The 72,089-nt window shown below is 39.4% G+C and overlaps 2 protein-coding genes across 3 annotated transcripts; one reads left to right on the top strand and one right to left on the bottom strand.

Annotated features, from left to right (window-relative positions):
* Positions 1-14,980: 14,980 nt before the first annotated feature.
* cdkn3 (cyclin dependent kinase inhibitor 3) lies at positions 14,981-40,508 on the top strand. 2 transcript variants are annotated; one of them, XM_072268700.1, is made up of 9 exons: positions 14,981-15,444; positions 21,268-21,350; positions 26,885-26,940; positions 29,458-29,535; positions 30,403-30,447; positions 31,943-32,165; positions 36,681-36,712; positions 36,846-36,949; positions 38,625-40,508. In XM_072268700.1, the coding sequence occupies exons 1-9, from the start codon at positions 15,436-15,438 to the stop codon at positions 38,712-38,714; spliced, it is 720 nt and encodes a 239-aa protein (XP_072124801.1). In that variant the 5' UTR covers positions 14,981-15,435; the 3' UTR covers positions 38,715-40,508. The 2 variants fall into 2 exon arrangements, with proteins under 2 accessions (XP_072124801.1, XP_072124794.1); XM_072268693.1 differs by lacking the exon at positions 29,458-29,535.
* An 854-nt stretch (positions 40,509-41,362) lies between these two features.
* cnih1 (cornichon family member 1) lies at positions 41,363-70,732 on the bottom strand. Its single transcript, XM_072268713.1, has 5 exons — positions 70,509-70,732; positions 69,844-69,912; positions 59,297-59,409; positions 49,729-49,872; positions 41,363-42,311 (listed from the first exon to the last, which is right to left on the bottom strand). The coding sequence occupies exons 1-5, from the start codon at positions 70,587-70,589 to the stop codon at positions 42,284-42,286; spliced, it is 435 nt and encodes a 144-aa protein (XP_072124814.1). The 5' UTR covers positions 70,590-70,732; the 3' UTR covers positions 41,363-42,283.
* Positions 70,733-72,089: the final 1,357 nt, after the last annotated feature.

The following is a 72,089-nucleotide window of genomic DNA, read 5'->3' as shown; positions in this document are numbered from 1 at the left end:
GAGTCCAGAGGTAGAAAGCCCAAAACGTCAAAGACCAAAGACAGGAGATGAAGGCCCCAAGGTGGAGTCTGCAAGTCCGAGCCAGAGACTGAAGGCTGGAGGCCCGATGTTTGTGACCCTGAGAGCCCGGGGCCAAGGACTGGAGGCCCGGAGGGTCTGGATCGTTTGCAGTGTGAGAAAGGGGTTTGCTTTGCTGTTGATGTCTTGTTTTGTTCTGATGTTACTGTTGCTGCTTGTGCTGTTCTGCTGTATTTGGTGGGCGTTGGCCCCGGAATGCATGGTGACACTTGCAGTCTGCCCCCAGCACATACTTCAGTGTGTCAGTTGTTAACACAAACTACAAATTTCACTGCGTGTTTTGATGTACATGCGATAAGCAAATCCAAATCTCAACCTGAATCCAAGAAAGTGTGTTATTGCTCCTATTAGCATTTGTCCCTACTGCTAGCTTTTCCTTGGACCAGTAATTAACATTTATAAGTTATCTACTTTTAAAAGCACAGGGAAAACATATGTAAGGGGGTTTCGACTTTTATGTTACTGCGGAGGCTAATTAAAATGGCGTCTTTGTTATGTTAATCTGGGGAATGCGGCTTTGTTGTGTTAAACGCTGAGAAAGTTTGCGCTAACAGTTTGTTTTTGCTTTAGTGTGTGATAAGAGAGTGCTATTAACCAATTGGGATAGTTGTTATGGTTTTGGTGTATTTGAAGATACTGTATGCACAGGGTTTTGGGGCAGAAGGTGGGAGAGCGAGACAGAGGATGGACGAGGTGCTGTGAGTCCTCTGACGGGGTCGGACCCCGAGCGGGACGTTCGGTGAGGAGACGGAGACGGACTCATGTGGAGCGTCTGGTCGACCACCGTTGTTGGTCCCAGGCGGCCGGTCGAGGTGGTCCGAGGGGGTCGCAGGGTGAAGAAGAAGGTCCTTGAGCTCCAACGGTTTTTGTGCACGAAGAGATTGAACTTTGATAAATGTGGCACCTTTTATTTTCCTTTTATATTTTATTCTCTTTTAATTATATAGTTCCAGTAATATCTATAAACTGTAAATCATTTAATTGCATCTGGTGTATTGTCTGTTATTTGGGCAGGGTGGGGTACCTCACACAGCATCCACACAAACGAATTATCCAGTATGGCGGGGCCGAGGCTGTTTCCCTAGACAACAGCGAGCTGAGCGACCCTGAGGGTGGCCAGGGGGGGCTACACATACAGCGAACTTGAAGGCTGTAAAGTTAGGTAAAAAGTAATTAAAACACAACAGTCTAACATACAAGTGTTTGCAAACATTTCTTCTGGCAAAAGGAGAGGTGTGGACAGGGATCATGTGTCAGTTGTGGTCAAAGCAAGCAGACACAGGGGTCAGATGTCACAAAGCAGGTAGTGTGTGGCCCAAGGTTAAATACTGTGCCATCAAGGAAGATGGGGAACGATAGCCACTACATCAGCAGGAAACATAAACAGGCTAGCTGAGACCAGCTGGAAATGGGTCAAACAGATGCACAGAACACCTCAGAGTGGCCGGGATTGTCAATGACCCTGCTTATCAAGGGAAAAGGCTGTAAAGAATGAAGCACGTCAACATCCTAGGTTGAAGCCAGAAAAAAACAATACAGAAGGCAGAGCAGGGCAACCTGTGGTAGGAATGTAAAGGCCGTCCAGTAAGAACCCTGTAACCACAGACAGGTGTGACAGCACCATCTAGTGTACCGTGTGCTGAGAGCAATCTTGGGCCTGCAGTCTGGCACACTCCGTAACATACTCATGCCGTTCGCCTGTTAAAAATCATTGGGGAAGACCGCCCCTGTCTGCCAATGCAGTAGCAGTATTTTCCTGCTGCTCTTAGTTTTCTTTCTTTCCCCCTAGTTTAAGCTATGAATTTAAAATTTTTACTTGTTGATTCTTGAGGGTGATCAATATGTCTATGTCTACAAGAAGTGGGAAGAATTTACCTGAACCTAGTGATAAAGGTAACGGGAAAGGAAAGGTGCAAAGGGAAAGATCTGATGAAATGCCATCGTGGGCTGAAGATGTCGTTCGGACACTGAATTCAATTAAGGATCAGAATGGATCAATTAAAGACCAACTGGAAAAGAATAGTAATGAAATGAAGTCATTTCTGGGAAAACTTAAAGATCTGGAAACTCAAGTTATTTCACACGAAGAGGAATTTAAGATAACTAAGCAAAAGCTGTCTGAAGCTACAACTTGTTTGGAAAGATATCAAAATAAGATTATAGACCTGGAAACTAGGTCTCGATGAAGGAATATAAGAATTGTTGGGCTGCAGGAAGGAGCTGAAGATGGAGATCTAACGGCTTACTTTGGTAAGCTTTTCCACACTTTATTTCCTACCATTCTATCAAAGCCGCCTGCTATAGAAAGGGCACACAGGGCGTTTATCTCGAAATCAAAGGACTCTAGTAAACCAAGATCTGTTCTGGTTTGCTTTCATCACTTTAAAATTAAAGATCAAATAATACAACAGGCAAGAAAACAGAGAGTTTTTAGATTTATGGAATCTGAGCTCCGCTTCTACGAAGATTATCCAAGAGAGATAATGGAACAAAGATCAAAATTTGCCCTGGTAATGAAACAAGCATATGATAAGAATCTTTTCCCGTCTTTGAGGTATCCGACAAGATTTAAAATTTTCCCCCCTTAAATCATTGGCCTGATGGAGAAACAAGGTACTCAGCATCCTTACAACTACATGATTCAATTGGTATAAAGCTTTCAAACTTTAATGAGGATATATCAAATAATGTATCTGTGATGATTAAATACACCATTCTGAACAGACAAATCCCCATATAATCGCAATTGGTATTGGTATTGGTTTCTTATTGTCACGAGTACCAAGGTACAGTGAGAAGCTTATCTTGAACATTGTTCGCACAGATCAATTCATTGCACAGTGCATTGAGCTAGAATAAGAATATAAGACCATTAGATATGGGAGCAGAGTTAGGCCATTTGGCCCATCGAGTCTGCTCTGCCATTTCATCATGGCTGATCCATTTTTGCCCTCAACCCCAATCTCCCACATTCTTCCCATGTCCTTTCATGCCCTGATCAATCAAGAATCAATAAGGTAAAATGATAAAATGCAGAATAAAATGTAAAAGCTACTGAAAAGGTGCAATGCAGGTAAATGATAGTAAGTGCAATATCAAGATCATGAAGAGATAGATTATGAGGCTGAGGACTCCATCTTATCATACATGAGGTCCATTTAAGAGTCTGATAATAGTGGAGTAGAAGATGTCCTTGTGCCTGATGGTGAGCCTTGAACTTTCAGACTTCTCAACCTCAACACTACTGATGTAGACAGGAACATTAGCACTGCCCCCTTTCTGAAATCAATGACCAGCTCTTTTGTTTTCTTGACATTGACGGAAAAGGTTTGTCATGATAACATGACAACAAAGCTCTCTATCTGCTTTCTGTACTCACAGCCTCACCACTGTTGATATCGAGGAGCAGGCGCACACCTCCTTCCTGAAGCAAATGACTAGCTCTATTATTCTGCTGCCTTTGAGTGAAAGGTTGTTGTCATGACACCAGGTAATTAGACTCTCTATTTCCTTCCTGTAGTCTGATTCATCATTATATGCGATATGGCCTACCGTGATGGCATCATCTGCAAACTTGCAGATGGAGTTAGAGAAAATCTGACCACACGGCTGCAGGTATAGAGGGAATAGAACAGGGGGCTGAGGATGCGACCTTGTGGAGCACCAGTGTTCAGAATAATGGTGGTGGAGGTGTGGCACCTATCCTTACTGATTGTGGAAAGAAAGTCACAGGTCCAGTGGCACAGGGAGGCATTGACTCCCAGGTTCAGGAGTGTACTTGGAATAATAGTATTGAAGGCAGAACTGTTGTCAATAAACAATGGCCTGACATAGGTGTCTTTAGCGGCTAGATGCTTTAGAGATGACAGTAGGCCTGTTTTGGCAATAGGTAAGTTGCAGAGCGTTGAGTCTCTCTGAAAAGCTGGAGTTGATGTGTGCCATGATCGGCACTTTGTGATGGTAGACTTCAGAAGAGTGTGATTCTCCTGGTTCATCCATGGTTTCTGGTTTGGAAACATCCAGATTGTCCTCCTTGTACAAAATTCTCAACACACTTGCTGAATAAGTCTGTAATAGCAGCACATACTCATCTGGGCTGGCAGCAGAGTCTTTGAACCTGAACCTGCCTACTGAATTGAAGTATTCGCTCAGATAAACCTGTTTCCTCAGACCAGTACTAGACATAGACAGAAGAAGGTAAAACAATAATAATAACAATGCAGAAGAAAGTGTGAAAGCTGCAGAGAAAATGCAGTGCAGGTAAAGTGCAAGATCATAATGAGGTGGATTGTCAGGCAAAGAGCCCATCTTATCATACAAGGGATCCATTCTAGAGTCCGACAACAGTGGAACAACAAGCTGTCCTTGAGCCTGGTGGTAAGTGCCTTCAGGCTTTTGTATTTTCTGCCCAATGGAAGGGGGTGCATGGAGGTCTTTGTTTATGCTGGTCACTTTACTCAGGCAGTGAGAAGTATAGACAGAGTCCATAGAAGGGGGGCTGGCTGCTGTGATGTTCAGAGTTGTGCCTACAACCCTTCGGCAGTTTCTCGCAGTCACGAGCAAAGCAGTTGCCAGACTAAGCCATTATGTATCCAGACAGAATGGTTTTTTTGTGGTGCATCAATGAAAATTGGTAAGGATTGATGGAGGCATGCCAAGTTTCTTTATCCTCCCGGGGAAGTAGAGGCATTGGTGAACTTTCTTGGCATTAACATGATGGGATCAGGACAAGTGAATGCTGATGTCCACTCCTTGGGATCTTGAAACTCTCAGCCCTCTCAACCTCAACACTGTTGATCTTGACAGGAGCATGTGCACCATCCTCCTTCCTGAAGTCAATGACCAACTCTTTTGTTTTGCTGACATTGAAGGAAAGGTTGTTGTCATGACACCGTGTTGCTAAGTTCTCTATCTCCTTCGAGCACTCCAATGCTTTGGCATAAGTTATGGTGCTGGTGAAGCACAGCGATGACTTACTGACAGCAGACACAACTATCTCTACCCCTGTACTCAAAGACGATTTCAGTACGTCTTTGAATACTCTCCTCTGACTTCCTGGTAACCTCTTGCTGTGACAGGGCTCATATTAGTCAGATTCAAAAGTTTGGTATCAGGCTTTCAAATGAGTTGACCCGCCCAAAGCAGCCATCAAAATTTAATTAAGTGCTTAGGGCCTACACTAACCAGGGATGATGGTGTAGGAGAGGTTATTGATATTGGTTCACCCATTCTTCCAGATGCAGCGTTGATGGAACCTTTCCAATGTCTCAAGGTGCCTTTGGATGTCTGCTGAAGGTAATGCATGATCCCGGAGTCAGGAGTTCCAGCAGCCCGGCAGACTACCAGTTTTATGCCATTTCTAAGGTCTTGATTTAAAAGTACCTTTGTGTCAATCAACCAAGGGTCGTACTTGAGCGATGTAGGAGATGGTAAGTTTCTTCACTGATGTGTGCTTTCCAGGAAAGGTGGCTCCTGAGATACAGATATCACTGTCACCCTTTATCATGGGGAGGAGGCAATGTGACGCGGAGAGACAAGTTGGTAGGAGACCTTTGTTTCCACAACGTTGAGTGTAAGGCCCATTCCTCATACTCTTACATTTCAGGATATCAACAAGTGCCTAATAAAAATTATCTTTGCTTTTGTCATTGCCAAATAATGTTCAATAGGTCCAAAAGGTAGCCTTAATGTCAGTGAAATGTATACAATATACACCCGGAAATTCTTTTTCTTCGCAAACATCCACGAAAACAGAAGAGTGCCCCAAAGAATGAATGACAGTTACATGAGAGAACCCCAAAGCCCCCAGCCCCCCTTCCACACACAAGTAGTAGCAAGGCAATGACCCCCTCCCCCCCCCATACCAGAGAAAAAAGTATCAGCACCTTCCACTGAGGCCTCAAGCATGTAGCAAAGCATCAATAAAGACACACACTTGCAGTACCCCAAAGACTACTTGTTCAGACGGTATTCGACATACCACAGGCTCTCTCTCTCGCTAATGAGGGAAAAAGAGGTGTCCCTGTTTCACAGTGAGAGGGAAGACATAACAAACAACTCACTGATTTATGGTGTTAAAAATCAGATCTCTGGGCACACAGTCAGCAGCAAGCCACTGCTTAAATCTTTCGTGTCCTCCCACGACACATCGGGCAGCGGCACCAGCCTTGAATCAGCCCGCCTCCAGAGCCACGAAATTCAGAACCCTGACGGCACGCTAGTCTTCCAGGCCGTGTCCCTGGGATATCAAAAAGTAGCCGGTCGAGAGGCCCTGAGAGCAGGTCCCATTCCCGCAAAAAACCGAAGTCAGAGTCTTCAAAAGAACTTTGAAGGGGGAGAAAAGAGATATCAAAGATAGAAATAGAGCTGTTTCTGAAGATGCAAACAGAGGAGTTGTCGTTTAGCGCCATTATAACTAAGCTCCACCCTCCAGTATGTGATTGAATAAATACAGATAATGGTAACAAAATGTAGTTAATGGTAACAAGACTTCTATCTAATGGTACACCAACACAAATAATATACCAATTTGCAATGGGCATCTCAATCTATATCAACCCGCTGATGACAGCAAAGCCCCACACCATGTTCACAATGTCATTTGCATCTTCAGTGTGGCAGAAGGAAGTGCAATTGACCTCATTAATACATGAGGCTTTCTCACCTTTAAGAATAATTGATATGACAAAGGGATAAGGATATGGCAATAAGGAATCAGGTTGGTGAAAGGGAAATAATGTACTAAAATAATAAATCAGAAAATGCTAGAAATACTGAAGCGGACTGAGATTGTGCATAGTAACAAAGCTTACAAATTTTCTCAGGTAAGACACTTCTCATGAGCACTGTGAAAAATGAGAGTTGTTATAAGGTTTTAAGCAAGTTCAGATGTATGAACGGGTAGTTACAAACGTTTGTAGAAAGATAAGTAGTTAGCAGAACAAGCAAGAAGATCTAGTATGCAAGACAGTTTACATGACTAAAGGACAAAGCAGATATAACAGAACAATTAAAACACATGCTGTCCAAATGATTTCAATTTATTGAAATTAGTATTGAGTCCAGAGGACTCTAATGCATTTAATTTGAAGTGTAGGTGCTAGAAATTGCATCAGGTTTTTAATGGTGTTAAAATAGTGTTGGAAGTTATCTTGAATCTTTTTGTAAAAGTTGCATGAAGAGTAGGGCTTCAGCTGGGGATTTCTCTGTGTCAAGCCTCTCTGAAACCAGACTTTTAACTGCAGCAACACACACAGAATGCTGGTGGAATGCAGCAGGCCAGGCAGCATCTATAGGAAGAGGTACAGTCGACGTTTCGGGCCGAGACCCTTCATCAGCATTCACCTTATTGTTGCAAGCTCTACAACTATCAGCAAGTAACACACCAGATGTGATCCTCAGAGACAGCCCCTAAAGCAGACATCCCACCCTGCAAAAACTCATTTCAGGGAGGTCTCAACCTCATAGCAGTCTGTGTCAATGAATTTGTTAATTTTGCAAGACATCAGATTCACAAGTGTTTTGTGAGACTGCTGACTTCTGAATTCTGTCTTAATGTGCCAAGTTCACAATAGCTGCTGAATTGGTTGATGAGCAGGCACAGTTTTTTGCTATTTCTGATTCAGGAAACATTTTCCTGAATAGCTTGCCTGTGTGCTTACACACCTGGAATGGCAGGTTATGCTCAACGATGAAAGATGTAAAGTACACCTCAGCTCTAGTGACCTTCTCTGTCAGACTTTGGTTTTCTGCTGAAAAGAACTGTAAAATACTTGAGCAGCCTTTCCTATGCTTAGCCTCCCTAATATGTTGTGGTCCCTAAAAGAAATAAAAGCATAAGGTGTATTCTTATTACAGGTGTGCGCCACTTAACGTGCATTCCGACAACATCCGATCGCATATACATGTGTACACACACACACACACACACACACACACACACACACACACACCCCTGCAATAGTCGGGATTAGAACTTACTTTTTTACATGGAAATGGGGGATTTTAAATGAGTGATTTAGAAGTTCTGTATCTTCAAGTTCAAGTTTATTGTCATCTGGCCAATTGTCCACAAACGAAATAATCTCTGTCCGGACCACGGTGTACATATATCATGCACACCACATAAAATAATATATTACCATATTATTTAATAAAGTGTAATTCAAAATGCATATAAACTGCGCAGCACAGGTAAACAGTTCGCTGTCCTAATAACGAGACCTCGGTGGGGGCCGGGTATTTATTAAAATTGGTTTTCCTTCTGAAAATGGCTGCGCTTAAACCCAACCCATTGCGGGCTTCGATGTACCTGTAAGTGGAAGTGTTTCAGGAAAAAACCCCGAAGAATTTGCTTGCTGCAAATTTCTTGACTAAGGTTAGTTCCTTGAGCTTATTTTAAGCTTCTGGGGAACAACAAAGGGCATTTATAGAGGGATATCCAGGTACTGCAAAGACTGGTAGCTGCAGGCACTAAAAGCTTGAGATCACACCAGTGGATTGAGCAGATATTTTCCTGAGAGCGATCCAGTCAATCAGCATAAATAAATACACATGATGGACAACAAGTACAATGCTAAAATTTAAAATTACTTCATCAAAAAATATTTGGAGGCTTGAATAGAGGGAATCCTTCAAGAGGTCCAAAACCTTGTCTTCGGATTTGGAGGCTTACGTACCTCAATGACCCGGAGAGCTATTGGCTGAAGTCAGGTCCTTGTGCTTTGACTCTTGGTAGGGTCACCCATGCCAAATACAGCAAAGGGTAGAGGCCAGACTAAGAGTGGTCCACTGGTCCTCCTGGTTTGGGGTTTCAGAAGGGCTAACAAACTTTGACTGGTCAGAAAAATTTGTTAGACAAACAGCAATGAAGAATCATATATCTGTGTGCAAAGGTATTCCTGAGTCTCCACCCAGGATTTGTATGACTTACAGTAGTGATAACCGAGAGAAAATTACTGGCACAATGAACACCTTCAAGATCAAGAACAAAATTTGGAATGATCAATACTGCCAAGCTAGCACAAATAACTGTGGAAATGACAATTCGAAAACAGGCTAACATAGCAGAAATAACTATAGGACATATAGATCATCGCATAGCCCTGTATGCAGATGACATAATTTTGTTTTGCTCCAACTTGAAACAAACATTATTTGCCTTAATTGACCTGATAAGTAATTTTGGTACTTTTGCAGGCTATAAAATGAACAACAACAAATCTGCAATATTATTCATGGATAAAGACGAGAGACTCAATCCCCCACTTCAAACTCCGCTTATGGTGTCAGAACAGGGTTTTACTTATTTGGGTGTTAAAATTACTCCTACTATTGATAAAATTATCCCAACTAATTATAACCCTCTCACAGACTCAGTTATTCAACTTACAAACAGATGGATGAAATTGCCCATATCTTTGATTGAACGCATAAACATTCTAAAAATGTCAATTTTACCGAATTTCCAGTACCTTTTCCAATCTATCCCACTTTCTCCTCCATCATCTTTCTTTTATTTATTAAAGAAATTTTTTTCTGATTTTATCTGGAATAATAGACATCCAAAACTCAGGCTTTCCCTGTTATATTTGCCATATGATAGAGTCGGGTTACAGCTACCAAATTTTATACGGTATTTCTGGGCGGCCCAAATTAGAGCAGGAATGTTTTACTTTGTTAAGGACCACTCCCCTACTTGGGTCTCAGTGGAATGCCAGTCGATTAATATCCCTCTAGAACTATATATGTATTCAGCAGATAAGAAAAAACTGGTCAAACAAACTAAAAACCCTTTCTTAAAAAATATAATAATGATTTGGCACGATGCTCTTGCGTATTAAGGACAGACATCTCAGTTATCCCAGTTTACTCCTATCTTTGGTAATGATAGCTTCCGGCCTGGCACAGCAGACCCTGGTTTTAAAACTTGGTCGACCCGAGGCATAGCTAAGGTGTCTGATCTTTATAATGACAATACATTTATGTCATTTGAATAATTCAAGGCCACATACAGAATTCCAACAAAATGTTTTTTTTAAATACCTTCAGTTGCGAAGTTTTATTATGGCCAGGCAAGGTTACAGTTTGAAGCTCCCTCCTTTATCTAACCTAAAAGACATCACTCTGAAATTATCTGAAGCTAGGGGACATGTGTCTGTATTATACAATTTGTTTGCAAGTAAAGGCATCAAACAACATACTACAAGCATGGAGAACTGATTTGCATGAGAATCTGTCGGAAAAAGAGTGGTCAGAAGCTTGTTCCTTAGTTCAAACCCAATCAGTAAACACTCATTCTAAGTTACTACAATTCAAATGGATAACCAGACAGTAGATTACTCCAGTCAGATTACATCACTTTAACCCCAACATTCCAGACACATGCATTAAATGTTATCATCAAAGGGGTCCCCATTCCATTTTATGTGGGAGTGCCCCCAGATAATCTGCTTCTGGAAGAAGGTGCTGGATTTGATTAGTCAGATTATTGGGAAAAAAAGGTGCCCCTTGATCCTAAATTATGTATTCTGAATATTTATCCAAAGGACTTTGTAACCTCCAAAAATGTAAGGTCTCTGCTTAATATTTGTTTTTTGGAAGCCAAACGCTGCATAGTCTATTCATGGAAGAAACCAACAACCAGAGGACTCTCACAATGGCTGAAAGAAATGACTTCTTATCTTGCTCTAGAAAAGATAAGCTACATTACAAAAAACAAACTTGGCAAATTTTGGGAAATTTGGGACATTTTCTAACAAGTTTCTGGAGAACAATGTTCAGGGTGAAAGTAACGAACTGAATTGACTGCTTTTTTTAATGGTGGGGTGTTTGCTTTTTTTGTGTGTGTTTTTTTTCTTTTGATTTCTTATGTATTTTATTTTTTGCTTTTCTTTAACTTTGTTGTACTTTCAAACCTATGGATGATCTAATGTGTTTTCTTTTCATTCTGCAAAAGCAATAAAGAGATGTTTTTTAAAAAAAATTTTAAAACTGTGGAAATGCGTCACAGGGCATCAGTGAAAGCAGATGGACAGGGTCTGGATGACTAAAGGCTGCAACTGGTGAAACAGATTTACACTGAGGAAGGGAAGACAGTCAGCATCATGGTGGTGTTGCTGTCATTTTGCAACACATGAGGATCAACCAAGTACAGTATCCACACCAAGGTGAAGAAGCTGTACCAGATCTGTGTTCTATCCACAATCCTGTGCCGGTCAAAATGTTGGCACATGACAGAGAGTGACCTTGCCATGCTGTCATCATTCCACACCATGAGCCTCCGAAGACCCTCCACATTTTCTGGCCTAGAAAGATCTCCAACCATACACCCTACTCCTTCAGTATCACCAAGAGGACATGGCCATGATCATCATGAAGCAACATTGGAGATGGGTTGGGCAAGTAATGGGAAGAGAGGCCTACTCCATCATTAAGTGACACTTCTGAAGGGTGCAAGAAATGCGGGAAACCAAAGACAACTTGGCGCCCATACCATAGAGGTAGAAGTGAGGACCCTGGACCACACCTGGGCCACAATAGAGATGGCTAAGGACAGACAGAAATAGAGGACCTTCATTGCTGCCCTAAATGCCAACAGCGTAACAAAATGGAGGGAGTGGTAAGTGAGGTAAAGGGAGGAGGTAAAAGAACAAGTTTTGTTTGGGAAGGTTTAGTGTGGATGAGAGGATGGTTAGGATGAATTGAATTGAATGATCTTTATTGTCATTATACATAGGTACAATGGAACTCTGTTTGGCTTCCTCTCAGGCAATTAAATAAAGCGGTAGATAAAAACAAGACAGTAATAGAAAAACAGTATTAAATAGATTAAGTAGCAGAAAATAAGTCGCAGCAGCACCAGAATATCACAGTAATGCACAAAGTGCCATTAGTGCAAGTATTTGAGTCCTTGTCTGTGCATGTGTGTGCTCACAGTTTCAGCCATTGTTCTGTGGGAGTGGTGTGATGGAGGCCACAGCTCTGGGCTAGAAGCTGTTCCTCAGTCTATTTGTTCTGGCTTTTAGTGTCCTGAACCTTTTGCTGGACGGCAGCGGATCAATCAGGGAGTGGCCGGGGTGTGTGGTGTCTCTGGTTATGCTGATTGCTTTCCTCTGGAACAGACGGTGTCCAGTCCTGGGAGCTCCATCCTGACAATTCGCTGGGCCGCCTTCACCACGCGATGCAGGTCTCGTCGCTCAGTGACCGTGCAGCTGGCATACCACACGGTGGCGCTGTTGGTCAGGATGGTTTCAATTGTGCTTCTGTAGAAGTTGAGCAACAGCTTTTGTGGGAGTTTGGCCTGTTTCAGCTTTCTGAGGAAGAAGAGTCTTTGTTATGCCTTTTTTTACAAGCAGCGAGGTGTTGGTGGTCCATGTCAGCTGTTTTGACAACATAACTCCAAGGAACTTTAGGGTTTCCACACTTTCCACTACCTCTCCCTGTATATGGAGGGGGATGTGCACTCTGTCCTTTGATCTCCTGAAGTCCATGATCATCTCTTTTGTTTTAGAAGTATTAAGGACCAGGTCGTTGCCCTTACACCACTCCGTCAGATGATCCACCACAAGCCTGAAGGCTGTTTCATCCTCGTCCGAGATCAGGCCAACCACTGTGGTATCGTCTGCAAATTTAATTATGGAGTTGGAGGTGTAGATGGGGGTGCAGTCACGTGTGAAGAGCGTGTAGAGCATAGGGCTCAGCACACAGCCCTGCGGGGTGCCTATTTTTAAAATGAGGGTGGTGGAGGTGTGCTTACCAATTCTGACTTGCTGTGGTCAGTCTGTGAGAAAGTCCATGACCATGAGCACAGGGAGGAACCAAGGCCAAGAGTGAAGTAGTTTTGTGGAGGGAATATCTCAACAGATTACTGAACTGGGGAGAAGGGGAAGTAGGGGAAAATACAAGTGCTTAGAGATAGTTCCAGACTTGGTTGTCATTAGTGATAGATGATAGCTATTGATTTTGAAGCTGGAAGATGAGGGCGAGTGACTTGTAGCTCTCAGGATGGGGAAAGAGTGAAAGGATGAGTGCAGGAACTGGAGCAGAGATGGGTGATGGCCCTTGATGGAATGAAGTTAGTACTCTTCAACCATCAGGCTCCTGAACCAGTGTAGATAACTTCACTCACCTCAACACTGAACTAATTACACAATCTGTACTCACTTTCAAGGACCCTACACTAATTTTCTCAATATTTATTTATTTGTTTTTTATATTTATTGTTTGTCTTTTTTGTGTGTAGTTTTTCATTGATTCTATTGTATTTCTTTGTTCTACTGTGAATGTCTGCAAGAAAATGAATCTCAGGTGATATATACATTTAATTTGAACTTTGAAAATCTTTGTTTGAGAAAGAGAAATTGAAAATGTTGCAACATTGTCATGGAGACTATGGGAATGGAATGCAATCTTTATAGGAAGGAGGGTAAAAGGAATTGTTATCAAGGTAACTATGTGGTTTATCATGGATATTAATCACTTTCTCTAAACTTCTTTCAAACATATCTGAGTATTTACCTTTTAAAAGAAAAGGTGAAGGAGTTTTTGTTGATAGTTTTTGACTAACTTCATCACTTGGAATTCATTGGTGCACAAGTTTAACGGTATTTCAAGGTCTATGCTCTATTCCACTTCACAATAATCATAAATACAAGGGACTTACATGCCAAAGGCATCAACAGAGCTGGAACTCCAGCAAATATGATTAAAAATATCTTTCAAAATTACAAAAGCAGAAAAGAATTCAGGTGCTGGAATTAAAATGTCAAAAATGCTTTTCAATGTTTCCTGACTTTTCTGATTTTATCTCAAAATATTTGATACACAAGCTATCTAAAATTTGTTTTGTTTCTGGTCAGTTACATATAAAATAATGCTAATGTACCAAATTTACAAATAATTGTACAGTATTAAAAACTAATTTGGTAATTAAGACAATGTCAGATTTAATAAAGTTATTCGTTTGGAGCTACTTCCTTATTCATTGACTAAGCCCTGAAAACGTTCCTTCTTCAAAAAGCAACAAATGCTGGAGGAACTCAGCGGATCAGGCAAGTTCTATGGAGGGAATAAACAGTCATGTTTCAGCCCTTCAAAAATACATCCAATCCTCTTTCACAAGTTACTGTTAAACTATTTTCTTCCATTGTTTCAAATCACACTGTTACTGTATAGCATCATAGCATCGTGAACCACGTATATTAAAGGCCAGAGGAGAAGACTTAATCCCCTAATTCAACCTAGTCAAAATACTTTTCCTCATCCTCATTTTTTGACAGAAAGTCTATTTTCATTTACTTTAGTTTCCTTTACTCTCTTCTATTTATTGCAAAATTTGTAGATATATAAGATAAGGTAAGATAAAACTTTATTTATTCCAAAGGAAATTATTGTTGGTTGATCAGTCCGAAATATATACTTTAAATACAAAACGTAAGCATTGAAAAATATACAAAATGTGTATTAAAAATTAATAGTGATAGTTAAAGTAAAATATGTCTATATTTAAGACGAATTTATATTAAAAAGTTAGCAGCTGTTACATAATTTACACACACGTCTGTAGTATTTTAAGTAAACTTAGTTCAATATTTAAATATCAGCTCACATGTAAGCACCTCCAAATACTAAGGAAGTAAAGTTTGACATTATTGGAACGCTAAATGAACCAATAAAACGATGAGAAGTAGAAAACGTAACCAATCAACTCCCGCGGATTTAGGGTGTTACTACATCCAAAAGTTAACCAATCGAAAAACGCATAATAAACCACTTGGCCGCAATAACCAATCAGAATTGGTAAGATAGGACCACCCCTGACCAAGTGATTGGCTATCGCACCAAAATAGATTTTTTTGAAATCAAACGTATATATAGGCGGCTTAAATGTGATGCGGAATAGAGGCAGAGGGAGAATAGTGCGAGTTTAGAAAGAGAGCAGGTGACATGTGAGGGGTGCATTACAGAACTGATGGCAGAGAAAGAATAGATAATAGTGCAGAAGAAAAAAAAGGAGTATGAGTATAGTTGACAGGTGTGGACAGGAGTTAAATTTGTTAGCAAAAGAGCTGGTATAAAATAGGAGATACATATAGGACAACAGAATTAGTAGGAGAGTGAGGGTGCGGGGAAATAACCAGGAAGTTAGAGAGATTGGATGTGACCGAAAAGAGGGTAGCAGGAAAAAAGGTGAAGAAAATCGAAGAGAGAAATCAGCTGATGAGAGACTACAAGGAGTAGAGATGAGAATGATAACAGCAGCATAGTCGGGTTTAACAAGGCGGCAGAAGAAGACACCTGCAGCGACGAAAGAGTGAAATCTCAGAAACGCGAAGCACTTGGTGTCTCCGTGGTGTGATGAACCTGGTGAGTTCAGTTCCTGAAAACTTTTTACTTATTAAAAGTAAGGAAAGGATAGAAAAATATTGTAGCCACCGAACAGAGGCGTGGAATGCCTCTGACACCATATTTCACTTTCATCCAGACGTGTCATTAACCCACCAGATTAGAAACAATTTTAAGCAATATTGGTATCCGATACAATTTAATATGCTACAGTGTGAGGGAAAGCGACAAGGTGGTGGGACCCGAAAATGCCCGTCATTTGCCCCGGGATTTATAAAGTATGACTATGACTTGACAACACTAACCTTTTAAAAGTTCAAAGCCTATTTTAGCTTTTGCAATGGTAATTAGAAGCTTTCGGAATCGGTTGGATTACATTTAAGTAATTGCAATATCGAGGGTACTTTCCTTATTTTAATTTCTTTATTATTTCTGTAGCTGGTTATGAGTCGGAGATTGTGAAGTTAGTCGTGTGCCTGGCTGGCAGTGTGATCAGTATTTTTATGATGCCGTGGATTTGCTCAGTAGTTCTTTTTCACTGTCGATTAAAAGGTGGTGTAATTTGTGTAAACACTTGCAAGTGTAGGTAGGTAAAACAGTAATACATACCACCGTCGCCTTGAATTGTTATTATTTACTTTGGGAGAAACTAAAATGAGAGAGTCTACAGCTTGAAGATAATCTGAATAAAATAAATGAAAGCAATAAAGAAGTGAGATATCCATGTTCATCCTACAATACTTTGGCATTTTGCTCCTATCGTGCAACATTTTATTTTTGTTAAAATTCTTCTTTGATGCTAGACAAATGCGTTTATTGTTGTGCTCACTTGGAGGAAGGAATCGGAGGGTGTCTTTTCAATTTGGAGGGCTCTGGCTAGTGGTGTGCTGTAGGGATTGGTGACGGGTCCTCCGTTGTTCAAAGTAAATTTATTATCAAAGTACAGATGTCACCATATACAACCTTGAGATTCATTTTCTTGTGGGCATTCTCAATAAATCAATAATAGAACCACAAAAGACAACAAACTGTGCAAATACAAAACAAGGAATAATAAATATCAAGAACACAGGATGAAGAGTAATTGAACGTGAGTCTATAGGTTGTGGGGCGAGTCCTGAAGTACCTGGACTTCCTGATGGCAGCAGTGAGAAGAGAGCCTGAGCTGGGTGGTAGGGTCTCTGATCATGGATGCTGCTTTCCTGCAATAATGATTCATGCAGGTGTGCTCATGGTGGGGTGGAGCCATATCCACTACTATTTGTAGGATTTTCTGTTCAAGGGCATTGGTGTTTCCATACCAGGCTGTGATATTGCTGGTCAACGTACTCTCCACCATACATCTGTAGGAGCTTGTTAAAGTTTAGATGTCATGCCAAATTTCAGCAAGCTCCTAAGGAAGTAGAGACGCTGCCGTGCTTTTTTAATAATTGCACTTGTATGCTGGGCCCAGGACACGTCCTCTGAAATAATAACATCAAGAAATTTAAATTTTCTGATCCTTTGATGACTGGCTCATGGACCTCTGGTTTCCTCCTCCTGAATTCCATAATCAGGCTCAGGCTCCTTGGTCTTGCTGCCATTGAGTCAGAGGTTGTTGTTAGAGCACCACCCAGCGAGATTTTCAATCTTCCTCCTATATCATGATTCATCACCACTTTGATTTGGCCTATGACAGTGGTGTCACCAGCAAACTTGAATATGGTATTGGAGCTGTCCTTAGCCACACAGCGTAAGAGTAAAGCAAGTAGAGCAGGGGGCTAAACACACAGCTTTGTGGTGCACCTGTTTGTTGGAAATCATGGAAGAGGTGTTGCCAATTTAAACTGTCTGGGGTCTGCAAGTGAGGAAACCAAGGATCCAATCACACAAGGTGCTATTGAGGCCAAGGGCTTGAAGCCTATTGATTAGCTTTGAGTTGGTGATATTGAATAAAGGGCATCTGGATGCATAATAGCTGTATAATTGCTGTCCAGATATTCCAGGGTTGAGTGAAGAGCCAAAATGAGATGGTATCTGCTGTAGACCTGTTGCTCTGGTAGGCAAATTGGGGTCAATCCAAGTTGCTTCTCAGGCAGGAGTTGGTGTGTTTCAATACCAACCCCTCAAATCACTTCATCTCTGTGAATGTAAGTGCTACTAGACGATAGTCATTGGGACAAGTTAACATTTTCTTGGCCACCAGTATGATTGAAGCCTGCTTGAAACTGGTGGATACCTCAGACTGCTGATAGAGAGATTAACGGTCTCCGTGAACACTCCAGGCAGTTGATCAGCACATGTTTTTAGTACTTGGCCAGGTACCTCATCTGGGCCAGATGCTTTTCGTGGGTTCACCCTCCTGAGGGCAGCTCACACGTCATCCTCACAGACTGAAATCACAGGATCAGCGGGGGCTCTGGGAGTTCATGACAGTTTCCATGTTTTGGCTTAGAAGGCATTGAGCTCATCTGGAAGCAAAGCCCTATTGTTGTCCATGTGGCTTGATTTCACTTTTTAAGAGGTGATCATATTTGAGCCCTGGCACGACTGTCGAGAATTCTTTGTTGATTCAAGTTTGGTCCAGGATTACCACTTTGCCTGTGAGATGGTTTTCCAGAGATCATACTTGGACCTCTTGAAACTTTCTTGGTCACCAGATTTGAATGCCTCTGATCTGACCCTCAGCAGATTGTGGATCTCATGGTTCATCCAGGGTTTCTGGCTGGGGACACACTCATCTACAGCTGTTTTAATGGAGTCCTTGGCAACCTTGGTGTATTCATGGTTGTCCATAAACGAGTCCTTGAACATAGCCCAGTCCAATGACTTGAAGCATCCTGTGACCGACATTGTTCTAATCTCTGGAGCTTTGCTCTTTAGCCTCTGCCTTTATGCGGGAAGAAGGACAGCTAAGTGACCCAATTTACTGAAATGCTGTCTGGGCATGGAACAGTAAGTATTCCCTATCTTGGAACAATAGTGGTCTAGTGAGTTGGGACCTCTGGTGTTACAAGTGATGGTAATTGGGCAGGATTTTCTTCAAGCAAGCCTAGTTGAAATAACTGACTATGATTTGAAATGTTTCTAATGACAATTTCAATGAGAATATAGTGGGCACGATTACTAATCGGTGGTTTAGTGGACAGTGGGATCTTGCAGTGGTTTAGAGGACAGTGGGATATTACACTGGGAACTATTTCTACTCTGGAAGAGTTGAATGTGTTCTGGTAAATTAAACCAGGTAGGACTTGCACCAGTAAATGGTAGGGCCCCAGAGAGTGTTGGAGAATGGAGACCAAGGGATGTAAACACATGCATAGTTTCCTGAAAGTGGAGCCATGGGTCGACAGAGTGGTGAAGGTATTTGACATGCTTACATATATCAATCAAAGCACTGAGTGCAGGATTTGGGATTCCAATTGTACAAGTCATCAGTAAGACCACACCTTGTGTGCTGATCTAGTTGTCCAGCTGGGGAAGGGTGGAAAAGGTGCAGGAAAAGATCCACAGGGGACGGAGTTGTGAGGAGAGGCTGGGAATAGTGGGGCTTCCCTTGCAGTGTAGATGACTGAGGGGTGACCTTGTCAAAGTTCAAAGTAAATTTATTATCAAAGTACACAAGTCACTATATACAGCCCTGAGATTTATTTTCTTGCAGGCATACTAAACTCTGTAGAATAATAACCATAACAGAATCAATGAAACACTGCACCAACCTCGGTGTTCAACCAGTGTGCGAAAGATGACACATTGTGCAAATGCAAAACAGAAAAAATAATAATTAATAAATGTCAAGAACATGAGATGAGTCTTTGAAAATGAGTCCATAGGTTGTAGGAACATTTCAGTGATGGGGCAAGTGATGTTGAGCGAAGTTATCCCCTTTTGTTTTGAGAGCCTGATGACTGAGGGGTAATAACTGTCCCTGAACCTGCGGCTCCTGTACCACTACCTTGAGGATAGCACCAAGAAGAAACATGACCTCAGTGTTTGGGGGTCTCTGATGATGGATGCTTCTTTCCAGCAACAGTAATTCATGTAGATATGCTCAATAGTGGGAAGGGCTTTACTCGTAATGGTCTGGGCTGTATCCACTGTTTTATGTAGGGCTTTCCATTCAAGGGCATTGGTGTTTCCATGCCAGGCAGTGACGCAGCCAGTCAATATACCCTGCACTGCACATCTGTACAAATTTGTCAAAGTTTAGATGTCATGCTGAATCTTCAAACTCAAAAGGAAGGAGAATATATACACATAATATTTTAATATTTTTAATATTTAATATTTGTAATCCAGGGAGTGGGAAGCGCAGAATCAAATATTGCTGTGTTGATTGTACGTTCTAGTACCAATTGTTTGGTGACAATAAAGTATAAAGTATCAAAGTATATATTCTCCTTCCTTTTAGAGTTTGAAGGTTTAACATGACATGTTTATGTTTTACTTAAAAAAAAACTTTTTCCCCACATAATGGGTATAGTGAACAAGCTGCCAGAGGAAGTTGTAGAGTTGAATAGAATTGTAAAATTTAAAGGATACAGATACATAGATCGAAATGGTTGAGGGATAGCTCGGGTACATAACTTGATTGGCATGGATGAGGTGGCCAAAAGGCTTGTTTCTCTGCTGTACAATATAGGAAAGAAAATGGAAATGTGAGCAAACCAGGATATTTCAATGAGTGAGTCAGCACAATAGGACCTGTTGTCTGTTACACACCATTATGGTGATCTCTCTTCACGAGTGCATAATAGCCAATGGGACTCTACTTTCTGACCCTGAGTGTGCCAGCCAAAACCATTGGCCCTGGTCACCCATATTTCCCTGAATGGGAAGCTGAAAGCTCAAATGCTGGATTCCAATGACACAGTTGAGAAGACCTTCCGACAAAAATCCCTGAACGCATTAAAGTTGTTAAAGCCCTACTCCCAATTATCAGCTGTCAAGTCCTGACACTTGGGAATGTTGTAAAACCATTAAAAGTAAAATAAGTAATTTTTAAGCAAAAATAATCATTCCAAAAATAAATAATCCTAAGAACAATGAAAATGTTTAAATTACTTTTAAAATGTAAGTTAGGTGGCACGGTAGCATAGTGGTTAACTGAACACTTTACAGTACAGGCGACCCAACTTCAATTCCAGCCATTGGCTGTAATGAGTTTGTACATTCTCCTTGTGACCACATGTGTTTCCTCTGGGTGCTGTGGTTTCCTCCCACAGTGCAAAGACTTGGAGGTTCATAGGTTAATTGGTCATTGTAGATTGTCCTGTGATGAGGCTTGGATTAAATCAGGGTTGTTAGGTGGCATAGCTCGAAGGACCCGAACGGCCTATTCTGCACTGTATCTGAGTAAATAAATGAATAAGGAGCTCGCATTTTCATTTCTACCCTTAATCACTCTGCATCCATATCCTATGTTTAAATGCTGGGTACATTAACAAGATTGAGCATCACTACTGGGAATCCAGAAGGAGCCATCTTGACGAAACAATGCCCTCGTAGATTAAGTACATTTAGAACTTTTTGCATTTGACTGGACATATGACACCGCCTGGAGACTTGTCTGGAACACTTGCCGGTAACATCTGATCTAAAATTATAGATTTAGTTAAAATAGAAAATAAAATTTGGAAGATTTCTGCATTCATAAATTAATATAAAAATGAAATGTTTTTAACAATTTTCAACATTTAGCACATACTTGATTATATTGATGCATGAGATCTTAGTTTAATCTAACAGTGTTCATTAGTATTGGTGACTAAAGTAGGAATGTTTCATGTTTGTTTCTCTTATTCTGAGTACACTTGCAGCTGACTTCTATAAAATTGTTTATAATTCTTTGTTTTTTTTTAAAAGACTCCAATAACAAGGGCAAGTGAATTTGATTCTTCAGATGAGGAATTTGAAGAAGAGCACCACTTGCCACTCCAAGTATCTTGGTGAGCGTCTCCAGCAGATACAGTGGTGATGTGCTGCACATGTACAGAGACACACAAACACTTGGCTCAGCAGGCAAAACATTACTGTCATTTGAGAAACTTGCAACAGAACTTGTTTCTGCGAGATTTATTGCTCAATCTTAAATCCTCTATGTTAAAATATTCATGCAACACGTAAGAGGAATAAGATAAAGTACAGTTTTTACAAATGTAATGATATTTTCACCAATTTCTCAGTTTTTTTACATTTTTAAAACTTTTTAGTTAAGAAGGGAGTTTGCAATATGGAAACAAATATTTGGTTGTGATGCACTCTGTAACAGTAAGAAAGTGTTTAAAACTGTCTGACTTGTTATATGTGATCCTGAAATCCAGTGTGGCAGATGTTTGTATCTTCCATCACCAGTTTCTACAAATAATTAGTAAACATTTGACAAAAATGAAACGCTTGCCCTAACCAGCTGGTAATTTGTGCTGCATTCAATTGTCTTTCAGTCCTACTCATTTAAATCATTTTTTAATGTCATTGCGTATCATTTCAGACATGTCCAATTCTTTTTAAATAAAGACATACTCTACTTGAAGATTTAATTATGATGATGCACATCCTGATCTAAAACCGTGTGGTGTAGTATTTTTCTTCTCCCTTCAATTGCTAAAGAATATCTCGAATTCGTGCCTTAGTAACTAATTTGCCTGACTCTGATATTAACTATTTAACTATTCAAAATTTTAATAATTTTGTTAACCTCTATTACATCTCCTCAGTCTATTTCTGTTCCATTGACATACTATTTAGTAATTTTTCATGATCTATAACATACTGATGAATTTTCATTGTATCCTTTTTGTCCTTGCTATAATATGTTGCCCATCCTTTCAGTTTTAAGACAGTTTAATTATTATCTTGTATGTATTTATCATCCCTTTTTGCTTTTGGCCAATAAGGTGCCATGCACTTAATTGTCATAAAAAAGGCATCCGTTAGTCTTGTGCGACCATGGATCTGCAGCTGGAAAGTCTTCACTCTCCAGGGCGCAGGCCTGGGCAAGGTTGTGTGGAAGACCGGCAGTTGCCCATGCTGCACGTCTCCCCTCTCCACGACACCGATGTTGTCCAAGGGAAGGGCAAGGGCCGATACAGCTTGGTACCAGTGTCGTCGTAGAGCACTGTGTGGTTAAGTGCCTTGCTCAAGGACACAACATGCTGCCTCAGCTGGGGCTTGAACTCACAACCTTCAGATCGCTAGTCAAGTGCCTTAACCACTTGGCCACGTGTCATAAGATGGCTCTTCAACTGTACCTTAGTGCTTTTCACCTCAGTTCTTGTAGTGGACACGTGAACAGAGAATTTAGCAATTTTTAGATATTTCTGCATGTCTTCTGCTGTTACACTTGTGTTCTTTTTCACCTCCTTCAGCATTGTACGCTGTGCTCTTGGTGTGATCTTTGCAAGATGCTCACTCCTAGGGAGAGTAGCAACAATACTGTGTTTCCTCTATTTGTAGACTATTTCTATCACTGTGACCGGACGACCACTCAGGTCTTTCAAAATGTTTTTGTAGACTTCCAGCTTCATGCATCTTTACAATTCTTCTAAGGTCCATTGAAAGTTATTTTGATCTATGCATAGTGCACAGAGATCTCTCTTGAGAAGAGCATGCTCTGTCAGTAACCTGACTTTGTGTGTCTTTTTTATAGGGCAGGGCATCTCCACAACCCATGCCTCTAATCTCATCTCATCGATTGGAACACCTGACTCCAAATAGCTTTTCTAGAAGGCATTACTCGGGGGTTCACATTCTTTTTCCAACAAATGCATGTAATATTGAATCACTTTTCTCAATAAATAAATGAATAAATGTATTTAATTAGGTTCTCTTTATCTAGTTTTAGAACACATGAAGATGTGATCACATTTTAGGTCACATTTATGCAGAAATAGGGAACGTTGTACAGGGCTCTCAAACTTTCTATTACAGGTTTATTATGCCTCTAATCTAACTCTCATGATACCCATCTCTATTTCTCACCGTCTCCCTTGACCCTCTGTGGTCAAGCTGCTTGACATTTTCTGCAACTATTTTCCAGAAAAATATTTAATATTTCAGTTTGCAGACCATTCCTGACAAAGGGTATTTAACTTGAATTGTTAGCTCTGTCTTTTCCACATACGTGCCTGGACTTGATGAGTATTTTTGGAATTTAACACACACAAAATGCTGGAGGAACTCTGCAGGTCAAGAGGAAAATTAATAACTGATGTTTTGGGCCAAATAATTGTAACTTTCTGTTCTTTTTTCTTGGATTTCCAGCATCTGCAGTTTTTCTTCTTTCCACAAAGATGATTTACATATTATTTATATTGAATCATTGTTTTTAAATTAAACTTGATAAAGCTTCAGGATTCAGTTGAACTTGCTAGGTTTTTAAAAAAGAAAGGGAGCGATTTGCAAACTGAGCGAGATGCAACATCCACTCTAACCCAGAATGATCTTGAACAGCACTGATTCATTGTCTCATTTCAACTGTTCCTACTAAACATTCACACTGGGTTAGAAGGACATTAATTGCATATATTTATAACATGAGGTGGTCCTGTGTGGGCACGTGGCCAAATGGTTAAGGCATTGGACTAGCTACCTGAAGGTCGTGAGTTCGAGCCCCAGCCAAGGGAACATGTTGTGTCCTTGAGCGAGGCACTCAATCACACATTGCTCTGCGACAACACTGGTGCCAAGCTGTATGGGTCCTAATGCCCTTCCCTTGGACAACATTGGTGTCATGGAGAGGGGAGACTTGCAGCATGGGCAACTGCTGGTCTTCCATACAACCTTGCCCAGGCCTGCACGCTGGAGAGTGAAGACTTTCCAGGCGCAGATCCATGGTCTCGCAAGACTAACGGATGCCTTTTACCTGGTCCAGCCAGATATCTCTCTCTAAAGGGAAGGATAATGTTCATTTGGATAAGTTCAGTTTTTAGGGGCTTGACGATAAACCACACAAATAAGTCAGCTGGAAGGATAGTCAGTGCAGAAATGAGTTTTTCAGCCCACTGGGTCCACCTGACCGTTAAGCATGTAATCTCTTCACCTTCCCATCAGTTACTCCCTCTGCACCGTAGAGCTGACTTACAGAAATCAATTGGCCTAGCAACGCACACAATGACAGGGAGAATGTGCAAACCACACCGGCAGCATCCGAGGACATGATTGCACTCCTAGCTGCTGGAGCTACAAAGCAGTAGATACACCATGCCACACCAAGGTGGCAACAGAAGGGAATAAACTGCATTTTGAGAATCATTTAGTTGCTTAAGGCTGCTGGAAAACACGTGTGTTTTAAGAAGACACCCAAACTCTACTTGATATTCATTTATTACTAAAAGAACTGTCCAATCAGAAACTTTTCAGACCACTAAAATAATCAATGTGGTACACTTTTATTGTCAATAAGAAAAAGCTGTTCTTTAAACTATTTATTATTCCAGCTGTTAACTACAGACTTGAAGAAAAAAATTACTTCAATTTGGCTTAATTTCATTTAAGTATGAATTGCTCAGCTTTCAGAAAGTTGGCGAGTCATTTGCAGGATATGCTGCCAAAGCTAATTGAGCCCTCCATTGGTCAGGGTTGACTATGGATCGCTGAGTCCCAGTTGTCTACATTATACACGAGCCAGGGCAGCACAATATGGACAGCAAGCTGCTGCCATATGTAGCAGGTTACCCCTCCCCACACAGCTGATGAATCCAAAGGAATAACAGAGATTAATTCAGTCCAGCTGCAGCGCTGTTGCAGAAGTTGCCAGTCAGTGTTGAACGCAACATGGGACTGCCTTAGGGACTGTGGCTCTGGAGTTTTCCTCTGGATCCAGAACTGGCTTGCTCACAGAAGGCAAAGAGTGGCTGTAGATGGGTCATATTCTGCATGGAGGTTGGTCACCAGTGGTGTGCCTCAGGGACCTGTTCTGGGACCCTTACTCTTCGTGATTTTTATAAATGACCTGGATGAGGAAGTGGAGGGATGGGTTAGTAAGTTTGCTGATGACACAAAGGTTGGGGGTGTTGTGGATAGTGTGGAGAGCTGTCAGAGGTTACAGCGGGACATCGATAGGATGCAAAACTGGGCTGAGAAGTGGCAGATGGAATTCAACCCAGAAAAGTGTGAAGTGGTTCATTTTGATAGGTCAAATATGACGGCAGAATGTAGTATTAATGGTAAGACTCTTGGCAGTGTGGAGGATCAAAGGGATCTTGGGGTCCGAGTCCATAGGATGCTCAAAGCAGCTGCACAGGTTGACTCTGTGGTTAAAAAGGCGTACGTGTATTGACCTTCATCAATCGTGGAATTAAATTTAGGAGCTGAGAGAAAATGTTGTAGCTATATAGGACCCTGGTCAGACCCCACTTGGAGTACTGTGCTCATTTCTGCTCATCTCACTACAGGAAGGATGTGGAAGCCATAGAAAGGGTGAAGAGGAGATTTACAAGGATGTTGCCTGGATTGGGGAGCATGCCTTATGAGAATAGGTTGAGTGAACTCGGCCTTTTCTCCTTGGAGCAACGGAGGATGAGAGGTGACCTGATAGAGGTGTATAAGATGATGATGAGGCATTGATCATGTGGATAGTCAGAGGCTTTTTCCCAGGGCTGAAATGGTTGCCACAAGAGGACACAGGTTTAAGGTGCTGGGGAGTAGGTACAGAGGAGATGTCAGGGGTAAGTTTTTTACTCAGAGTGGTGAGTGTGTGGAATGGGCTGCCGGCAACGGTGGTGGAGGCGGATACGATAGGGTCTTTTAAGAGACTTTTGGATAGGTACATGGAGCTTAGGGGAAAAAAGGGCTATGGGTAAGCCTAGTAATTTCTAAGGTAGGGACATGTTCGGCACAACTTTATGGGCCGAAGGGCCTGTATTGTGCTGTAGATTTTCTATGTTTCTTCAGTGCCAAAGCCTTCCCGTTGAATGGGTATAGCCTCAAAGCAGCCAATCAGAGCTTTCCTCCTTCTGGTTGAGCCGCCAACCACAGCTTACGAGCCCATCCACCTGGAGCGACTGTTTATAAGGTGCCAGTAACATGCCCTTGCCCCTCCTCCTGTCAGCAGAAATGATTCCGCTGAGCTTAATAGCTAAGCCACACGTGAAGGCCAGGAACTGGACTTGGTTGTGAGAGGTTATTTGAGACACGCACACGATTGGGTGCATTTAATAGAGAGTGGGAGCTTACCCCCACTCCCATCCCTGGCTATAACAACCCATAAATGCTACTATCCTGAGACAGTCTGTGTAATCAAAGTAACTACTAATAATGAGGCCAGAATGTAGACACTGGTGACAATAACTAAAAATCTAATTATCTGTCCAGTCTTCATAAGCAGATGAAAGTATTTGTCGACGCTGATGCCTTGTTTGACAATGATCTACTGTTGTCTAATGACTATTAGAAGTATAGGATTAATTTTGCAAGTGCAAATTTTATTGGACAATTAACTTTCTGAAATAAAGATAGAATTTCTTTGTTATAAATTTAATAGGTTGGATTTAACTATGCTGAACTACCAACAGTCCCTTGGAATCTGTGCACTACCAGGTAAGCCACTAATTTTCTTCTCATAAAATATAGAAAATCTACAGCACAATACAGGCCCTTCAGCCCACAATGCTGTGCCAAACATGTATTTACTTTAGAAATTACCTAGGGTTACCTATAGCCCTCTATTTTTCAAAGCTCCATGTACCTATCCAAGAATCTCTTAAAAGACCCTATTGTATCTGCGGCCACCACGCACTTACCTCTCTCTGCTTTTTTAAAAAAAAACTTACCCCTGACATCTCCTCTGTACCTTCTTCCAAGCACCTTAAAAGTGTGCCTTCTCATGTTAGCCATTTCAGCCCTGGGGAAAAGCCTCTGACTATCCACACGATCAATGCCTCTCATCATCTTATACACCTCTCTCAGGTCATCTCTCATCGTCTGTCGCTCCAAGGAGAAAAGGCCAAGTTCACTCAACCTGTTTTCATAAGACATGCTCCCCAATCCAGGCAACATCCTTGAAAATCTCCTCTGCACCCTTTCTATAGTTTCCACATCCTTCCTGTAGTGAGGTGACCAGAACTGAGCACAGTACTCCAAGTGGGGTCTGACCAGGGTCCTATATAGCTGTAACATTACCTCTCGGCTCTTAAACTCAATCCCACAATTGATGAAGGCCAATGCACCATATGCCTTCTTAACCACAGAGTCAACCTGCGCAGCTGCTTTGAGCATCCTATGGACACAGACCCCAAGATCCCTCTGATCCTCCACACTGCCAAGAGTCTTACCATTAATACTATATTCTGCCAGCATATTTGACCTACCAAAATGAACCACTTCACACTTTTCTGAGTTGAATTCCATCTGCCACTTCTCAGCCCAGTTTTGCATCCTATCGATGTCCCGCTGTAATCTCTGACAGCTCTCCACACTATTCACAACACCCCCAATCTTTGTGTCATCAGCAAATTTACTAACCCATCCCTCCACTTCTTCTTCCAGCTCATTTATAAAAATCACGAAAAGTAAGGGTCCCAGAACAGATCCCTGAGGCACACCACTGGTCACCAACCTCCATGCAGAATATGACCCGCCTACAACCACTCTTTGCCTTCTGTGGGCAAGCCAGTTCTGGATCCACAAAGCAATGTCCCCTTGGATCCCATGCCATCTTACTTTCTCAATAAGCCTGGCATGGGGTACCTTATCAAATGCCTTGCTGAAATCCATATAGACTACATCTACTGCTCTACCTTCATCAATGTGATTAGTCACATCCTCAAGAAATTCAATCAGGCTCGTAAGGCACAATCTGCCTTTGACAAAGCCATGCTGACTATTCCTAATCATATGCCTCTCCAAATGTTCATAAATCCTGCCTCTCGGGACCTTCTCCATCAACTTAACAACCACTGAAGTAAGACTCACTCGTCTATAATTTCCTGGGCTATCTCTACTCCTTTCTTGAATAAGGGAACAATATTTGCAACCCTCCAATTCTCTGGAACCATTCCTGTCTCCATTGATGATGCAAAGATCATTGCCAGAGGCTCAGCAACCTCCTCCCTCACCTCTCACAGTAGCCTGGGGTATATCTCGTCTGGTCCCGGTGACTTATCCAACCTGATGCTTTCCAAAAGCTCCAGCACATCCTCTTTCTTAATGTCTGTATGCTCAAGCTTTTTAGTCCGCTGTGTCATCCCTACAATCACCAAGATCCTTTTCCGTAATTAATACTGAAGCAAAGTATTCATTAAGTATCCCTCCTATCTCCTTCGGTTCCATACATACTTTTCCACTGTCACACTTGATTGGACCTATTCTCTTGTGTCTTATCCTCTTGCTCTTCACATACTTGTAGAATGCCTTGGAGTTTTCCTTAATCTTGCTCGCCAAGGCCTTCTTAAGGCCCCTTCTGGGTCTCCTAATTTCATTCTTAAGCTCCTTCTTGCTCACCTTATAATCTTCTAGATCTCTATCATTACCTAGTTTTTTGTACCATTCGTAAGCTTTTCTTCCTGACTAGATTACAACAGCCTTTGTGCACCACAGTTTCTGTACCCTACCACTCTTTCCCTATCTCATTGGAACGTACCAGTGCAGAACTCCACACAAGTATCCCCTGAGCATTTGCCACATTTCTGCCATACATTTCCCTGAGAGCATCTTATCCAATTTATGCTTCCAAGTTCCTGCCTGATAGCCTCATATTTCCCCTTACTCCAATTAAACGCTTTCCAAGCTTGTCTGTTCCTATCCCTCTCTAATGCTAATATAAAGGAGATAGAATTATGATCACCATCTCCAAAATGCTTTCCCACTGAGAGACCTGACACGTGACCAGGTTCATTTCCCAATAGCAGATCAAGTACAGCCTCTCCTCTTGTAGACTTATTTACATATTGTATCAGGAAACCTTCCTGAACACACCTAACAAACTCCACCCCATCTACACCCCTCGATCTAGGGAGATGCCAATTTACACTAGTGGACTGTTGATCTGAAATATTAACTGTTCCTCCCTCCACTACTGTCTGACTCACCGAATATTTCCACCATTTGGTTTTTGAGATTTCCAGATCTTACAGCTTCTTTTGGCTTTTAATCCCTACCCTAAGGTATTTCACAAAGGACACTTTTGCCTTCAAGGTACCTCAGACATGTTGCTATCTGCTTACCTATCCAACTATGCAAATATTTAACTGAAAACTTGCTGTTAATGAGTTTTAAAAACTTGCTATACTGCTAAACATGCAGCATTCAACAATCTTGGATTATGAATGCTCAATTATAGAGTTCTACATTGTTGAAGTGGTGCCTCGATCCTGCCCCATCTATGCTGAAATTGTGCCCATCTCATTATGCCTATCTATTCTAATCCCACTTAATTGCATTAATTCCACATTTGTCTGTCCTGCTCATTCAAGTACCTGTCTGGGTGTTGCTTAAATGTTCTTTCTGTTCCTGTCTCCATAACCTCCTGTGCCACCTTCTGAGCTTGCTATCTTGTGCAGTTGCCTGCTACTCCCCCTGACTCCACCATACCAGATGGTGATGTCATCTTTTCTAGTGTGGTGGCCAGAACTCCGTGCAATACTCAAAGTATGGTCTCACCATTGACTTGTACGGTTGTAACTTAAAAGTCCCAATTCTTATACTCAGTGTTTCAGCTGATGAAAGGAAGCATTCCATATGCTCTCCTCATTACCCTGCGTATCTGTGTTCCCATTTTCAGGGAACTATATACTTGCACCCAAAGATTTCCTTATGATACACTCCTCCCTAGGGCCCTATCGCTCATTGTGTGTGTTGTGCTGTGGTCTAACCTCCCGAAAAGTATCACATCAGTTTCCCCAAATTAAATTATTTCCCAGTTGATCCAGATCTTGTAGTCATCTGATCCAACCTTCTTCACTGTCCACTATATCACTAATTTTGGCGTCATCTGCAAACTTGCTAACCATGCCACTTACATTGTCAACCAAATCATTGATAAATACTGTTTTATTTAAACAGGTTGTAAATTTAAAGATGTAAGGAGGAACCTTCAGAAAGATCTAGGTAATGGATATTCTATTTAAACTCTCTAGACTTGAATTTCAATATAGACATTTCAGGATTGTACTGTACAATGTCAATATTTCATATTTTTTAATATATGGGGTGGGGAGTATCAATCATAGAAAAGTGTCTCTAGGGCCATTTTTTGTAATCAGAAGCTGCATCATCTGCCATGTGTCAAGAAACAGAGCTGAAAAATATTGTTTTCTTATTTACTTCTTTCACTATCTGTAATAGCCAATTATATTCTGTATCTTTTTTTTTGAGTAGTAATTTGTCAGTGCTGAAAGGGCAAATTGGCTTTGCCATAATGGCAGTAATATAGGTTACTTGGATTGCTTTCCTCTCCTTTCCCAACCAACAGTAAAAGGTAAAACAAGAAATCTAACTTGTAGAAACAATTACAAATGTATGTATTAGCTTTTTTAGACAAATTCTGCAAACTGTACAGTTGTTCAAGTCTTGTTATGCGCATAAACACTTTAGAGATGTATTAGTGCATATAACCATAGGAATTAGGACTTCAATCACTCAAGCCTCTGTTGTGGCTTATGTAATTGTAACCTGAGCTCTACATTCCTGTCTACCTACAGTAACTTTTCACCCGCTTGTATCAATCTTTAAAGGTTAGCTTTATTTGTCACATTCATCGAAACATACAGATGCAACAACCAACAATGCAAGCATGTGCCAGAGGCAGCCTGCATTTGTTGCCTTGCCTCTGATGCCAATTAGCATGCCCATAATTACTAGCCCTAACCTGTCCTTCTTTGGAATGTGCAAGGGAACTGGGGAACCTAGAGGAAATGCACACGGTTACAGGGGAAATACACAAATTCCTTAGACATCAGAGGGAACTGAACCAAATCACTGGCACTCCAAAGCATTATACTGTACTAACGACTAGCCCAATCTACCTCTGGCTTAAAAATACTTCACTTCTGCTTCTACCATCCTTTTGAAGCTGGCCCTGAGAAGGGAGGAAAAACACATCTGGCTTAAATAGGTTATGCTTATCTTTTTAATAAATGCCCTTTGTTCCAGATTTTCAAACTTTCATGGAACTGCTTCAAATGTGTTAACAACCTTCCTTGTACACAGAGACCAAATTATCTGCATTTTATTCTTAAATTTGTCAACATTTAGATACATAGGATAAATCTGATATTTCTTCCCCCTTCCCATCTGCCACCCCCCACATTTTCTAGATCTTTGCCCAAACATGTAATCTACCTACATCTCTTTGCAGCTTCATATTGGTTCTCTTTATATTTTCTATTGACCAAATCATTAGTGCTTTCATTCAAGTCATTTGTAAAAGGACTTCAGCATTGAACTCATTCACATCTAGCCAACAATAAAAAATATTAGTTTCTTATCTTGCTTTTTGTTAGCCATTTAATCATGTATACACTCCTTTCCCCATGAGCTTTTGTTTTGTGAGTTAATATTAGATGTGGCATAATTCATAATATCCATCTTCAACTATTGACAGAGGACCTCAAGAGCTACAATATACAAGATGTATTTGTGTTCTGCACCAAGGGAGAAATGGTGAAGTACAGGGTTCCAAGCTTGTTAGAATCATACCAGCAGGAAGGATTCACGGTGCATCACCATCCTTTACCTGATGGAAGTGTTCCTGATATTGTGAGCTGTTGGAAAATTCTGGAAGAGTTGAGAATCTGCTTGGAAAACAGCAAGACAACCCTTATCCAGTAAGTGGTATTTCAGTCTCTTGCAAACTTGCATTGTAAAATGTATATAGTTCTTTACATTATTAAGGATCAAAAACTCTATAGTGACAACTATCACGGCCATTTAATTTCCAGCAAGGTTATATAATGCCCCGATTCACATCTTTACTGTTCATGCATGTCATTTAGCAGTTCTGTAAGAGCAGTCTGTTCTGCTTTCAGCCTGTTTGGGTTATTGTTGATGATGAGGAATGTGAGCCATCCAATTAGGATGGTAGAACTGAGGGGAGGTTTATCTGGTGATGGCTCTAAGGTTGGTCTTGGGGGTTTTTATTTTGTTCGGTGGGAGATGACGAGAGAAGACACAGGAGAAACAGTCGTAGGATACGACCTGGTGGGAGACCTGTTTGTTCAAGGTGGATTGCGAGCAACATTTGGAAGATGGTGTGTGCTTTCATGCTGACCAGCGCAAGTGACAGAAGTTCAAAATGAGCTCCAACTTGTGCACATTTGACTGCTTAATTAAAATGGGCCCTTTGTTATTCTTTACTAACCTTTCAGTTAAGATTCATAAATAGAATTCTTTCAATCGTATGCAATGTACTGTCTGTTATTTTGCAGCAGTAACGTGTAACAGAGTAGCAAATTACAAGAACCAGGTTTGGGGCAGGAGAGCCATCTCAGTCTCACGAGTTTTTTGGGACCTGAGAGTGCTTTCCCTAGACTTGCACAGCCAAGGAAACTAGGGGCTTCCAGTTATAATTTCCAAACAGTTATACTATTATGGGAAATTCCTTCAGCTGAAAATGCATAGTGCTATGAAATAGCGATTGCATTGTATAGCAGCTTTAATGTAGCAACACATCCTATAGCATTTTGCATAAATTCCACCCAAGATATCTTAAAGCTGCCAAGCAAAGGACTCTGAGGAGTCCTTTGAAGGAGGAAAGAGAATTGGAAGGAAACTTGAGTTTGGGGTGTGGGCAGTTTGAGCAATTTAAGGGATCACAAGATCAATGGTGAAATGAGGATTTAATTGAAACACTTTCCCCACCCCAATCATCTCCCACTTCTATGATGTTAGAACACAGACCTCAATTGTTCCCTAAAGGCTCTTGAATAAGTGAATCTTCCCAGTGTTATTGCTGAGAACAATTACCCCTCAACCATCAGGCTCTTGAACCAGAGGGGATAACTTCACTTGCCCCATCACTGAACTGTTCCTACAACCTATGGACTCACTTTCAAGGATTCTTCATCTCATATTCACAAGATCACAAGGAGCAGAAGTAGGCCATTCGGCCCATCGAGTCTGCTCCGCAGCTCCCCCATGAGCTATTCACCCATCTAGTTCCAATTTCCCCATATCCCTTGATACCCTGACTAATTAGATACCTGTCAATCTCCTCCTTAAACACCCCCAATGATCGAGCCTCCACAGCTGTATGTGGCAACGAATTCCACAAATCCACGACCCTCTGGCTAAAAAAATTTCTCCTTATCTCTGTTTTAACTGGGTACCCTCCAATTCTAAGACTATGGCCTCTTGTCCTGGACTCACCCACCAAGGGAAACAACCTTTCCACATCTACTCTGTCCAACCCTTTCAACATTTGAAATGTTTCTATGAGACCCCCTCTCATTCTTCTATACTCTAATGAATACAGTCCAAGAGCCGACAAACGCTCCTCATATGTTAGCCCCTGCATTCCAGGAACCATCCTCGTAAATCTTCTCTGAACTCTCTCCAACATCAGTACATCCTTTCTAAGATAGGGGGCCCAAAACTGCACACAGTATTCCAAATGAGGTCTCACTAATGCCCCATGGAGACTCATCAACACCTCCTTACTCTTATACACTATTCCTCTTGAAATGAATGCCAACATAGCATTCACTTTCCTTACCACTGATCCAATTTGGTGGTTAATCTTTAGGGTATTCTGGACGAGGACCCCCAAGTCCCTTTGCACTTCCGATTTTTGAATTTTCTCCCCATCTAAATAATAATCTGCCTGATTATTTCTTCTTCCAAAATGTACAACTGTACATTTGTCAACCTTGTATCTCATCTGCCATTTCTTTGCCCACTCTCCTAAACTGACTAAGTCTCTCTGCAACCTTTCCCTTTCTTCAACATTTCCTGCTCCTCTACCTATCTTGGTGTTATCCGCAAACTTAGCCACAAAACCATTTAACCCATAATCCAAATCATCGATATACATTGTAAAAAGAAGCGGCCCCAACACCGACCCCTGCGGAACACCACTAGTAACCAGCAACTAATCAGAATAGGATCCCTTTATTCCCACCCTTTGCTTTCTGCCTATCAGCCAATGCTCCACCCATTTCAATATCTTTCCTATAATTCCATAGGCTCTCTTCTTATTAAGCAGCCTCATTTGCAGCACCTTATCGAAGGCCTTTTGAAAATCCAAATACACAACATCCACAGCCTCTCCCTTGTCAATCTTATCAAGATTACCTCAAAAAATTCCAATAGGTTGGTGAGGCAGGATCTTCCCTTCATGAAACCATGCTGGCTTCGGCCTATCTTGTCATGCACCTGAGGTATTTCATAACCTCGTCCTTGAGGATTGACTCCAATATCTTTCCAACTACCGATGTCAGACTAATAGGTCTGTAATTTTCTTTTTACTGCCTCCTTCCTTTCTTAAATAGCGGAACTACATTTGCGACCTTCCAGTCCTCCGGAACCATGCCAGAGTCTATTGATTCCTGGAAGATCATTTCCAATGCTTCCACAATCTCCAAAGCCACCTCCTTCAGAACCCTTGGGTGCACCTCATCCGGACCGGGAGACTATCTACTCTTAGTCCATTTAGCTTCCCAAGCACTTTCTCTCTAGTAATCTTGACTGTACCTAATTCTATTCCCTGATACCTCTGGCTATCACGTATATTGCTCATGTCTTCCACCGTGAAGACTGATGCAAAATACTCATTCAGTTCCTCCGCCATCTCTTTGTTATCCATTATAATTTCTCCGGCATCATTTTCAATCGGTCCCATATCTACCCTTGTCACTCTTTTACTCTTCACATTTTTTAAAAAACTCTTAGTATCCTTTTTTACGTTAAATGCCAACTTCCTTTCAGAATTCATCTTTTCTTTCCTTAATGACTTTCTTAGTTTCCTTCTGTAAGTTTTTAAAAGTCTCCAGTCCTCATTTTTCCCACTAATTTTTGCTTCCTTGTACGCCGTTTCTTTTGCTTTTATTTTTGCCTTAACCTCTCGTTAGCCACATTTGTGCCATTTTTCCATTCATAATTTTCTTTTTTCTTGGAATATATTTTTCCTGCATTTTCCTTATTTCTTGTAGGAATTTCATCCAATTCTGCTCTGCCATCCCTCCATTTAGCTTACTTTTCCAATCGACTTGGGCCAGTTCCTCTCTCATACCACTGTAATTTCCCCTGTTCCACTGAAATATCGATACACCTGATACCAGCTTCTCCTTTTCAAATTTGAAACTGAACTCAGTCATATTATGATCACTACTTCCAAGGGGTTCCTTTACCTCCAGCTCCCTAATCGCCTCAGGTTCATTACACAGCACCTAATCCAAAACAGTCCCCTGGTGGGCTTCTGGACAAGCTGCTCCAAAAAGCCACCCTGTAGGCATTCTACAAACTCCCCCTCCTGAGATCCATTACCTTCCTGACTTTCCCAATCCACTTTCATATTAAAATTCCCCATAATTATCTTAATATTTTCCTTCTGACACGCTTTTTCTATTTCCAGCTGCAACTTGTAGTCCACATCCCGGCTGCTGTTTGGAGGCCTGTATATAACTGCTATTAGTGTCTTTTTACCCTTGCCATTTCTTAATTCTACCCATAAGGATTCTACCTCTTCTGATCCTATGTCCCTTCTTTCTATTGATTTGATATCGTTACTTACCATCAGGGCCACGCCACCCCCTTTACCTACCTTCCTATCTTTCCTATACACTGTGTATCCTTGGATATTCAGCTCCCAATCACAAGCATCATTTAGCCATGACTCCGTGATGGCCACAATGTCATATCTTTTAACCTGCAGCTGTGCAGCAAGGTCATCCACTTTATTTCTAATGCTGCATGCATTTAAGTACAGTACATTTAGATCAGTATCTGTTGCCAATTTTGCTATATTTCTATTTTGTAGCAAATTATCCTGTATATTCACCAGCCTGTCCTTCTTGCCATCTTTGCTGCACAGTATTTTTGACTTATTTCTGTTTTCCTCTTCCTCAACCCTAACACTTTATTCTGGATACTTATTAAGTATTTCTTACATTCATTCATTTTTCTTTTTTACATTTGCAGGTTGTTGTCTTTCTCACACTGGCTGAATGCCCAAGGTGGTGCATCCTTTTATTGATTGTGTTAATAGTTATTATTTTATAGATTTACTGGTTATGCCTGCAAGAAAATTAATTATGAACTTTGATATGGATATTTTGATCAAACTTTGACCATTGTGACATGAAAATGTCAAGCATATTAAGCAATTCTCTGATATATTTTTGCAGATGTTATGGAGGTCTAGGACGCTCATGTCTAAGTAAGTGCAAATTTCTGCTCCTGTGTCTTGTAATTTTCTTTCAGCCCCTGCCCCAGCTCAAAGTGTACCCAACTGAGAAATTCTATTTAATGATTGATTATACCTTGTGTATTTTCATAAATTTGTGTTTTAGTTGCTGCATGTCTCCTTCTTCAACTGGCTGATACTATGCTACCAGAAGCAGCAATTAACCTTCTTCGTGAACTAAGAGGAACCAGAGCTATTCAAACTGTCAAGGTAAAGTGGACTATAAAGCTTCTCACTACCCTTTCCTTCTGCTACCACTTTGCTAGTTAATTGATTCCGGCTGGAAAAATCTTCAGGTGGAAGGAAAATTCTTGTATTTCCAAGATATCTAAAGTTCTGTATTGTCACATTCTTGTGCGTTTTTTTTAAGACTGCCACATTTTAAATTAAATGCAATGAAGAGACCAGAAGCTAAATTATCTGTACAAAGTTGTTCACTGTTTTGCTCTGCTCAGATTTTGATAGATTGCTCTAGCCTAAAAGCTCATCTAATCTCCCTTCGACAAGAAAGCAGGAGTCCTGCAGCTGTGCCCCCTTTCCTCTCCTGTCACCTCCCATCTGTTGTCTTCCTTCATCTCCTTTCTAAGGCTTAAGGCAACTGAATTGCTGTTTAGCTTCAGTATCTATTATTATTACTACACTTGAACAAAGCACTTTAATACTTGGGTATCTGCTGTCTTTAGGAAGCAGGACAAGGCATCAAGGTAGATTAAAGTTACTCAGCACTCCAAGGCACTTGCTGGCTACTGAAGGCAATGAAGATTCCAGTGTGGGTATTTAAGGTTTTTTGGAATAGCTCCAAGATGCTAGTTTAGTGTTTACATTGAGGCATATAGAATTCTGAACTCTGGCTGGACAGTAGAACAAGGGGGAACCAACTCAGGCCATGAACTTGGCTATTTAGGAGCATGATAAGAAATTTCAAGGTTGTTAACTGTGTCCTCAAAGTTGGAGAATTGTTTTTTAATATATTCAAAACTGATCAAAATAAGGAGAGGAAATCATGTGGGCAAACCAAATACAAAATGAGTTATGATCTTAATGCTAAACTGAAGGAGCAAAGGCCTACATCATCTATTTCCAACCTCAAACACCAGTGCATACTCTGCCTTTTTAAGTGAACTGTAGCTACCCTTAACAATGCAATTCCCACTTTCTCTGATCTTATAGTCACAGCTCCAATACTCCAAATCTTACTTTTAACTCCCTCATGATTACTTTCCTCCTTAAGCCACATATTGCTTCTGCTCAACTGCCAGCTTTTCTTTACAGCAGACATTGACATAATAAAACACATTTTGAATTTGTAACCCTTGGACAAGCCTAAATACAAGACGTGTATCTGTCACAAAATAGGGAGAGCAACAGCTTAATTCAGTGTCAATAAGACAGCATATACCACTTGCTCATTCCCACTAGATAACTTCAGCTATCCTTCTACCCTCCATTTCCGCAGTTAGAAGGCCAGCTAACCAAGAAACGAATGAGCTATTAATTCCCCCTGGGATCAAGAAAATGGAGTAAAATACAAGTGTGCCACTTAAAAATACCACAATCCTTGAACTGCAACATACTGTATGTAATACAATGAGAATATACTGTAGGTGAAATCTGACTTCATCATGGAGATTCCTTAGAAATGTCCTTCAGATCTCCAGCATCTTCGTTCCAGAAGGCAACTGCTATGGAACAGGGCTACCTCTGCTACTACACTCATGCACAGCACAAACAAACCATTCATTTTCTGAAAGCTTGGTGCCAGCAAACAATGTCATAGCATTCAATTCTGGGATAAGAGTTAAGTAAAAGGTGATTTGAGCTTGTCTATTTAGGAATTAGTTTTAGTAAAGAACTGTAAAATGAATGTTTCTTGTTTGTTTGACAGCAATATAATTACTTGCATGATTTTCGAGATAATCTGGCAACATACTTGGAAACAAAGGAAGACTCGCCATGTCGATCAGTGTCAAGATGAAGGTTAAATGCAGAAATTTCAGACTGTATTGTCATTTGTAAAATTGTAAATACTATATTAACTTTTTGATTTAAAAACAAATCTTTTAAACAATCAATACTTAAGATTTGAAATTATTGTACACAAACTGATTATCCAAATACATAAATTAGTACAAAGAATAACTTGTATTCAGCAACTAAATGGGTTGAATTCAGTTCCAATAGGAGCGTTATTCTTTGCGTATTTTGAGTTCACTGATGAACTGGGCCACTCCGAGACTTCAGTTGCTCCTTGTATATTATTAATAAAATTAAGTTACAATCAACTAATGGAAGTTACCAATGTTGACATTCAAAGTATAGGTAGCTTAACTATTTTCTACATTAGTGCATTTGCTCTTAAGAAAATGCATTTTCCTTTACCCCATCTTAACAGAAGGATCTTAGGAGCAACATACACTTTCTTAACATTGTCAGTGCTTTGCCCAGGATTGTCCAAAAATAGGCAAACTGGGTAACTGAAATGGAATACTGGAGTAAAAAACTGAAGGGGTGGTGCTGCTGCCATTTTTCTATGAACAACCACGGGTTCCCAGATACAACCTGAAACACGAGGGAATTCTCCTGCTCCAATATTGACCAATTAACCAGATTCTGATTTAGTGATATTGAGTATATAATTTACAATAGTAATTTCATTTAACTGTTCAATTAGCTAAAAAGTGCCTTAATACTTTTCATGGCATGTGACCACAGCCAGAAGTGAGGAAATCTGGCTTGTTTTATTTTAAGTTTCAATTTTCAGCATATAACAGTTTGATTATACATATTCTCTCCACCATAAACAGACTCAATCTGTAGTAACACAGTGGATCATTTGCTCTATTTTTCCAAGCATCAGTTCTAAAGACTATCCAATCCCATCGTCCCTTCAGTTATTTATCTAATTCACTGTAGAAGTTTTTAAATCTAATCTAATCTACTTCCACTGCCATTTCAGGTATTGCATTCTAATTTATAAATTGCAACATAGAAATTGTTTTATTCTTCTATCCAATGATTTCATTTTCCCTGTGACACCAAATTCAGTTACTTGCTGTCTTCCTAGCAGAACCAAATTTTCTCCCAAAACCATTCAATTTCAAACATCTCTAAAATCTTCCATCAATTTTCTCAGCTCCAAAATAAGCAACACACAGAAAATTTCCTTGGTGCACTGAGGTCTTGATGTTTCCTTGGAAGAATGAAGCCCCAGATTAGGCAATGTTCCAATTGACTAAATGGTGACTTGTAAAAGTTTAGTCTAAGTACCACCAGATACACTCCAGCAGTTCCCAAATCTGATATTTACACAAGCAAGAAAAACAGGCTACTGTTGTCATGGGGAGACAATCATCTTCAAGATACTTGAACAAGAGATCCAAATGAAATTATTAATAAATTCAAGTAGTGCAACCCACAGCCCCATTGTAGATGCAGCTCTTAGTTGTCTTAAAAGAAAAACTTGAGGTGTTACAAAACTTGAGCTCTCAAACTATTTTAATTTGTCAATTTGATCTCATGCTCATTGACAAGGCTGTATACTGGCACAGTAAAAACAACTTGCATCTACATAGTGCCTTTCTGCACACATGAAACATCAAAGTATGAGAATTTATTTGCAATAAAGTTGATGCAATGATATATTCAAGTATAAAGTAGCATAATTGGGATGTCTGTCAAAACCTACTTAAGCAAATGAAATGCTGACATATGGTAAAGCTTTCAAAGTGTTGTTGAACTTTTCTGGAGTAACACATAAAGGCTGGAGGAGCTCAGCAGGTCAAACAGCATCTACAAAAAGGAATAAGGAGTCAATGTTTCAGATAAGAGTGGCCCATAGGAGAAAGGGACAGAGGAGAGACACAAGAGGAAGGTGATAGGAAGATAAGGAGAAGAGATGAGAAGTGAGTATACCCTTTTCCTATCAACTGCTCTCTTCTTCAGTGTTTACCTTTTCCATCCATCTTCTAGCTTCTCACATCACCTCCCCTTCTCCATCCCCACCTACCTACCTTACCCTTCACATTGCTTCACCTATCACTTGCTAGATTATACTCCTTCCCCTCTCCCAAATTCCTTATTCCAGCTTCTTCCCCATTTCTTTCCAGTCCTGATGAAGGGTCTAAGCCAAAAACATTGATTCTATTCTTTTTCATAGATGCTGCCTGACCTATTGAGTTCCCCCAGCACTTTGTGTGTTACTCTGGATTTTCAGCATTTGCAGGATCTCTTGTATTAATTAAATTTTCTAAATATTTTTGTCAGGGCAATGGAAGGGGCCGCACTTATTCTCATGCAACATGTTATTTGTCAAAAGACTCATCATACTTGGCTGCAAGATCATTTACATTGTAAACAGTTCATAATTTTGTCATAAACATCTTAACTGAGAAAATAAACAACTTTGGAAACAAACAATACACAAAATATACAGTGACTTAGTGAACAGTCTTTGATCAATTTCTCCATCTCCATGTGATTTTCAGGACATGAAAGTTTAAGGATTGCCTAAATAATGCTAAGTCTCAATTTGTTAACTGGGGCATTTTTAATATTGCACACAACACTTAGCCCTTTGTACGTCAGTAACAGTATTACTGTCTATGGTTCACCCAATGCTGTTAATTTATATTTAAAGCTTTTATTTACGTATTGAGAAATAACATACAGCTATAAGTGTACCACACATGGTGACAGCAAATCTTTTTTTTAAACAAAGCAAATTCACAGAACTTTCCTATTATGGGACTTTGTTTCAACTTCTAAAATAAATTCAGAAAAAGATAGGAGACTTAAATTTATTATGCCATACTGTAGTTCAACTTTGAATATACATATAGCTCAAATCAATGGAGTATTTTGGCACTGTCACCACAGTTAAAACAGCTCAACACCATTTCCGAAAGTAAGAGAAAACTTTACTTAAAAAGACACACTACAGAATTTTCAAATTAAAATTTATACCTAAATGAATCCTTTCTCATGCAAAATATGACCATCATTGGTTATATTTGTCACTGCTTCTGGGAGTACAATATCAAGCCATTTTTAAAAAACCCTGCCCACAATGTGAACAACAAAGTTAAATTCACTAAAACAAATTGATGTTTTATGAGATTTAACTACTCAAACAATATCTGGATATCCAAATGTGTTAGCCAATTACATTTTTCAAACATTTTGGCCTAATTACATTACATAATATACCCAGATTATTTCTAAATTACATAAGAGTGCTGTTTGAATTTTATATTCAAAATGTAATCTTGCAATAATTGATTTTCATACAAGTTCAAACATAATTCAGACTTTTGGGTCAAGGCAAATCAAAGAAATCCTGCACAGGCAAAAAATTATAAAGTCTGGAGGTGAAAAGTTCATGAAAAGTGAAGGAGAGCATTTAATCTGCATATATGAAAGCATGTCGTATCTGATGAGTTATAGGTTAAGTTGATGAACTCAAGTTCTCAAAAAACCACCATCATCCTTTTGTTTCCTTCGTGGAGTGCACAGCTTCATTGGATCTTAGAAATGTTTTTTTTTATTTTAAGAACTCACCAGCACATAGATCATTCTGTAAAACATTAAAAATGCAAAAATCTGTCAAAATAATATTCCATTTAGTAATAGTAACCAAATTCCTTTTAGTGAACTTTACTAATGTATTCATCAAGTTGACTATATCACTCTCAATTTAATCACTCTCTTCAAGCATTAATTCCGTCTTTCTAGAAACTTCCCTGTATTAACTGAAATAACATTCATTTTTACAGTGCTATTATTTTAGTTAACAAAGTACCTAAAATAATGGAAATCGGTCTGTCATCTTGAAGGTGACCACCTCTCCCAAATTACTTTTTTGTCCCTATTACTTCCCTCTACAAATCTGTTCTTATATACTCCAGTGCACTGCCACATTTCTAAAGTCTTTGAATATTAAGGGAATCAACAGATAAGGAATTAATACAGCAAAATAGCACCCAGGTAAATAATGAGCCATGATCTTCTTGAGTGGTGGAGTAAACTTTTGTGTTCTCCAACACAAGCAAGCCAATGAACTTTTCAATCGTTATCCAATTTTTCTCTGTTCTAATCCTGTCAGTTTAGAGTACCCTCAGCTTCCATAGGAAAAAAGAATAAGCAGTGAAAATGTAATGACATCCTTCACTCACCATCTAACTAATTTATATTATATGTCTTCAATCCTTAATGTAAAAGTTAAGAGATCAACTTTCACAAGGATTAAAATTTTCTTGTTCCATTGTTTCAAAAACAGCACATAAAACATTTATAGATCCTTCCAATATTTAAAACACCTCTCCTTTGACTGTCCATGGTTTCTTATCTAATCTGATTTTGCCATCCCCTCTAATCTCAAATGAAAAATCGCACATCTTTGACATCTAAAGATGACACAAAATAATTTATTTCATATGAGACTTTTTCTCTGATCAATTCCTCATTGTATATCTAGCCCTAATTTGGTGAAAACTTGAATGCTTTCTACACTGGACTTAACAGTGGTGCAAAATACATAATTGCATGAGGTGAGATTGAATTTTCAGCCCGGACAGGATGATCTGACAGCTCTATTCACCGATCATCAGTGATACCAGTCTCCATCCAATTCTGTTCACACCACATGAAAGCATGAAGCAATTTAGTAAAATAGATGCAGCCAAGGTAATGGGCACCAAAACTAATTTTGCTGCAGTACTCAAGATTTGAGCATCATCTAACCACATGCTTGAAAATTAGCCAAATGGGGGACTTCCGGGTCATCAAGGGAATGGCGGCGTAAGGAAAAGGTCTCTCGACAAAAAAGAAGGTAAACTGCCCCATAATCGAATTTAGACAAATACTTAATATTGCATAACTATATTAATAAAAGGGGCAAGGATGATGTCTAAGAACAAGATTAAAAAGTCCGCTCCGAAGGCTGATAAACATAAAGAGACGCAGCAAGGCGACGGGCCTAGCTCCCCCACGGTAAGCCAGGACGGAGATAATGAGGGGGAATCGGTGACTCTGTCCTTGATTCTCAGAGAGATTCACGAGTTTCGACAAGATAACAGCAAACAGCTGGAAGATACTAAAGGAGAAATAGTAAAAACTAACTCGCGGATAGATGAAGCCGAAGCGAGGATTGTTGGAATTGAAGAGAAGCTACAAAACGCAGACGAGGTGATAGCAGAAATGCTGAAGCTGCAAGACCAGCTCCAGTGGAAACTAATAGATCAAGAAGGCCGCTCGAGAAAGGAAAGTGTGAGGATTTACGGAGTTCCCGAAGGAACTGAAGGTAAACCCGGATTGATGATTCCCTTCGTGGAGAAGCTACTTAGAGAGAACCTTGATATACCGGCCGCAAAAGACCTACAGATAGAACGAGCTCACCGCGCGTTGGCACCACAGCCTCCGGCAGGCGCCCAGCCCAGATCGATTCTGGTCAGATTTCTCAGTTACAGAACGAAGGAAGAGGTGCTTAAAAGGGCATGGCAAAAGAAAGGTTTCATGTGGAACAAGTGTAAAATCAGTTTAGACCACGACTACGCACCAGGGATTCTTGCCAGACGGAAGGAATATACGGAAACACGGAGAGTCCTGAAGGAAAACAACATCAGATTCCAGACCCTGTATCCAGCTCGGCTGAGAGTCTTTTACGACGAAGGGACAAAAAATTACGCTACGGTGGAGGAGGCAACATTGGACCTGGCGGACCGGGGACTACCTATTAAAGTTATCACCCAACCGGAGTCGCTACTGGAGAGGATTCGGCAGAAGTCGTGGCAGTTAGTGGGACGAGGACACTCCACACGAACCAGAGTGTCAAACTACAAGGAAAAGCTGCAAATATTCAGACGCGAATGTACAGAGAACACAGATTAATTAAGAGAAATGACTGAAAAGAGTAAATCGGACTTAAAGGTAAAATGAAAACTGGTAACTGAAAAGAAACTAGACGGAATAACTTGAATGATAGCAATATGGTCGAGACATAAATAGGAGAAAATTCTCTATGATTATTCAAACTGCTGAGGGCCCTTTAACACAGGGTGAAGATAGAGGTTATCCCTCTGAACTGAGGCGGGTCGGTGCTCAGGCCTCACTGTGGGAAGTCGGGAAAAATTTTCAAATGTTGCACGTTCAAAAATATCTAGGGTGTGGTTATATGTCTTGGTTTACTGTTGAGAAGGGATTGCTTACTGTTTGGTTAGAAAAGGAGAGTGTTTTTTTTTCTACTAGAGAAAAATGCAAACTGAATTGGTAAAAATAATTTCCTATAATGTTAATGGGGTTTTGAATCCAATTAAAAGAAATAAGATTATGTCTAAATTGAAAAAAGAGAGGGCACAAATAGCTTTCCTCCAGGATACACATATGAGCCAATCTGAACATGGAAAATTAAAAAGAATGGGCTTTAAGCATGTATTTTATTCATCATATAAATTGAGTCACAAAAGAGGGGTAGCTACTTTAATATCAAGTATTAATTATGAATATATTTCAGAGACTAGAGACAAAGAAGGACGGTTCGTAAAAATCACAGGAAGAATAGAAGGTACAGAAATAACATTGCTGAATGTTTATGCTCCTCCAGGTTGTGAATGGTCATTTTATAGACACATTTTTGACCTAATGGTCAGTTCTCAAGGGGTAGTAATTTGTGGAGGGGATTTTAATATTAGATTAAATCCTATATTAGATTCTTCAAGAATAGTTACTCAGGATAAACCTCTGACTTGGAAGTGAATTCATTGATGGAGGAGTTGGGAATTATAGATGTCTGGAGGGAATTACACCCTACTAGTAAAGATTATACATATTACTCTTTCCCTCATTCAGCCTATTCAAGGATAGACTATTTTTTTATCTTTAATACAGATAGACTCAGGATAAAAAACTGTAATATTGCAACAATTGATCTGTCGGATCATAGCCCAGTCTCTATGTCTCTAATCCTGGAAAGGAAAATGAGGAAAACATTATGGAGGCTAAACTCACATATACTCAATAACCCGAAAGTAATGGAGAGATTAAGGGGAGAAATCAAAAAATATCTAGACCTTAATGACACGGGAGAAACATCACCAGTGATCTTATGGGATACATTGAAAGCTGTACTGAGAGGGAAAATTACTTCCATTACCACTCACATGAAAAAAATCAATGCACAAAAATTAGCAGACCTTCAAGGAAAATTAAAACAACTTCAAGTTGTAGATAGCAACAAAAGTAATTCAAATCGAAAACAGGAAATTAGGAAATTGCAAAGTGAAATTGACGATATTTATACGCTGGAAACTCAAAGAAATTTTCTTTACCTGAGATAAAAGAATTATGAAGTAGGAGGTAAATCAGCTAGATTATTAGCATATAAATTACGAAAACAACAAGCAGACAATACAATTCATAAAATAAAGAATCCAAAGACAAAGCTTGTGGAGAGTACAATAGGGAAAATTCAAGAGAGTTTTGAAACCTATTATCGAGAGCTGTACTCCCAACCCCGGGCCCCCAATGAGCCCTATATAGACAGTGTATTGAATTTTTTAGATCTACCTAAACTTACAGATTTACAAAATGAAAGTTTATTAGAACCAGTAACTCTCAAAGAACTGAACGTGGCCATCTCTAGGTTAAAGGCTGGAAAGTCCCCGGGTTCTGATGGGTTTACCTCAGAGTGGTACAAGTCCCTGAAGACACAGTTAGCCCCATTACTACTTAACACCTTTAGTTGGATCTTGCAGAGAGGAGAAACTCCACCTTCCTGGAGAGAAGCGATTATTTCAGTTATTCCTAAAGAGGGTAAAGATAAACTAGAATGTGGCAATTATCGGCCAATTACTGTTCTTAATTTAGATTACAAACTATTTACATCTATATTAGCGCACAGATTGGAGAAGCTTTTACCTGGCCTAATCCACTTAGACCAGACTGGATTTATTCAACAAAGACAAACACACGACAACATAAGGAGGACTCTGCACATATTAGAACAGGTTAATAAGAACGAGACAGAGACAATGGTAGTAGGATTGGACGCTGAGAAAGCTTTTGATTCGCTTAGTTGGGCATTCCTATACAGAGTGTTAGGAAGATTCGGCTTTCAAGAAAAGTTTATTAAAGTAATTCAGACTCTATATGACAGCCCTACAGCCCGAATTAAGATAAATGGGGACCTCTCTGACTCCTTCATCTTAGAGAGAGGCACTAGACAGGGATGCCCAATTTCTCCTCTCCTTTTTGCGCTATATATTGAACCGCTTGCCCAACTAATAAGACAGAGCGAAATCGTAAAAGGTATCAAGGTGGCAGGGATTGAACAGAAAGTGGCGTTATTCGCAGATGATGTTTTGGTCTATCTGAGTGAACCAGAAAAATCATTTATAGGATTGTTTACACTGTTGGATGACTTTGGGAAAATATCAGGTTATAAAATAAATGTAAAGAAAACGCAGGTTATGTCCCTAAATTATACACCATCCAAAAAATTGCAGGATACATATGATCTTAAGTGGGAAGCTAAATCATTAAAATATTTAGGAATAACCCTGCCGAAGGATCTTTCAACACTGTCACAGGTAAATTATGGGCCATTAATCTCAGAGATAAAAACAGATATGCATAGATGGAATCTTATCCCCTTTTTAAGTTTAAATTCAAGGATAAATACTATAAAAATGAATATTCTTCCTCGGTTATTGTATCTTTTCCGTACTTTACCGGTGGAGGTGGATGATAATCAATTCAGGGAATGGGACAAATGGATTTCCCGCTTCATTTGGCAAGGAAAGAAACCTAGAATTCGATATAACACCTTACAGTTAGGGAAGGAAGGAGGAGGTATGGTTCTTCCTTGCTTGAGAAATTATTTTTATGCCTCACAGATAACCCCTCTGTTATATTGGTGTAATAGGGAATATAAGGCTAGATGGAAGGAAATAGAATTTGGATTACTTGACAGTTTTCCTCTTCAGGCCTCAATAGCTGACAAAGGATTGATGGCCCAGTTGGAAAAATTTAAAAACACTTGGATAAATCTTACATTAAAAGTATGGCAGAAGGTGGTTAATTCATGTGGAGGTGGTTAATTCATGTGGAATTAATAACGTTAAAACTCTTTAGATGGTGTGCATATGATACCAAATTCCTTCCCAACAGAGGAGATAAAAGATTTGAGCTATGGATAAAGAAAGGTCTTACAACCTACCTCTCATTTATAGATAAAAGAGTATTACAAAGTTTCCAAATCCTGCAGGACAAACTTGGCCTAGAACATAATGACTTTTTTTAGGTACCTTCAAGTACAAAACTATGTTAACCAGAGTTGTAGCTATACAGACCTATCAACAGTAGAATTAGAATTTTTCAAGATTCTGAATTCGGCTTGCAGTTCAATACCTAGTAAATCAGTTTCTCGATTATATAATGCACTCTCCCATGCTAAAAATGTAAATACACTGTATATTAAAGAGAAGTGGGAGAAAGAAGCGGGGTTGGTACTTTCAGAGGAGGCTTGGGAGAAAATCTGCAGCTTTCAATGGTCCTCGACTAATTCTTTGACTTGGAGAGAACATTGTTGGAAAAACATTATAAGATACTTCAAGACCCCATATCAGGAAAAATATAAAGATACAAATGGGATGTGTTGGAGAAGGTGCGGCTCCAAGGAGGCAAATCATTTTCATATTTTTTGGGATTGCCCTAAATTAAGTCTATTTTGGGAAGGTATTCATAGAACATTAGTTAAGGTACTTAGGTCCCAGATACCTTTGAACTTTGAGACGCTCTATTTGGGGCATGTATTGTTTCTTGAACAGAAGGAAGATATAAAGTTGCTGCAGGCCCTCTTAGCGGCAAGTAAGAAATCAATCACTAGAAAATGGCTAAATCCAATACCACCTACATTAGAAGATTGGTACGAAATTATCTTGGAAATATTTAAAATGGAAAAGTTGACTTACTCCCTGAGAACTCAAAAAGAAAAATTTTATCAAATCTGGAATAAATGGATTGAATATATAACCCCAATGCGAGCAGACTTTAGATGACTCTCCTAATGATTTATACTGCTCTTCTCATCAACACAGTAATATTACTAACGTAAGCACCCCTAGTCTAAATGTTTTTTTTTGTTTTCTTTTGGAAAATAGAGAATTAACACAAGTAAAGGGAAAGATTTGGGAAAGGGATAAAAAAAAAAATGAAAAAATTAAATAAATAAGTACATAGGGATTGGATAATTATGTCTGCGGGCAGGAGCAAGCATGAACAAATTAGGATATAAACACCTACAATGGTTGATACATAGGCTTATATACAACATTTTGGACCAGTGGAAATGGTCCAGAAGGGTTATATGGAAACTATTATTACCATTTTTCTTAACAACTAATTCCATTACTTAGCCTAATAGGTTAGATTTACCACAGTACATAATTATCTATTTAAATGTTTATTTTCCTTTTATATCATCTCAATGTGTACTTAATGTATAAATAATTGTAGTTTTATACATATAAAAAAATGGAAAAGGTTATATGTGTGAAAAAAGTACATGATATTTATGAATTCCTTATCCAAATAAAAATAAAATTTAAAAAAAAGAAAATTAGCCAAATATGTCCCAGATTTCAAACTTGAGCCCAAAGACCCAAAAACTAAATGCAAAAAGAAACGACACCTCCTTAATTTATTATGGGAACTCACTAAAGAATTACATTATTTCTCTTTCTCTTTTATTATCCGTGGGGTTTCAAATCCCAAGCTTAATATTTACAAATTACAATTTCTCATTTCTTCAATTTGCAGTTTCATGTTTTGCTGAAGCTTCTCAATGGAAAATACTCAAAGGAAAGATGTAACATTATGCCTTTACCTTAACACTTAAAAAAATCTATCACTCATGCAAAGCATTTTGGTGATGCACAAGGAATAGAAAATAGGTCAAAAAATATTCAAAAGTGTAATTCACTTTGACACTAACTTACCCATATAGGTAGTAAAAGAAGGACAACAGATAAAATGCTAGTTTGCACCATCCTTCCTTCTGACAGTATGCTAGTATATCAGCATTCATAATAGTGGTTGGATCATAGAGGCCTGGGACACTCATCACTGGTCTTGTCATGTACCTGCAAAGAGAAATATCCTGATTAAAAAAGAAAACATTGTCAGATAACATGAAAATCTCATTTTCTATTATTGAATTTAAAACTGATAAAGATAAAAATCAATAAATTTTAATCATTTATAAAACATGGGAATAATAGGATAATAACCACATCCTGCTAGTGTTAATACTAGATGAGCTCTCCTAGCTTTCTGCAACTAAAACAATCAATAAAATTCTCTATTCCCTTCTCCTTTGCTGCTATACTTGTCCAGGTTATCCTTAAATTCATTAATGCTACTCTTTTCAGTGACTATGTGGGTCAAGTTCCACATTATCAAAAGAAAAAATTTACTTGAATTACCTTCACTTCCCTCCCTCCCTTTCCCCCCCCACCATCTTATTCTGACTTCTGTCCCCCTCCTTTCCAATCCTGTCAAAGGGTCTCGGCTTGAAACTTTGATTGTTTCTTCCCCTCAACAGCTCAACAGACGCTGCCTGACTTGCTTCATTCTTCCACCATTTTGGATGTGTTAATCCAGATTTCCAGCACCTGCAGAATCTGTCATAGTTCTGAATTCCTTATTGGATGTCCTGGTGATGGAATGATGGTATCTAATTACACTCTACCTCACAATTAGAATAAATCTCCCATTAAATACTTAAGATCCATAACTTTTAAAGATTACTAGGAGGTCACCTTCAGTGTTTTCTCAAAAGAAGAGACCAGTTTGTTCATCCTTTTCTGATATACAAATTCTTGCATTTCTTGGTTCATCCTTCTCTATACCTTTTCCAGATTTGTTTCTAGCCGTATCAACCAAAACAATATGCATTGTTCCAACAGTGGCTAATCAAGGTCAGTATAGGTTTAGCATTACTTCCTTATTTCTCAAAATAAACCATTGAACTCAATACACATTTAAAAATAAAAATTGCTTTGTGAACCTGTGTACCTTTAGTGACTGATACTCTATGAATCATTTGTTCAACGCAAATTATATTTTATAGGATTTACATAGGATCACACATTTTCATATACTTTAGCAAGGGATGAGATCACATTTTCACTTAATCGAAATAGGGTTACAGTACATTAAGAAAACTGTAACCATTCATGGTACAGTAAATATACACTGAGGTTACTTTATTAGGTACACCTGCTTGTTAATGCAAATTTCAAATCTGCCAATCACGTGGCAGCAATTCAATGCATAAAAACATGCAGACATGGTTAAGAGGTTCAGTTGTTCAGAACATGGAAGAAATGTGATCTAAGTGACTTTGACAGTGGAATAATCGTTAGTACTATACAGGGTGGTTTGAGCATCTCAGAAACCGTGATCTGGGATTTTCGTGCACAACATTCTCTAGAGCAAGGGTTCCCAGCCTGGGGTGCATAGACCCCTTCCTTAAAGGTATTGGTCCAACGTAAAGAAAAGGTTAGGAACCCCAGCTATAAAACATCCAGTGAGTTCTGAGGAGAATGGCCAATCTGGTTCAAGCTGACAGGGAGGCAACAGTAACTCAGATAACCACGGGTTACAACAGTGGCGTGCAGAAGAGCATCCCTGAATGCACAACATGTAGAAAATTGAAGTGGATAGGCTAAAGCAGCAGAAAACCACACTGGGTCTCATTAGATACTCCTGTACCTAATAAAGTGGCCACTGAGTGTACTTGGTAGTTTGGTACAATCAAACATTCCTCTTCCATCAATTTAAAAAATTGAGGGCCTCTTTAATTGAATGCTTAAAATAATGAAAAAGCTCAGTAGAAACCATCACCTGGTGGTAAATAGTTTATTATTGTTATGTGCACCAAAGTACAGTGGAAAAACTTGGCGAAAAACTTAGTGAAAACCTTTTTCCGCACACCATTCATACAGATCAATTCATTTAAACAATGCAATGCATAATAAAACAATAACAGCAGGCATAATTCAGTGTTAGAAGTTACAGATAAAGTGCATTGCAGATACATAATAAGATGCAAAGTCATAAGGAGGTAGACTGTGAGGTCAGGAGTCTCTTATTGTACTAGAGATCTATCCAAGTCTTATAACAGTGAGACTGAATCTGTCCTTAAGCCTGGTAGTACATGCTTTCATTCTTTTGTATCTTCTGCCTGATAAGAGGGAGAGGAGAGAATGACCAGGGTGGGTGAGGGTTTTGATTATGATGGTTGCTTTACCAAGGTAATGAGAATTGTAGACAGAGCCCATGGAAGGGAGGATGGTTCCAATGATATGCTGAGCTGTGTCCAGAACACTGTCGTTTCTTGTGGTCATGGACATACCAAGCCATGATGCATTACTATATGCATTGATTAAAAACTGGTAAAGGTCAAGGGGGACATGCTAGATTTCTTTAGCCTACCAAGGAAGTGGAAATTTTGTGGCTGTAGTGTCTACGTAGCTAGACTAAGGCAGGCTACTGGTGATGTTCACTTCTAAGAACGTGAAGCTCTCAACTTCTCAACCTCAGCTCCAGCAATGTAAGCAGGAGCAGGTGCACTACCTCCTCTTCCTAAAGTCAATGACCTAGCTCTTTTGTTTTACTGCCATTGAGGGAAAGTTTGTTGTCATGACACCACGTCACTTAGGCTCCCCATCTTTCTCCTGTACTCCATCCAGCTCATCATTTTTTGAGATATGGCCCATTACAGTAGTATCAGCAAATTTGTGAAAAATATTAGAGAATCTGGCTATACAATGACTATTCAGGGAGTACAGTAGAGTGCTGAGAATGCAGCCTTGTAGACACCAGTGTTGAGAATAGTTGTGGCAGAGGTGTTGCTGCCTATACTTAAAGATAACAGCCTATTGGTTAGAAAGTTAAGGATTCAAGAGAGGAGCTGAATCCCAGATTGAGGAGTCCAAAGATGAGACTGCTTGAAAATTATAGTCCTGAAAGTGGTTCTGTATTCAATAAACAATAGTCTAAGTTAGATATCTTTACTGTACTGATTCTCTAGAGATAAGTGCAGGGTCAGGGAGACGGTGTCTGCCATATACTGTTTCGGCAGTAGGCAAATTACATTGGGTTGAGGCTGTTTGGAGTTAGTGCGTGTCACAACCAGCCTCTCAAAGCCAAAGGTGGATGTCAGAGCCACTGGGCGGTAGTCATTAAATATTTCCTTTTTTTAGGTTTTAGGATGACAGTGGTCTTTGTAAAGCATGTGGGAACCTCAGATAGAAGCATGGAGAGGTTAAAAATGTCTGACAATCTCCCCCCCCCCCCCAGCTGATTTGCACAGGATCCAAGAACATAGACAGTGACGCCATCCTAGCTAGGTACTTCCTGCAGGTTCACTCTCCAGAAGACCGATCTTACATCCATAATAGTGACCATTTCAGATGCATTGGAAGCTGTGAGGCAGGTTTAATTTAGAGGATAATATTAGAGCTTGATCATTTATATCAATGATTCAGGAAGCTTTTTAAACCATTTAATAAGCCATGTATCTGGTGGAAATGTGGCTTTTTAACCCCCTTCCAAAGCGCTATAAATGGTCATAAATTCATAAAATCAAAATTGAGAAAAGACTTTCATTAAGGGATAGAGATAAAAGCACTTAAATGAGACTTTCATTAAGGGATAGAGATAAAAGCACTTAAATGAGAATATAGTTGCAAAAAAAAAGTTTGTGAGCCCTTTGCAAATACTTGGTTTTCTGCATTAATTACTCATAAAATATGTTCTGATCTTCTTCTAAGTCACAATAATAGACAAACACAATCTGTCTAAACTAATAACACACAAACAATTGTACTTTTCATGTCTTCATTGAACACATTGTTTATTCATTCACAGTCCAGGCTGGGGAAAAAGTATGTGAACTCTTTATTTAATTACTGATAGAACCTCCTTTAGCAGCAATAACCTCCACTAAATGTTTCCTGTAGCTGCTGATCAAATGTGCACAACGGCGAGAAGGAATTTTGGACCATTCCTCCATACAAAACTCTTTCAGTTTATCAGTATTTCAGGGATACCTTGCATTAACAGCCTTCTTCAGGCCAGAGCATCTCAATTGGGTTAAGGTCTGGACTCCTACTTGACCATTCCAAAACACAGATCTTCTTCTTTTTAAACCATTCTTTTGTTGATTTACTCGTGTTTCAGATCATTGTCTTGTCGCATCATCCAACTTCTATTAAGCTTCAGGTGACGGACTGCTACCCTGACATTCTCCTGTAAAACGTCTTGATACAATTTTGAATTCATGTTCCCTTAACGACTGTAAGCTGTTCAGGCCCCAAAGCAGCAAAGCAGCCCCAAAACATGATGCTCCTTCCACTATGCTTCACAGTTGGGATGAGGTTTTGGTATGCAGTGCCCTTTTTTCTCCAAACATAGTGGTGTGCACTTCTGCCAAAAAGTTCAACTTTTCTCTCATCTGTCCACTGAACATTATCCCAGAAGCATTGTGAAACATTCAAATGGTCTTTTGCATATTTGAGACGTGCAGCAATGTTTTATTTTTGGAGGTCAGTGTTTTTTTTCTGTGGTATCCTTCCATGAACACCATTCTTGTTCAGTGTTTTTCTTACAGTGGACATGAACAGAGACTTTAGCAATTTCCAGAGATTTCTGTAGGTCTTCTGCTGTTACCCTTGGGTTCTTTTTCACTTCCTTCAGCATTACATGTTATGCTCTTGGTGTGATCTTTGCTACTCTCCTAGGGTAGCAATAGTACTGAATTTCCTCCATTTATAGACAATTTCTCTTACTGTAGGCTGATGAACACTCAGGTCTTTAGAAATGCTTTTGTAGCCTTTTCCAGCCTCATGCATCTCTACAATTCTTCTTCCAAGGTCCTCTAAAAGCTGTTTCAAACAAGGCATGATGCACATGCATATCAGGCTCTGTCAGTAACCTGACTTTTGCACGTCTTTTTTAAGGAGCAGGGCAGCTCTACAACTCAATCTCATCTCATTGATTGGAACACCTGACTCCAAACAGCTTTTGTAGAATACATACTACTTTGAACCTAGACTATGGTTGTTTAAATGATGTACTCAGCATTGACGGAGAAGTAGTACAATTGTTTGTGTGTTGTTAGTTTAAGCAGATTGTGTTTGTCTATTATTGTGACAGATGAAGATCAGCTAACATTCTGAGTAATTAATGCAGAAAACCAAGTAATTGCAAAGGGTTCACAAACTTTTTCTTGCAACTGTATATCAGTTTGATGTGACTGAATGACAGAATAGACTCAATTATATACACAAATAAGAAACTCAAAAAATCAAGCTCAATTGCTTTGGATCTTTTTTGAGAGTTCAGTTTTCATTCAGATATGCAAGATGTCGGGAGTCATTCAAACAAAGAAAGAACAGGTTATTAACTCACAATGAGCTCCAATTTTCAAGATATTAATCACCAATTAACCTTTGTCATTCCTTCCACCATGCCATAGCATCATGGGTACAGAATGATTTGTTTACAGGTAGAAAATAGTAGTTCAGGTTCTTAAAATCTCTATTTTTAAAGCAGTAAGTAGTAACTTATTCTTTTGCTCTATTTATGATGCAATTCTAAAATATTAGCATGTTGTAAAACAAAACAATGGAAAACCATCATGGTTTTGCTTCTTAGAATATGATGACCTCAGCACTACGAGGGCTAAAAGCGATACCATTATTATTGTCATACTTCCAATTAAATCTACTTGATTCTTTTAAGGGAAACTTATGAAAATGTTCCTCCATGGGAAAGTAAACAAAATAAATAGATATCGGGTATTGCCCTGCGGTTTGTGAAAGAATCAGTCAAAATGGCCCAGTATTTTTCTGGATATTATTGATGTGCACCCCTCTGGAAACCACGTATAACTAAAAATTTTACTACTCACTAACTGTATACCGTACATCATGCCTGGAGCTATAGAGCAACCTGGATGTCAGTTTAAAAAATAGCATAATGGAGTTAATGCTCCTTCCACTGAAAGGAAAAATTATTTTTTTTTAAATACAGACTTTCATGAGATCTTGCAATAAACCTCCACCACAGATTAACAGAAAATCTTGTAAGCTTTGTTGAAATCCAAAATGTCATATTTAATCAATATTTTTGTAACATAGAATCACAAGTAGCAGTAATACAAGGCTAAATCAGCCCCTTGAGTGAATCCAGCAATCAATAAGATCTTGTCTGGTCCAATCTTGGTTTATAAACACAATTTTCCTATGATCCCTCTCTTACCCAACAACTCTTCCTTTGTTCAACTATGGGTAATAATATCTGAATAGTTAATGTATCTACCCCCACAGCTCCCTAAAGGAAAGAACTGCTGAGTCACAATCTGAAATGTGTGAAACTATGCCTGATTCTAGATACTCCCATTAATAATTCTCCAAACATTCACTTTGTCAATCAAGGATCTTGTCTTTCAATATGATCACCTCCCATTTTTTTCTTTGCTCCAACAAGTATTGTCACAATCTCCTCAACCTTTCTTCATGTCAATCCTGTCATTCCAAGAATTAAACCGGTGAACCTTCACTACATTGCCTCTAAAGCAAAAACAAACATTGCTTAAGCCTGCAGGACAAAGCTGCACATAATCCTCCAGATGTAGTTTCATTAGCATCCTACAAAGTTGCATGAAAACTCACCTATGGTTGTACTCCATGCTCTTCGTAACAAAGGTCAACATTCAACCAGCCTTCCTAATTATTTGCTGACATTGCCTGCTGACACTGTGTTTCATGTATAGTAAAATACTGATGATCTGCTATCTGACTCTTCAGGAATCCCAATGGTTCAACTTGTCTCACAGCTGACATTTCCCCACACTGGCCTGGCACTTTATACTAGAGCACTTTAAACATACTGGAATCACTGCAATATTTAATACAATATAGTGTAGTATCTTAAAAATAAAAGTGAATTAAAATTGCGTGGGATAGCACGTTATTTAAAATGGCCTGAGCTACAAAATGTTGCAATGCACAGGGATCTGGAATCCTAGTAAAACATCAATTATTGCACATGTTTGGGACTATGGTGGTGCCACGCTGTCAAAAGTCCCCTTTATCCTACAGATAATGAAATCTGTTAGATACATGGACTTGAGGTTCTCAATACTATCCTGAATGCTTATTCTCATATTGAGGGATTATGGTGAGGATGTTACATTTTTTGATGGAGACTGAGAACATTGGTATTGTAGATAGTGTAGATGACTGGCAAAGAATACAGTGGGATATAGATCAGTTGCAGATAAGGGCAGTGAAATTGTAAATGGAGCTTAACGCACCTAAATGTGAGGTGTTGCAGCTTGGTAAATCAAATGTAATGAGACAGTACAATATTAACTGCAAGACCCCTAACAGTGTTGATGAGCAGCGGAATCTTGGGGGTCTAAGTTCATAGCTCCCTGAAAGTGATTACATAGGTTGATAGGGTTATTGAGATACAGCACAGAATAGACTCTCCTGGCCCTTCAAGCTTCGCCGCCCAGCAAACCCCAATTTAATCCAAGCCTAATTTACATTGACCAATTAACCTACAATGGTAAGTCTTTGGACTGTGGGAGGAAACTGGAGCACCCAGAGGAAATCCACGCGGTCACAGGGAGAATGTACAAACTCCTTAAAGGGCAACAGTGCAAAAAACCTAAGTCGCTGGTAATGTAAAGCGTTGTGCTAACCACTACACTACCATGCTGCCCTTTATTATGGCATGCTTGCCCTTATTAGTTGAGGAATTAAGTTCAAAAGTCAGGAAATTATGTTGCAGCTTTATGAAATTTTTGTTAGGCTGCACTTGGAGCATTGCACAGAGTTCTGGTTGCCCAATTATAGAAAGGATATCAAAGCTTTGGCGAGGGCGCAGAAGTTGTTTACCAGGATGCTGCATGGATTAGAGGGCATGTGCAAAAATGAAAAGTTAGATAAACATTCTCTGGAGCGGCGTAGGCTGAGGGGAGATCTGATAAAGGTTTCTGATTATGAGAGGCATAGATGGTCAGACAGCATCTTCTTCCCAGGGTTGAAGTATCCAAAACCAGAAGCATGCACTTAAGGAGAGAGGAGGTAAATCCAAAGATGCGAGGGGCAAATTATTTATTTGTATAGACAGACAGTGGTGGACGCACTGGAATGTGCTGTCTGGAATGGTGGTAAAGGCAAATATATTAGGGACTTTTAAGATAGATTTAGATGGGCACATGAATGTGAGGGAAATGGAAGGATATGGTTATTATATAGGCAGAAGGGATTAGTTTAGTTTGCTATTCAATTACTGATTTAATTGACCTGACACAATATTGTAGGCTGAAGGGCCTGTTTCTGTGCTGTACTGTTTTATGTTCTATTCCTGAAAAGTTTCCTGTCCATCTGTTGACATCTTACTATGACAGAAGTCAAAATTGAACATGTGTTCAGGCAAACAAATGATGCGGCCCACCCATCAAAACGGACAGAGCGTAAATGAGGCCCCAATGCTGGGAGAGGACCCAAGATAAAGTGAAAAGATCTTATTAGCACGAAACTAGACAGATCAATCCATACATAGTAAAACATGAACACAGAATGCAAAACGCAGTATTTGTTAAAAGCAAATCCAGTGCAGATAGACAAAAATGGCAAAAGCTACAGTGATGTAGATTGGGAGATCAACAGTTCATCTTTATGATACAAGAAGTCAGGTTCAATAATCAAATAACACAAGGATAGAAGCTGTCCTTCAACCTGGTTATACATGCTATCAAACGTTTGCGAACTCTGTCCAACAGGAATGGGGAGAAGAGAGAATGACCATTGCGGAGGGGTCCTTGATAATGTTGGCAGCTTTCCCAAAACAGTGGAAAGTGTAAACACAAGACACTACAGATTCTGGCATCTAGACCAATAAACAAAGTGGAAAGTGTAATCCGAATAAAGACTTTTATGCTTCCCAGTTACAGCTTCCATGTCACTCAGTTTTATTCAGTCACAACAGATTCTATACTATTGCTCAAAGCAATCCCATTTCCTCACTATTTTTCCCTGAAACATGTCTTGTCCACATTCCCATACATGCTCAATCTGATACAATTTTAACTACTGAAAGTCATCATTTACATTTGCATAATGACAGCAACTTTATTGTTGGTCTCAAAATTCCAAGAATAAATGCAAGACCGGATTCAAATCTAAATATTTTTATATTAACAGCTCAATTATCACATTTTCATGAATTAAATTTCTTATTCTGATGTCTACTGCACTTATAAGTTATCCAAATGTTGGTCTTTAAATATTCCTATCTAAAAATTGATAAGATCATCTGTCGGGCTATAAATGAAAAATCACATGGAACAAAGACACAGAAAAAAGTTTTACCAAAACTGCAAATAAACTAACAAATAAATGATGTGTAACTAATATGGTAAATTCAATTACTGATACAAAAAGAAAATACACAAATGTAAAATACCAGACAATATTAACTTACCTCCAAATATGATAGCCCAGCAATGGCATATTGAGACCAAGTGTAAGCCATTCAGATGCACAGAGAAACATGACACAGAAGAAGGCATGGATAAGGTACTCGGGAAGTACCAGCTGAAAAGAAAATCCTAAAATGAGTATGCTTTATTATATTTGCTTACAGTTCTAAAAGCCGGGCAAAAAATCCTAATCTTTTGTTTTATGTAACTATCCTATAGCAAGAGATTTTCATAGTTACCAAAGCAATAGTGTTTTCCAGTGGGGCTCATTTTGAATAGAAAGAATTAATTATGAAAAGTGCTCTCTCTGGTGCTCTGTAAAACAGATTAAAATATTGCTATTTTAATTATGGGCACCAGAGTTCATTCAGCCAGAGTAAAGAAATTTAAAGTATTTTCTTTGCTAGTTTTACGAGTTCCAGAAGTCTCAATTTAGTTCCGAATATTTGCAAATCCATAATACTAACTATAATCCAGCACTAATCAGTATCAAATTAGCAATTTCAAACACCACAGGGAAGTTGAAAGACTTTATCAAGGACCTATCCATCCCATGTAAAATGTGTCATTTACCAACACTGTTTGAAATATGGGAAAACAGGTTAGATCATACCCTATACATATAAAAATAAACCGCATGGAATTAAAAGGAAATAAAAACATGCATTTCAATTGAAAAGAAGAATAAAAATAAAATTTTCTAAAGAAGCATTTACATGCCTTGTCCAGGTTGTAAATGTGATGAGAGGCAAGCATGGCAGAGCAACAGAAGCAGCACAGAATGGTTCTATCATATCTCATTCAAATTACAGAGTTATCAGAGCATACAAAGGAATAGCAGCTTGGAGTAAAACAACACATGGGACATCTGTACAACATGCAAAGCTATGTAACAGTTAACTCTGTCAGTATTTTAGAAAACTTGTTCCTAAAAGAACTTTAATCCCTGAAACACAACCAAAGTCTGTGATGCAAACCAAATCACAGTGACCCCACATAACATCAGAATATGCCATTTCAAGGGCTGACTGCCCTGCAATCATGTCAATCTTCAAACCCAATAAAGTCAAGCATTTCAGGATTTATTTTAGAACAGTACAAGGTGCATATAAAAAGCGATACAAGTATAGAGGATAAAAAAGTGAAAATAATGTGAAAAACTAATTGAAATTATATTTATGATTATAATTGTTCTTCTGCCTCAAATTTTGAATATGAGTTTTGTATTCATCAAACTAGGAAAACGACAGGAGGCACAAGCAAAAAACAGAAATGGACAGTAAGTAAGTGCAGGGCAGAATATGAAGGGGCAGAACTAAGGAAAAACTCTTTCTTTACAGTAGCACATGATAAACAAAAAAAGCCATACCAGATGTTAACACTAAATATTGCTGAAAGTCAAGAATTATCAAGGTGTAGAGGTGAAATTGAAAAATTAAGACTGCATGTAAATATAACAACAGGTAAGATCACGGAACCTTCCTGAACTGACAAACAGAAAGAAGATAATCAAGGAAAGAGTAGGAAGGGCATACTTGAGATTGAAAATAAACCTCGTGTGCGGGGGAAATAACACCTGAATTAATACCTGCTTTTGGCTTCACAAGAGGAGAGAGATACAAAAAATATTAAAGAGAATATACAGTATGCAATGTTGGCTTTCATAAATATAGCAAGAAGTATAAACAGTTACTATTTTTGAAAGCAGAAAAATTGCAAGGCCAGAATGGAGTTAAAAGCAACTGTGGTAGTCTGGGAAATAAAGTGACAGAGTAACAGAATACAAAATAATATCAAAATGTTTTTTCCGAGCACAGGGAAGTATCCCAGAGGTCAGAACTGGTGCCACTCTTCTTCTAAATCCATATAATTATCTAGGCTTGGATGTAGAGACATTATTTCCAGATCTACAGATGACACAAAACAAGGCACAATGAACTATGAATGTAATTTTTAAGTTTTGTTTCAGAAGAACACAATGAAGATGGGGTACAAAAGCATAGAAATTGGTCCCATTTGGGTAGGAGACAAGGTATGTCAACAATCCACTGAAAGTGAACAGGATGAGAGAATGAATTAAAGGTAAAACATCATGAAAGAATATTAAACCATAAGCTACACTTCTGCCACAAAAGAAACAGCATGTCTACTTTTGAGCACCACAATTTTGGAGCAATATGAAAGGTCTGGACAATGGAAATTTGGTGAAATAATTTTGGGGTTAGGTATTGTAATGCCCTGATTAAGATTTCTACTGATATGCTAAGAGGTATTTTATTTTAGCAGTTTTGTGCAAAATCAGTGTGTTCTGCTGTTAAATGTTTTGACCGGCTAAAGATAAAGGAGCCATGTTGTCCAACCTAGGCTTGTTGTGTCAGCCAATCAGGATTGAAGGATGTTCTAGAGAACTGGGCGGGAAGAGATTTCTCATGGACAGTAGTCTGGTTTGTTGCCTTTTAGCAGGAGCTGTGGAGCAGGGCAGAAGGGAAGATGGGGCAGAATGCCATTGGAAGAAGTGCTTTGTGCAGGTGAATAGCTCCAAGGAGGAAGGGTCAATACTCCTGACAGAGCTTGTTCGTTCGAGATGGTCTTTGAGGGAAATTCAGACTGTGGCACGTGCTTTCACGCAGAGAGTGGCTACAGCGCATGAGGAAAGAGTAGGAAGGGCATACTTGAGATGGAAGATAAACCTTGAGTGTGGGGGAAATAACTTCTGAATTAATACCTGCTTTTGTCTTCACAACAGGAGAGAGATACTACTCCAGAAATTAGCTCCACTGTTTATATGCACATTGGACTGGTTTAACTGTAATGGGGCCTTTATTTTTCTTTTCTTTTCCCTGTAACTGTATATTTGGTAAGTACACTTTCATTATAATCTTATGCTGGTGCACAATGTGTCATTTCTGGGCTACTGATAACTCTGTATGAGCAGTATTTACACAGCATTCGCTCAAATCAAGGAGCCTTTAATAGGAACATCCTGATATTCTTGTTGGCTGAACCCCAAATCATGCCAACCTTAGACATATATAGATTATGAAAGGCAGCGTTCTCACTACTGAATCATATGGTTGTTAGTAGAGTTAGCTAACGAACCCAAGTTGATGTACGAGGCCCGGTGAGAGGGTTACAGTACTTTAGTTAAAGTGGAGCAGAAGTAATTCTCAGGACAGAGGGGGAAGAGAGGGCTTATAGATGTATTTGCAGTCCTAAAGGATAGAGGCATAAATCAAAACTGATTAATTGGCAAAGGGGTCAAGACTAGGGGTTATACAAGAACACAAAACAAACAGGAGCAGGAATTGGTTGGTTGCTCACCATTCAATAAGGTCAAGGCTGATCCAGTCTTGGCCTCATCACCACTTTCTTCTCTCCCTTTACCCTATTATAGCTATAATGTTTGTCAATCTCCATTTTAAATGCATTTAATGACTTACAGCTCTCTGGGACAGAAAATGGGAACTCCGTTAATCTGAAGCTATGTTTTAGACATCCTCACTAAAGGAATCATTCCAGCATCCACCCTGTCAATCCGTCATCAAAACTTAAGGGTTTCATAGAGATCAATCATCATACTCAAATGAGTACAGACCCAACCTTTCTTCACATGACAACACTTTCATTACAGGAAAAAAAACTTAATAAACCTTCCCTGCACTGCCTTTAACGTGAGCACATTCTTCCTCAAATAATGGAGGACAAAACAATGTACTGTACTCCAGTTGCTATCTTACCAGTGTTTTGTAAAGTCGCGTAAAATCCTCCTTACTTTTACACTCCACAATGATTTCTAATAGACCGGCATTCCATCAGCCTTGCTAATTATTCTCTGTGCTTGCATGCCAACTGTTTCAACTACCTCATGTACCGTATGTTAGATTCTTTTGTATCTTTAGTAAATTTGGCTGCTGTAGATTTAGCCCTTTCATCCAGATCTTCAATATAGACTTCCATAACTCACGAGGCACATAATAGTTATTGATTGCCAACTCAAAAGTATCCCATTTATCCTAAATGAGTTTTCTGTTACCTGCCTATGCTTTCTATTACCCACCCCAACCCTGTGTGTCTGTCTCTTCTGCAGCAACGTCTTGTGGCTCTTTGTTAAAGCCTTCTAGAAAACCCAACTGATTGAGTGAAGTGAGTCTATTAAAAACATTTTGGAGAAATGTATAAAATAACCAGAAAACCTAAATAATTAAAAAGATTCTTGCAACCAAAACTCTCCTTCATACTTGTTTTAAAAAAAAGAAAAAATTCTATTGAAATGAATGTGCTTACAGAGCCTAGACATGGTCTAATCTGTGCAGTATTCATGAGCGTTAATACAGGTGCTGGGGATAAGATATTGTACAACTTAGTATAAAAATATGGATCCAGAAAACATGTCTAAATGTTTGCAAATGAAAGAGATGAGGAAGTATTTTGTGCCAAAATGGTGATGGAATGTTGAGTTCACGCGTTAAAAGAATGATAGGTGAAACCCATCTCACATTTTACAGAGATCTTGCTTATAAAATTGAAATTCAAGATTGTTTTATGTCATTTCCCATACACAAGTGTGTAAAGAAATAAATGTTACTCCGGATCTGATGCAGCGCAAAGCAAAAACCCCACAAAAGGTAACTAACACAATAATTAAAAAACACACAATAAATATAAATACATAAGACAGCTTATATACATAGACTGATTGTATGTTCATAAAGTGATACTAAGTTGTACATAAGGTGACTGCCAGGAAGTAATAAGGTAGTGGAGTTAGTGGGTGGAATTGTTGATCAGCCTTACTGTCCAGGAAGGTAACTAAGTCTGGCAGTCATAGTGTGGATATTACGTAGCCTCTTCCCTGATGGGAGTGGGACAAGTAGTCCATGAGCAGGATGGGTGAGATCCTCCATATGTTACTGGCATTTTTTCAGCACCTTTCTATATACATGTCCTTGAAGGCAGGTAGGCTGGTACCAGTGATGTGTTGGCCAGTTTTGACTACCTGTTGTAAAGCCTTAATGTCCACCGGTGTAGTTTCCATACCAAGCAGTGATGCAGCTTGTTAGGATGCTCCCTACTGCATATCTGTAGAATGACTTGAGTATGGATGTGCAAAATCCAACTCTCTTCAGCCTCCTCAGGAGACAGTGGCGAGCTTTCTTGACTGTGCGGGATGTGTTCTGGGACCATGAGAGGTTGTGTGTGATGTGCACTCCCAGCAGTTTCTACTGCTGTGCAGCCAATGTAAGGGAGGTGTGAGTGGTGCGAGTTCTCCTAAAGTTGATAACCATCTCCTCTGTCCTATCGATACTATGGAACAGGTCGTAATCTACAAGGCACGATCAAGAGCAAGGAAGTTATTACAGACATAATGGACCAAGTGTCATCCTCCTGTGCCAGAAAAGTCTGATTCTCTCCATTAGAATGTTCTGTCAATGTTTTTCAGTATTTTTCATAATTAAATTGTTCATATTGTTGAGATAACATATTCTGTTTTATTTTAGTTTCTCGCTCCTTATCAGTTGCTGCATTAGAAATGACTTAAATAAAAGAACCCTCAAGCAAATACAACATCCTGAGTTCTAGTTAACAGCGGAAAGCCAGGGTCAAGCTGAACCCCTGTTCACAGCATGCACAAGCATTGCCAAAAACAAAATGTGAATTGACAACGTTATGATAGTGACTACAAATCTCATTCACTGACGTATCACCTCTGAATGAGTCAAGTATCTGGCCATCATTTATTATCAGGAAATTACATATTTCCACAACACCATCAGTCCCATTGGTTAGCTGTTTCTTTAAAAATGGTGGATCAAGATCAGTGCTTTTCCACCCATTTTTTAAGCAGTACAGGTGCCAGAGTCTGACTGTGGTTGGGCAAGTAATACTTTAATTTACTTAACACAATGAAAAATACATTACTCCAGTGAATATGATATAATATTCAAAACTACACCAAGGTGCAACTAGCTGGTCAGTGAGTAAATGCACTGTATGAAAAGGTACAGCAAGATTCATATCTTGTTTGAGACTCAGATCAATCCCTGGTCTGTATTAATGTAAAGTTAGAAAACAACAGCTTGCTTCAAATAGAGGGGGAAAAAACTGAACAGAAATAACTCCGGAGTTCAGGGTAAGCATGATAAAATAGAATTGCTGTTCAGTTTTAGCACTCCCCCCCAAAAAATAACAATGGATTACAATTTTTGTGCAAAATATTATGAACATATAAACAAAAATAAAATTTTAGACAACACGTACAAAATGCTGGAAGAACTCAGCAGGTCAGGCAGCATCTATGGAAATGAAAAAACCGTCAACGTTTTGGGCCAAGACCCTTCCTTAGGACTGGAAAGAAAGGGGGAGATGACAGAATAAAACGTGGTGGGGGGAAGGAGGATAGCTAGAAGGTGATAGGTGAAGCCAGATGGATAGGAAAGGTAAAGAGCTGAAGATGAAGGAACCTGATAGGAGAGTGGACCACAGGAGTAACGGGAGGAGGGCCCTAGGGGGAGATGATAGGCAGGTGAGAAGAGGGGAGGGGAGGGAATTTCTTTTACTGGAAGGAGTAATCTATATTTATGTCATCAGGTTGGAAGCTACTCAGACTGAACATAAGGTGCTGCTTCTCTACCCTGAGGGTGTCCTCATCGTGGCACAAGAGGCGACTATGGACTGACACGTCAGAACATGACTGGGAATTGGAATTAAAATGTTTGGCCACCAGGAAGTTCCACTTTTGGCAGATGGAGTGGAGGTGCTTGACAAAGCAGCCTCACAATTTACGATAGGTCTCACCAATGTAGAGGAGGCTGATACTTTCTTGAAATTTCGACTTCTACTACATGTCCATTCGTTATACAGCACATCATATAAAATATTTTTTTAAATTTTTTTCCTCCTGGTTTGCAATACAAGAATTCTTTAACATGATTGATTCCTTGAATAACTGAATACTAAAGACCATCTTTGAGCTTGCAAGTGTAGTGACCAATATCAGAAGATGCCTCATCAGATTTTTTAATGGGCAAATTTCTTCGTATTTAGTAGAAAGTGTTATTGACTTGTGACAGGAACAAAGCCATTTAAAGGAAAAAAGATTGAAGGAAAAAATGGAAAAAAGAAAACTATCTAGAAAAGAAAGCAATAGCACACATTTAACACTGAGCAATGATATTTTACTATGAAATTAGCAGCAACCTTGGGATTCTTCCAGACAAATCATTTTATGTAGAGATCCTAACAACTGCCAGTGATGCACAGAAGCATGCCTCTTCAGGCTGCGTTGTTCATAGCTTTGCCTCATTGATATGAAGGGAATTTTTAAAAAATCACTTGAATCAAAGACATGACTTTAATCCACTTGCAAACCAGGCTCTTTCTAAAGTATGGTGCTTTATAGCACAAGGTTTTTGTAAACATGCTTTACAAAATGTAAACATTCCCAAGTATCATTACTTCTTAATAATCAATTTGGCCCTACAAGATCTTATAATGGTTATAACCAAATATGAATTTTTTGGTCAAAGGATTTTGATGTGATTTTAAATAATGTCTATGGTATTTCTGCTAATCCTGTACATTATAATCTTCATTTAACACATAATATTGAAAAAGTTAAAGAAAACTTTTGTTCCTGAATGGCTGTTCAGAGCAATCAATAACCAACAGACCATAAAGGATCACCCCACCCAGTCATCCAGGCCATGCTCTCCTCGCTTATACCATCGGGCAGGAAGTACAGGAGCTTTTAAGTCCCACACCACCAGGTTCAGAAACAGTTATTACCACACAACCATCAGCCTCATGAACCGGTGTGAATAACTTCATTCAACAAAACTCTGAACTGATTCCACAACCTAGACTCACCTTCAAGGACTCTACAAGTCATGCTCTCAGTATTATTTATTTTTTTTATTTGCACAACTGTCATCTTTTGCATAGTGAATGTTTGTTAGTCTTTATGTATGTTTTCATAATTTCTATTGTATTTATTTTCCTGTAAATGCATGCAAGAAAATGAATCTCAATTTAGCACATTTATGATAACACGTACATAGATAATAAATTTACTTAGGGCTTTTAATAGATTTTAGTAACTTTGAACTCAACCAGAGACATCAGGAAAAACTTAAAAGGAAAGCTTTCTGGTAGGTCACTAGCATGCATTGATGGCAACTATTTTTGGGGTGAATTTGCATAAAGACAAATTTTCTGTAAGTCAGGTTATTTTCACCTATACCCTCAGAAAACCCTTCCGCAAAGCACAATCTTGTTGGTATTGTGTTGGAAATATATCTCACTTCTATTAAAAGCTGTGATGTAGTTTGCAACAAATCAACAATTTGTTCAATTAACAAATGTCATGTAGTATAATTAAAATCCTATTAAAGTATTTTCAAATCTACATCAATTAGTCTGGTTCAAAAACAATATAATCCGGTCTAATGTACACACATTAACAGCAGTTTTGGATGAGAGAATGGAGAACTTCAAAAATCTTGAACAAAATAATCAAGCAGAATTACAGAAGAGAATGAGACTATAGCATCATACACATCCTCTGCTACTACACAAAGGAAACATGGTCACACACATATTCATTGGTAACTAAATAAGATCCAAACAACAGCCTTAATGCACTCAGTATTCAATATGCTCTAGTAATGTAGTGTCATAAACAAACCTAAAGAATGCTGAATCATAAAAACAACAGTTGGAGAAAGTAATGTGCTGCAATGTTCTGACTTCAAACAGAACCACGCCCCACTGTTCCTCTTCCCCATACACTTCTCAACTCTCATTACAAAAACATAATAACTGCTGTCGATACCAAACCCAGGATACATTCACTTCCCATCACGAATTCACTAACCTTTCAAAGACCTGTGGTATCTACTTTACTGGAGACCACTACTGTAGCCATTCTATGGAACACAAGTGACAATGAAGCCTCAAGTAATGGAAACTGAGGACAGTCCCAACAGCCTGTGACAGCCAGTTGCTGTCAAAAGCAAGTTTAACTATTTTTAATTGTCCACAATATTCAGTGATATTTAAAAACAGCTTCAAAACATTTAAATAATTGGGTTCAAAAATAAATTTAGTTAAAATACATTAAATCATGTAATGTGAAGAAAATACAAAATATCTTAATAACTCTATTTGAATGCTGCTTAAATATTCAGCTATTGCTATCGTAAAGCTACAAGTCTGACGCAAATACTTATAGCTACTTAGCTCATATACTCTGGAATGCAAAATGGATTTAATGACGAATACAGCAATGCAGCGGAAGATCAGATGTACTGACACCAGATTATGAAAGTACCTCCAACTTCCATGTTGCACTGCTCAGATCTAGACTGGTGGAATGGTGATGATGCCCAATGCAACTGACCCCAGTCCAAATCATTGTGTAGAGGCAGTGCGGTAAAGAGCCACAAAGTTGATCTTGTTTTCACAAAAGCTTCAGAAATGCACACTTTTCCTGCACTGAAGGCAGTACAGTGTAACTTTCCTACAAGGTATGCAAGGTGTTAATGCAGAGGAAGTGTGTGTCTGAAGAAAATATCTTCTTCTAAACTTAAAAGAGCAGGACAAGGAAATACTAGCTTAAACTAAGAGGTACTAGACATAGAAAGATCCTCTAGATAAATTAGGATGTGTGGAACATCCACAAATTATTTAAGGAATGATTCTACAAATGGAAAACAGGGGAACTTGATGACCTTTCTGTAAATAGAGAAAAGTATGCCAAATAGTTCCATTATCCATAATTAATGGTCATATCAGCCAATAACAAAATCGTGAGATTGACATTTTGCGAGACCATTGATTAAAAAGAATTTATATTTGACAGTTCTAAAAGCATTGCACATCTTCTGCAAGTATCTTCTCATTCCTTGAAAGGCAGCACACCAGAATTTCAACATCAAGATGAGTATTTATTAGCAACGATTAAATGCTTCACCATATGCACAATAATGGGTTATGTTTAATGACACTGGGCCATTTACAATAGTCTTTCAGTTAAATGGCCTTCACAATATTTTCATTTGTTAATCATTTAAGGAATCTTTTGATTTTTAAGGTTACTAAATATCATTCTAATTTCAAAATATATTCAAGTTCCAACTGTTCCACTCAGCTATGGATATTAGCACAGGTGGACAAGGCACAAGTTTTAATAACAACATACTGCTTAATTTATTTCTTGCAAATTATCAATTACAATCTGAAAGACATTCACATATGACCACAGGATTTTCTTTAATGAAAGGCATTTAACTAGAAATTAGTACAAACCTTTAATGCCATTTTGACTCTTTTAATCTTTTTGACCTTTACAACTGTCTTTGTACCGAAAAAAATGACAAAAGCAGATTGAAAAAATGTTAGTATGACAGCTGATAAGATCAGTGTAGATTAGCAACAGTCAGAATACAAAGGTTAAGGCAGCATGAATCAACAGACTCAAAAGAAAAATCGTTTAGTAGGAAGAGAAATTGAAAATTCACATATATACAAAACTCATTCCACGTTAACTTACAGGATTGAGTGTATTACATTGGTCTATAGGATTCTTGTAGTCAGTCTTCAATTCATCAAATGCGATAATCTGGAAAAGAACATTAAAGGTATAACTTGGTATCACACCAACATTTTCAGAGACCATAGATAAATCTAATTTACACAAAGAAATACAGAGAAATCCAACTTAAATCTATTCTACATACAACTCCTGTTGTCAGAGTTTTTAAATTAAAACAATGAATACATCATCCTGGATCCACTTACGAATGGTAACACCCTGATGTTTCCTTAGATGCTGCCTGAGCTGCTGAGTTCCTCCAGCATTTTGTGTGTTATCTTGGATTTTCAGCATCTGCAGATTTTCTCTTGTTTGTAACAAGACTAATTCAATCCTATACATGCACTAACTATGCCGTTCTAGGAGTGAACAAGTCATAAATGAGGAAGCTTTAAGCACAGGGTGCGGATGATAATATTTTAATAATAATTTACCACGGAAAGTGAAGGATCATTATCTTATTTTGACGTTATCTCCTCAGGCCTGACAATAGGTGTAAACTATGGAGGCCAAACTGACCCAATACAATCACACGCCCTTCCACTTGTGTGAAATAAAAATACACAAAATGACTCCTCCAAAAAAAAGAGCACGGACCAAGATCAACATAATCGGATACTCACATGCCAAATGGCAAAGAATATTAGAGCAGCAGTGAGTAGCAGCGCCAACATGTAACAAAAGGCCGCGAATGTAAACGCCATCTTGGCTGAGGGCAAGCGCCGCTTGCCAGGCTAGGCCGGGTGTGCGCGCTGCGCAGGGACAGAATCGGATACGTCAACGCTGCGAGGTCACATGACGCTCACAGCCCCTCCCTCCGGAGTTCGAACTCTCCCGGGCTGGGCCAGGCCAGGTGTGCGCGCTGCACGGGGACAGAATCGGATACGTCAACGCTGCGAGGTCACGTGACGCTCACAGCCCCACCCTCCGGAGTTCGAACTCTCCCGGGCTGGGCGGGGCCGGGTGTGCGCGCTGCGCGGGGACAACATCGGATACGTCAACGCTGCGAGGTCACGTGACGCTCACAGCCCCTCCCTCAGGAGTTCGAATCCTCGCGGGCCGGGCCGGGCCGGACCTGGGCGACCTGCCGGGTCTCGGGAGTGATCTGTGCTCTTGTCCTCCCTGCTTACGGGACGAGACCAGTGACGGCGAGAAAATATAGCTTTAACCCTAAAATTTACTGGTAGGTCCATACATACAAGAGAGACCTCAGATGCTGGAAATCGTGAGCAAAAAAAAACACACACAAGTGCTGGAGGAACTCCTTGGGTCAGCCAGCATCGAGAGAAATAAACAGTCGACGTTTCGGGCCAAACTCCTTCATCATTACTTAATGACTCCTGGTTAACTTCCAGCAGAAAATTACTGGAACTAAAGGACAAGATGTGAAATAAAGCTGAAAGTCCTGCAAATAATTGGCAGCCAAAACGTGGGTTTTCATGGCCATTGTAGCCTAAACGCACAAGGCATAATCCCACAGGCTGCCAAGCATGTTGGTGAATTTATTAATGACATCTAGCCCAACCACTCAGCCCAGCCCTGATGCTGAATCTGATTGACAGACCTCTCATATTCCTACTAAAAACCTGACCATGAAGAGCTTCATTCAAAAATCCACAACCTCCTATCCAGGGTACTTCATAGATGTCACAATCATGACCATCTTCAAGAAATGAAACTATTCTAACTAGTAACTACAGAGGCCTCTGCTGTCTGGCACAGGAAAAATCTTTGGTTCCTCCCTGTGGCCAAGAAGTTGCTCGTTGAATCCTACCACATAAAAGGCAAAATCTACAGATGCTGGCTATCCAAGCAATGCACACAAAATGCTGGAAGAACTCAGCAAGCTAGGCAGCATCTATGGAAAAGAGTAAACAGTTGACATTTTGGGCTGAGACTTTCATCACAACTCCTGAAGGGTGTCCACCCGAAAAGACAACTGTTTACTCTAAAAATCTTATTGTGGATTTTGTCCATCAGAGGTATCTTGTACAGGATTGCAACTCGTAGAAAAATGTTGAAATAAGTAGTTACCACTTTACATGCTCCTCTTAAACTTCAGTCAGATTTTTGACATTGTTCATCAGGAAGGACTCCACACCACTCTTTCAGTTATCTACCCACTTGCCCCTTGCATTTGTTTATGAGCCACCAGGTCCAAAAACAGGACCAATTTCAGAGTCAAATAAGCGAACATCATTAAA

This window comes from Mobula birostris, chromosome 1 (genome assembly GCF_030028105.1).
Source record: "Mobula birostris isolate sMobBir1 chromosome 1, sMobBir1.hap1, whole genome shotgun sequence".
NCBI classification, from domain to species: Eukaryota; Metazoa; Chordata; class Chondrichthyes; order Myliobatiformes; family Myliobatidae; genus Mobula; species Mobula birostris.
Note: the sequence above shows the minus strand (reverse complement) of the source record. Positions and strands in the feature narration are given on the sequence as shown.

Coding starts and splice junctions, on each gene's coding strand:
- cnih1 (XM_072268713.1), bottom strand. CDS start 70,589: ATGGCGTTTACATTCGCGGCCTTTTGTTACATGTTGGCGCTGCTACTC. Junction 59,410..69,843: donor AATGTAATACACTCAATCCT/GTAAGTTAACGT, acceptor TTTTCTTTTCAG/CTGGTACTTCCCGAGTACCT. Junction 42,312..49,728: donor TTCTTTTACTACCTATATGG/GTAAGTTAGTGT, acceptor AATGTTTTACAG/AATGATCTATGTGCTGGTGA.
- cdkn3 (XM_072268700.1), top strand. Junction 21,351..26,884: donor TTGCCACTCCAAGTATCTTG/GTGAGCGTCTCC, acceptor TAAATTTAATAG/GTTGGATTTAACTATGCTGA. Junction 36,950..38,624: donor GAGCTATTCAAACTGTCAAG/GTAAAGTGGACT, acceptor TTTGTTTGACAG/CAATATAATTACTTGCATGA.